The sequence below is a fragment of the Chanodichthys erythropterus genome, chromosome 11 (genome assembly GCF_024489055.1).
Source record: "Chanodichthys erythropterus isolate Z2021 chromosome 11, ASM2448905v1, whole genome shotgun sequence".
In the NCBI taxonomy this organism is placed as follows: domain Eukaryota; kingdom Metazoa; phylum Chordata; class Actinopteri; order Cypriniformes; family Xenocyprididae; genus Chanodichthys; species Chanodichthys erythropterus.
The window spans coordinates 36,166,515-36,238,603 of NC_090231.1; the positions used below are offsets into that span (position 1 = coordinate 36,166,515).

At 36.3% G+C, this 72,089-nt stretch overlaps 3 protein-coding genes across 7 annotated transcripts; 2 read left to right on the forward strand and 1 right to left on the reverse strand.

Moving 5' to 3' along the window:
- The first annotated feature begins 384 nt into the window (after positions 1–384).
- Positions 385–52,206, forward strand: pde3b (phosphodiesterase 3B). Of its 3 annotated transcripts, XM_067399608.1 has the most exons (17): positions 386–3,140; positions 40,315–40,365; positions 41,726–41,974; positions 43,310–43,446; positions 43,939–44,045; positions 44,819–44,842; positions 45,131–45,350; positions 45,452–45,543; positions 45,632–45,795; positions 46,367–46,501; positions 46,863–46,974; positions 47,149–47,262; positions 48,611–48,810; positions 49,092–49,295; positions 49,899–50,060; positions 50,155–50,392; positions 51,399–52,206. In XM_067399608.1, the coding sequence occupies exons 1-17, from the start codon at positions 2,247–2,249 to the stop codon at positions 51,623–51,625; spliced, it is 3,330 nt and encodes a 1,109-aa protein (XP_067255709.1). In that variant the 5' UTR covers positions 386–2,246; the 3' UTR covers positions 51,626–52,206. The 3 variants fall into 3 exon arrangements, with proteins under 3 accessions (XP_067255711.1, XP_067255709.1, XP_067255710.1); XM_067399610.1 differs by lacking the exon at positions 46,367–46,501 and having other exon boundaries at positions 385–3,140; XM_067399609.1 differs by lacking the exon at positions 44,819–44,842 and having other exon boundaries at positions 387–3,140.
- A 4,261-nt stretch (positions 52,207–56,467) lies between these two features.
- cyp2r1 (cytochrome P450, family 2, subfamily R, polypeptide 1) lies at positions 56,468–60,515 on the reverse strand. Its single transcript, XM_067400886.1, has 5 exons — positions 60,276–60,515; positions 59,205–59,346; positions 57,800–58,429; positions 57,385–57,711; positions 56,468–57,293 (listed from the first exon to the last, which is right to left on the reverse strand). Exons 1-5 carry the CDS (start codon positions 60,513–60,515, stop codon positions 57,112–57,114), a joined length of 1,521 nt encoding a protein of 506 aa, XP_067256987.1. The 3' UTR covers positions 56,468–57,111.
- A 5,403-nt stretch (positions 60,516–65,918) lies between these two features.
- On the forward strand, positions 65,919–69,822 carry calca (calcitonin/calcitonin-related polypeptide, alpha). 3 transcript variants are annotated; one of them, XM_067400888.1, is made up of 5 exons: positions 65,919–66,039; positions 66,615–66,706; positions 67,114–67,248; positions 68,601–68,786; positions 69,339–69,822. In XM_067400888.1, exons 2-4 carry the CDS (start codon positions 66,621–66,623, stop codon positions 68,758–68,760), a joined length of 381 nt encoding a protein of 126 aa, XP_067256989.1. In that variant the 5' UTR covers positions 65,919–66,039; positions 66,615–66,620; the 3' UTR covers positions 68,761–68,786; positions 69,339–69,822. The 3 variants fall into 3 exon arrangements, with proteins under 3 accessions (XP_067256989.1, XP_067256990.1, XP_067256988.1); XM_067400889.1 differs by lacking the exons at positions 68,601–68,786; positions 69,339–69,822 and adding an exon at positions 67,851–68,328 and having other exon boundaries at positions 65,989–66,039; XM_067400887.1 differs by lacking the exons at positions 65,919–66,039; positions 68,601–68,786; positions 69,339–69,822 and adding exons at positions 66,229–66,247; positions 67,851–68,329.
- The last annotated feature ends 2,267 nt before the right edge of the window (positions 69,823–72,089 follow it).

Below are 72,089 nucleotides of genomic sequence, written 5' to 3' on the forward strand. Positions count from 1 at the left end.
ACCATTTATTCTAAATGTATGTTTAAATATTCTCTCATTGTTTAAACAATTGGAATAATATTGGAATACTAATTGTTATATTTACAATTACAATGCAACATTATTTTTTTGAGTAAATGAATATAAATATTGAATGATAAAAAATAAATTAAAGAATATTGTTATATAATACAATTTGTATAGCCTACAATTTATTATATTGTTTAATACTATACACTGTAAGAAAGAAAAAAAAAAAACAAAGTGTAATTTAAACTATGTTGAAAACTGAATAATCAATATAAACACAGTATACTTTGAAGCCTATTTTTCCAGACTTTTCTTTAAGTGTGTATACATTTGTGTATGAATATCACGTCATAGCCTCATGTTGAAGAACCACTTTCTACTTGCCCCATAAAAAACTTGGAAGATACATTAGATCCTCGCATGAGAATCACTGGTGGTTTTATTGACTTGTCTACTCAACCACTTCACTTGTGCAGTTGGAATCATGGAAAAACTCTTAAGATAGCTGTGGGGATTGCAGCACAGAAGTGAAGAAAATGAGGTCAATTTCAATGCATTATATGGAACCAGCATTATCGCCATCTTTTGAGAACATAATTGAACCATAATGCGAGAACCACAATTTCAAGCCAATTTTCCAGCCAAATGCATGAATTGTTCTTGCTCATCAATATGAAATAAATATACTAAACTTCTATATCTGGCTCTTTTTACAAACTTGAGTCATTTTAAGACCATTAAACAAACCATTCTTTGTGTTCACGCTTTAAGGGAAAGACTTTTTCACAATGCAGCTTCTTATACCTGAATCATTGGTATCGGAGGGACTTGGGACTTTCCCTTTTTTCTTTTTTTTAGAAAATGGAAAAGGTGTTGACTGAACAAAGACAAAGGATCATGCCCTCCCCACATTTCTGTACTTTAATCTTATAATCTCAGTTCTGTCTTTCTTGCAGGTTAAATAAAAGCTTCTGTATGTTTAATGTTCTAACACATTCATGAAGGTACTCTGTGCACTGATTGGCAAGATGATATAGCAATTTCTCTAAAATATATATTTAAAATGTTATTTGGCCAAAACAATAACAATATAATACATTTGAGCATTTATTTATATAATGTTAGTTAATAAAAATACAGTTCTTCATGTTAATTCACAAGCATTTACTAATGTTAACAAATACATCTTTTGATTTTCAAAATATATGTATGTAAATGTTGAAATTAACATTAGGATTATCAAATGATGTAAAAGTAGGCCTATTATTGTTCATTCCTACATTTAAACTAATATTTAAAGATGAAACCTTATTGTAAAGTGTTACTATTATTTGTTATGTAGTTAATATCTTTGGTTGATATTTGACTGTATCATCTTTGGTTGATTTTGTTGCTTTTATAGAGGACATTGCAAAGAATGAAAAGGTAGTTAAATTGAGACTCAACCATAATTAGCATATAATAATGACGTGTCTTGCAGTGTAAAATTGCATTTTAATATATTAGGGCTTCCTAAGTTGGCTTCGACTCTGGAACCCCATCATTGATAAGAAAAACCGACAACTGTAACATAATGTCCATGTTAGTGACCTCTTGTGGTGCATATGCATCGAAACCATAAGGGCTCATGAACGGGCCTCTTGGCTCATGAACAGCAGAAAACGTGAATGACAGAATACTCAATACTATTTACATTACTAAACACTGGCTTAGCTCAATCATACGCCAGAATTGTGAGTATAAGCAAATATTAAAGACAATGAACGTATAGGGCTGTATACACACGACTCTAAAGTTTCTAATTATAGGACAGACTCACTTCCACACGCATGCACACACATCTACAGCGTTTTAGTTCTTGAGAGACAAAGGCAACTTTCTTCTTATATATATATATATATACTTTAGCCGTCTGGTATTGTTTAAATACTGCAACAACGTTAGGAAATCTGACTAGAAATGAAAAATGCAGACATAGATTGGCTGCGCTGCAGAGAGCGCGCGCGTCTGTGTCTCGCGCTCTAGTCATTGTTACAAATTGTCGCACCTAGACGGCGACATAGAGCTCGAGTCTGCTAAAAAACAACAACATTTCAGCCTCTTTTCCTCCTGGCCAAAAATGCCTGAGCACGTTTGAGTGACCATGGAGCGCGTTTGCCGTCATGTAGTGAAACGTTGACACACGGAGGATTTATTTCGGAGGAATGAAAGTTTAAAGAGCACTGAAGGAGGACAACATGGCTGTGCAGGAGGACGGAGAGGTTTTGCACAGTAAAATCAGACAGCACGATGGTGTTGTTGGCAATGCAAACAGCGCGGAGAGCTTCAGGAACGGCTATGTGAAGAGCTGCGTCACTCCGTTAAAACAAGACCATCCGAGGGGCTTTTTATTCAACGTCTGCAGGTTTTGTAATGAGGATATTCTCAAGTCCAAACTATTCCGCGGCTCGGCTCTCTACGTGGGAGCGCTGGCAGTTCTGGCGCTCTCCTGTTTAATTTCTAGGAGCTTTCAGAGTGAACACGGCGTCTCGGAGCTGCGGACTTTCCTCTTTGATTTCTCACAGTCCATCAGTCCTTTATTCAGCATTGGCTGTGCGTATTTCTTTCTGACCCTCTACCTGAGGCGGACGAAGAGGGAAAGCAGCAGATGTTGGCTTTTGTCCTTACCAGCATCATGCTACTTGGGGGATTTGGTAGTCTTGCGCTTGTTGCAGTGGGGAGAGGAGCACCATCAGATGCAAATGATGGGCAGGTTGCTGTTTGTGCTGGGCTGCGTGGGTCTGCTCACTCTCATCCCCACTCTCAAACTCAAACACAGCGTCCTGATCCTGGTCTTCGCCAGCCTGGTGTGGCTGCTGTCCTTCACCAGCCTCGGCTGCCTGTCTCCGTCCCTCAGGCCGGTGCTGGCGTGTATGGCGGGGGTCTCTGGCTCTCTGCTGGCGCTCTGTTTTGATCACTATTACCCACCGAGAGAGGCGGCCGGCAGGGTTCCTAACGCGGAGGAGAAAGTTCCCGTCATCAGACCCAGGAGAAGGTCCAGCTGTGTTTCTTTGGGAGAGACGTCCAGCAGTTATTATGGCAGTTGTAAGATGCCCCGCAGACCTTCTCTGCCATGTATATCGAGAGAACAGGTAGGGGCTGTTCATCAGCACACACTGATCCCGATGAACCGGTTGATATATATACTAGCCTACCATCACACTCCTGATATACACTACTGTAAAACTCATGATACACATCATCACACTTCTGACATTTCAAATGGCAACATACAATTACGTTACAGTCCTGAACCACAAAAAACACACTCCTAATCTCACACTCCTGAACTCTCCGTCTACACCATCATAGCCCTGATATATAAACCTTCAGCTTGAGCAATAATACACAGTTTATATCATGTATGTGATGGTATTAGTATTTTGAATACCCTGTTGTTGGGCCAGGTCAGTCACCTGTTGCCTGGCTCCCAAATTTATTTAGGTTTGATTGTTTCATTGTGATGGAGTGAGAATTTTCTTAACATTTAAGCTTAACATTGTTTGGTATATTAGAGCTAGCACAGTGTAGGTTTTGGTATGGATTAAAATAGTTTTTAGACCTAGTTAGTTATGTGAAGTCAAAAATCTAGTTGTCAAATACAGAATGTTTTATTAAAAATATTAACCTTGTTAAAATATTTTGATCCTTTTGTTACCAGTTACAAAAACACATTTAATGTAAAAGTCTGTTTGAGTCGTATTTCCTTATGGCCTCTTCTCAGTACTGCAGGAAAGTGTTTACTTTTGATCCAGAAGACCTTATCCACTTTACAGCGGACTTATAATGCTGTTCAGAATGTTGTTCCTACTGAAGTGAAAAAAAAAAAAACACTATTAATCATTGATTCAAACATGTGAAAAGTGGGGCATCGCTTGTCCCAGTGTCTCTGCCGTAAATAGAGTATATAGAGTTTTAAAAGTTTGCCATTGATTTACTCTTCTTTTGCATTCTAGTGTGATGTGAAAAGTCTTTTTTTTTAACAAAAGTATTTGGCTCATGTTATGTGTGTATGTGACATAATGGAAAATCAGAAGACAGTTTATTTAACTTTTTTAGACGCATGCAATTTGTTATCTGTAAGTTCTGTAAATGGAAACTTTGTTAGTTCATTAAGTAGGATATGGTGCTTGCAGCTGTTTGATTTTTAAAACATCAAGCCCATATTGCCCAAAAAGTCAGCCCCAGCCAAGGGTAAAGGGTCATGTTTAAACACTAAATTCAAGGTCATCAAACCTGTGTGGCAATGTAAATATACTGTAACATTGCACTGGGTTTTCATGTAGTCATTCTTACTTGTTTCTGCACATACATGAAGGCAGTATTTCAGTGAATTATAAAATCATAATTCAAGTACATTTGGAATGTTTTCACGCTAATTATAAAGAATTTAGTCCTTTCTCTACTTGCTTGCACATAAAGCCATTCACTTTGTGCTTCAAGAGATTTTGAGTGTGCTTTGAATGAGTGCACTGTTCCAGTCATGCTCATGAATTGAGGTTTCAGTATGACCAGTTTCAGACTTTTTGACCAAGCACCTGTTCTTACTGAGCAGTAGCATCAGTTCTCCCTCACATGGGATCTGTAAGGACACCTGGAAACAAAATAGCAAACTAGAACAAAAATGAACAGATTTGCCTATATTTCCACTCTATTTTGACCTAGTTTGAATTTCGGCAGTATTTTAATTCTAACTTGTGTCTGTTTGTGCTTATTCAATATTCATGCTCAATGTGCCATCATTACTAATGACAAATTTATTGAATTTGTTTTTATTGTTGAAGTGGAGTGATAAGACCTTTTCAGAATGCACAGAACAAAAATTTAATTTTGTGTCATCAGGGCATTATATTTACCATATTAATGCTTTTTTTTTTTTTAGTTAAAAAAAAACAAAACACACATCCAACATTGTTTAATTTTAAGCCCTCATCTAATCAAAAGGGAGCTGGAGAAGTGCACTTCGAAGCTGCACATTGAAAACAGACATCTATGTGTAATTTTGATTTAAGTATAGTAGTTCTACAGTGAATTTTAAATGGGTGTTTTTGTGCAGCTTTTCTGTCTTTTTCTCAGTTTGAGTCATGAGACATTGAGACACCAGTCTCTGTTTGATTCTCTCTGACTGTTTTTGATAGTTCAGCTCTTTCCCTCTGTTCATACTTGCACACAATCCTGTTTAGATGGAGGTCATGAACAACTTATTTATTTCTTTTTTGTTTTTACAAAATACTGCTTCAGCTTAATTTTAAGGAATGCATTTTATTAGTATTGCTATACTAGTTAATTTTATTAATTTTTATTATATAACTTTATTAATATAAATATTAATAATAGTAATGTTTATTTTATGTTTGTTACAACTTTTAGTAATATTATACATAAGGTCTAGTAAATTATATGCATATTTTTATATATACATTTTAAAAAAATATATATTCTTTTTCACATCCTCCTTGTACAGACCTCAAAAGTTTGAGAGTGTAAAGTTATTATCAGTCATTATCTGTTGTGAAAAAACATTATAGGCAATTTGAAGTAAACATAAGTTTATCGTACTTCATGTTGTACTGTTAAATTTATTGCTATGTGAAAAAAAAGTGTAAATGAATGGATCTTTCTTTGTGATTTTTCTTCCATGACAGTGTCGTGATGTGTGTGAATTATTATTTTTTTTCTCGGTTGTTCCGGCCAGTGCTGTGTCTCACGTATGGCCTCATGACTATTTCACTTGCACAGAGTGAGAAACAGCTCCAGTCCTCTCTTCAAGCCACCTGTGACTCATTGCATTTTCAGCCCAATGTTCGTCACAGCCTGAGCTGTGTTTAGAACCCATGGCAGGATTATGGCGCTTTTAAGATGGACCACTATATGCGGTAGCCAGGCTGTTTGAAATGTTTATGTGGCTTGAATCTTTAAATCAGTTGATAATCATAACAAAGCCCAGTCACTTTTAACATAGCACATGGAGAGGTGATTAAATTGTGGTGTTGTTGGGAGCAGAGCAGCAAGCTATGCCTCATTCCTTTTTTGTTACACTTTCTGATAAACCTAACTTTACAATTGAAATGTATCTGAAAGTAATGCAGTTAGGTGAAATTTGATTTATTCTATACATTATCATACATTTTATAGTTGGAATTTAATTAAGCCCCTCAAGTTATGACCACACCAGTTCAACAACGTGCATGAATTTTTAAATTAATTAATTAATTTATTTATTTGTGTGCATTTTGACAAGATGAAATCATCATCTGTGAAAATGTATAGTTTCCAAACTAAACTAGGAAGCATATCAGTGGTTTGCAGATCAGTTGAAGTTGTGGTTGTTTTATAGGAAGGATCTGTTTTTGTCAGTCTTTTTTTTTTTTCTTTTTTTTTTATAAAGACCAAACGAACTCCTGAAGGGCAGTATATTGGAATATACTGAATCCATGTAGTCGCTGTTGGGTGTAAACCTCCTATCTCCAAAAATGCTACTTTTTAGGATAAAAACACTGTTTTTTAAATAATTAAACACATTGTTGTCATAGTTGATATTGTGAGTTTATATATAGTCAGATGCTTGCATGTGTCGTTATATTATTAACATTTTACCAAAATCAAGCTCAAATGGAGTTATGAGGATTTTGACCAGTGGATATTTGAGGATTTCAGACATACCTGAGGCATATCAGAGGCAGTAAATGCATCAAATCATGTTTTCATCAACTTACAGGTTATAAAATTTACTGTAGCTATGTGGGCACTCTGTTTTTTTCTGTCATTTGGCCAAAATCTCATGTCATTAAAGACAAAGTGCTATGGATGGGCATCATCGCCCAACATTGACAATTAATTAAATGGTGATTACTTTTCTAACCTAGGCTTACAAGAAAACAAAAAATAAAATGGTTAGAAATAGATGAAGATTTGCATTATTTTAGATCACAAAAAATAATTTTGTATTATGTATTTTGCAAGGGTTTGTGATGAGAACTGTTTGACCTGTTTCATCCATACTTAATGTGACTTTAGAATGGCAACATTTGACTTTCATATATTTATTTCCGAAGTCCACAAAAGTACTTTTTTTTTTTTTTTATTCTGTTGGTGCATTTTTAGACTTTTAGTCAAGAAACATCTTGTATTCTATCAGTTATCTCCTAAGAATGTGGCTAGAACTTCAAGTCAATACTAAAATATGAATACCAATTAGAAGTTGCAGCAATTGCAAAAGGTGCAATGCGCATGTTTGTATTCATTGTAACAACTCAAAAAGAGTTTTAAATATATTATTCATTGAATGTCATTGTTAAAATTTGTTTATCATTAAAAGAGTAAAGAGTTGATGCGTTGATGTTAAAGATAAAAAAAGAAACTGAGCTTTTTCTAGTTCCTGTCCAGTAGTTTTCTGTATGTTATCATACATCTTAGTTATGCCCGTGCTGATAAAGGGCATCATACTGTAAAGAATGGTGGTCAGTTACGTACAAATTGATTTACACAGTACTGCTAGCAGCCTTGAAACAGAACTTTATTAATATACATGTATACAGATCAACATCAAGCTAAAACCATCATGAGAGGCATCACTGGTGTGATCAGTCATTCTTTTCTTCACACACATAAGTACCTTTGTTTATTAGTCCACTTGCCTAGCCCTCATTTGACTAAGTGGATGTTGTAGTTTATTTTTAGATTAAAATACCCCAAAACCACTAGAACAATGTTTTATATTTTGTTGACCTGTGTTCTTACACTATCCCAAATGTTTCCAATGTTTAAATACAGAGAAATCAGACATATTAACCAGGACACGGACCATGTAATTTCGTCGCCTGTCAATGACGACATATCCGTGTTTCCCCCAATTTCCAGTTGTACTTTCATAGAAACCACGGAAACACCAAAGACGCTTTAATATATTATGTGTTTATTAGACAGGTGAGCAACTGTTTGGATGCATTTATCAATAGAAAAATAATCATTACATAGGTCGACACGGTTAGTCTTATTGGTTGAATCTCTTGTTTTCTTGGTTTACCACAAGTACCGTGTTTTTACCATGCCTCAGAGACATCACTTTTGACTATTTTGTCAAGTGGCTAACATAGCATAATCAGAGATAGCTTTGTCCATAACACAATATATTTGTAAATTAATTACATGTCATTTAGCAACACAAGACCTGCAGTTTTATGACATTCTAATATCGATCTAGATCAAAAAGTGTCTCTGAGCGAACGCACAGAGTAGCGTTATAACATAACTTTCAGCACCCTCAAATGCATTTAGTATGATAGTTTTAAACATGTAAAACAGTGCTGCATTACCCCACATACATAAACACAATCTCTCGACCAGAGCCGACTGTGTTCACGCTGCGGCGGATTTGTCCCTTTCTCCCATAGTGCACTATATGCCATTCACCATATAGAAAATAGTAAATGCGTGAACAAGTGACGATTTCAGCCACAGCTTCAGTGTCTATTTAAAGTGTAGGGGGCGTGATGCTTATGATTCTAGAGAGCATTTGATTGGACAGAAAATCTGATGAGACGCTGTAAGTGCAGAAAGATGTCATCAGAATCATTGATCCATATTGGCAGAGGTGAAAGATTGCAAGTTCTGAATGCTCATATCTACTAAATGTTAATTTTGCCATTGTTTTGGAGTACACTAGCTTATAGATAACCTTAAGGCTAACATATTCTTGCTAAAATCAAACAAACTTCAATTTTGATTTAATGGAGATTTTAAGGCCTGTTCTCACCAAGAACAATAACTATACCGATAAAGATATATTTCTAAAAATTGTTTTAAACACCACAACTATAACAATAACGGCACTGAGAAACGATATCATTGGAATCATTTTCAGAATGATTTTGTTCTAGCTGATGAATGATAACACAATGACAGCCAATCAGAATCCATCCTGCTTGAAAGAGTTTGAGCGTTTAAAGCGGCAGACGATGAAACTGGCAAGGGTGCTTTTAGTTGAAGTTGTTTGAACAAATTGTGCAAGTGCAATTTTTATTTATTTATTTGCATTGTATTTTGCCTTTTTGTAGTTGACAGTACCCATCTAAATTTCTAGACCTGGCTCAGACTGTGTACAATTATTCAGATATGAAATGTAATATTATATGAACGCCTTTGCAAAATTGTATGTAAATTGATGAACAGTGCTGTCCTTTTGAATGTCGCTGAAAATGGATACTGCAGATAGAGTATTAAATCGGACTGAATAAATCAGATCACCATATATGCGTATGCATATGCAAAGTCATAATTGATGGCAGTTGTTGACATATTATTGTCTGTAACATTATAAATCATTGGTAATATGTTAATTTTATATTACATATCTAAACAACCAAAGATGATGATGATGATGTTTAAAAAGTTTTGCGGTCATATTTCTGTAATTTTGTTTTTGTTGCTCTCAGAATGATTCAGATAGCTTGAGACTGGAATGCAGTTTGGTCATTTGCTATTAGTGGCTCGTGTTGATATGGAAGCTGTGAAGTTGGCAGTTGTTATTTGTCCCTGGGGTGTTTTGCCATATGGGTTTATAGAGATTTTGGGGTATTTTGTGATGCTCGTGACCTCATGAAAGTGAAGAGAATGAGCACAAGCACTACTCGGCTCATAGCTACTTTTCAGTTTTGCCAGCTTCTGTGAGGTTTAATATATTGTGTTTAGGCAAGGTTTCGGCTAATCTATTTCAACACATCAACAACAAATGAGGCCACAGAAGGTTTAGACACACATAAGTAATGCTGAAGTCACAAAAGGTTAAAATGCTGTCATAAGGGCCCGCATCTTTCATACTCCACAAAAAACTGACCAATGTTTATTTGAAGAAATACAGTTTGTTTAACAGCTTACTGCTGATTGTGACAGTGTTTCCATTATGGTGCACTCTGGTGTGAAACCGATGTTCTTGTTCATGCTGTTGTTTCTATTGGATTGGAAATTAAAGGGAATTTCACTGTGAATATTTTATGTTCAAATTGTATCAAAAAGTATGAATACTGACCAAACATTGCATTGTTTTCTTATATCTTACTTTATTGTGAAATAAAAAAATGCTGCTCAAGTAAGATTTCCTATTATCAGTGTTGAAAACCATTGTGCTGCTTCTTTTTTTTTTTTTTTTTTTGTGGAAACCATGATACACTACCATTTTAAAAGTTTGGGGTAAGTTAAATCTTACCCCAAAAATAGAAAAATAGAAATTAATACTAAATTAATTAATAATTAATTTTTTTCAACAAGGATGCATTTAATTGGATAAAGTGACAGTAAAGAAATTTATAATGTTACAAAAGATTTCTATTTCCGATAAATGCTGTTAAAGCCGAGGACACAATTTGATGCTTACGACTGATCATGCTCCGACGCGCTGAGTCAGAGCCAGTTGCGTTCAGTCTGTGTTTATATTCAGCATGTAAAATCATGCAGTGTGTTGAGTTCAGTCTTAGAATGTTTCAGCTAGTCATCAAGTGTGTCTCGAGCTTAACTCTCTATTCATCAAAGAATCCTGTATCACAGTTTCCAAAAAAAAAAAATTAAATTAAATTAAGCTGCAAAATGTTGCTGAGAGCAATGTTTTCAGCACTGTTAATAATAATAAGAGCCATTATTAATAATTGAGCACAAATAATAATAGATAAAAATTGAAAGTTAGCATATTAGCACCAAATTAGCATGTTGATGATTTCTGAAGAATCATGTGACACTGAACTGGAGTAATGGCTGCTGAAAATTCAGCTTTGCCATTACTGGAATAAACTGCATTTTAAAATATACTGAAATAGAAAACAGTTAATTTAAAAGGTAATAATATTTCATAGTATTGTTATGGTATTTCTGATCAAATAAAATTTGCCTTAGTGAGTAGAAAAGATAAGATATATATATATGTATGTATGTATGTATATATGTATGTATATATGTATGTATGTATATGTATATATATATATATATATATATATATATATATATATATATATATATATATATATATATATATATATATAATAAATAATAATAATAATAATAATAAATAATAATAATAATAATAATAATAATAATAATAATAATAAAAAAAATATATATATATATATTAGTGAAAAGTGGTTTGTCACAATGATTTTTATAAATTGAGCACTATGATTTGCTGTGATTTACATGTGAATTGCCTGTGATTGTGTGTGTGAATGTAAATGCCAGAGAGAGGCCATGTGTGCTCACAATAATTTCCCTCAGTTGAAAATGAATAGATCAATTTTGCGAGTGAGATGCCTGAATGGGGGTGATGTCCTGGGCCGGGAATCCCCTGCAATGCATGTGGCACATTTGGAAAGCGCTCCATATTATGTATTTATGAAAGAAGAGCTAGACTGACGATTCATAATTCATTGAATTTGATGAGAGGGATTTGCATTTTTCTGCCGCTAAGGTGTTAGTGAGGTGAAAGTGCATGCTGAGATTCACAGTAAATCACCATCACCTGAACATTGGTTTATGTAAGCTACTTAAAAAAAAAAAAAAAAAAAAAAAAAAAGATCAATCGCATAAGTGCATATTTTCATTAGGTATAAAGGCCTTGTTACACGCTTCAACCTTTTTTTTTTTTTTTTTCACCAAAGTTGATGCTTCCCCCCATTAGTTGTTAAGTTTAATATATTGAAATGTTCTCTTCTGCTGAACGTGGTGCTAGTGTGTTTATCTGTGAATATCTCTGATTCAGTCTCTAAATTTTATTTTGGATTAAGCAGAAACATTTGCAGTCATTCATCAACATGAAGTGTGTGTGTATATATATATATATATATATATATATATATATATATATATATATATATATATATATATATATATATATATATATATATATATATATATATATATATATATATATATATATATATATATATATATATATATAGGAATAAACCCTGTGTGGTATTACATGGCCTTCTGCCATGGTGTGTGCAACAATGATGTTGTGCCACAGTCTTTGTCTCATTGAGATTTTTGAAACATCAGCTGTTGTTGTGATTTACTGTTATACTATTTTTAGTCCTCTGTATTATAACCCAATGGATGTCACACAGTAAGTGTGGAGTTATCATAAGTACAGTCAGCAGTATTGTTTTTTTCTGAATTGTAAAATTATTATTATTATTATTATTTTTTTTTTATTCTAATTTATTTGATTTTTATAGACTTTTTTTCTTTTAATGTTGTATCTTTTTTTTGTAAATACACTCCAACATCTGAGTGCAATTTACAAATAAATGAATTTGTAATTAAATCCCGTATTGCTTAAAATGCATTTCCAGCCATATACACAGTTGTATTTGTAGTCATATATAGTAGCAAGTAATGCCTTTAAGCAACCCTTAAATATAAGGCAAAGGGAGCGAGAGGGAGAGAGAAAAGGTGCATGTGTGTGTGAGACGGTGGAACAGTGGAGTGGAGCTCCTCTCAGCTGTCACGTTCTCCTGCACTAATGCCATGTGGAATGATATAACATTGACGTCACTAAGTGGTGACGTATGAGAGTATGTCTACAGGAAAAAAAGGCCAAGTTTTACTTATTGCCATGTACAATTTACTGACTGCCTCCTCAACGGCATGATCAGAGTAGAGAACACTACGTCCATACCGAGATCTCGGAGACGTGATAAACAGGTCTCTCTGTATGTATATGTGTATTTTCTCGTAGAGGTGTGATAGTTTCAATATCAATATATTTTTTTCTTAAGATGAAAATTACAGCTTGAAAACAATGATAGCAGTACATTTCAAAAATTGTAGTTCATATTCATAAATAAAAAAAAGATGATGTGAAACGGCATAGGGTGTGAATCTCTGAGAATGCCTTTTAAAACAAGTGAAAAGAAAATGGGGAAGCTTGGCCCTATTATGTGTGAGATTAAGCGCTGTGATCTATTTCCATTATTGGAGTGCGAGCGAGTTTTTAAGTCTCATTCTCTGAATGAGGTGGTATGAGCGTGTGTGTCTGTGGATGTTGGAAAGAGTGGAAATGTGGAAATTTTAAACCTATTGACACATTTTGGGATTAAGTTATTTGTTCAGGCTACTGTTTTTCAGAGTAACTGGCATCATTTTGCAGTGCATAAATTGGTGGTTATGTGTGGTTTATCTGTTAACGAAATCCTCTCCACACCCCAAGTCGCAAATTTAAAATGAGAAGCAGACAGTGCCGATATAGTGAAGACAGATCTTTATACTGCACTATTTACTGAACGTCTCTCTTATTTAACAATAAAATGAAGAAAACGCTTTTATTTACAAACATGCTTGCATGGAATATTTCAAAATGTATCACCCGAATGTATTTTAGATTTTTTTTTTATCTAATGTTAAGTTGAAATGTTTTATATAGTAATGTACATTTTATGGATGATATTGACCTTCGTGTTTGCCATGTAAATAGCCATGATGCTAACATGGCGTAAAAACGTAATAAACAAACAACAATAATAAATGTATTATTATTATTATTATTTTATGAAATTAACTATAATTACAGATTAGTTTACCACCCAGAAGGAACCACCCATGATGTTTTTTGTTGTTGTTGTTGTTAAAATAGTAATAAATGAATAATGTTAAACTATTGCAAAAATTACAGTTTATTTAGTCTCAGCTAGATTTACAGTGCATTCACGATGTAATCATGTTTGATTATCTAATAATGTGTTCAGCTGGTTTTAATGTGAAATGTGCTCTTTATTGAGGGAAGCAGTAGATAAATGTGTTCTGTTGTGCCAGGAACCGTGCCAAGCTGGAATATTTCAACGCTTGACGCTTTCAGTTGCATTCTTTGCATCTCTCTCAGTTCATAAGTTGTCTGTTGCATTTTATGGTAGACACAAAGAAGCGTAACATAAAACCAGCTGTTCCTCTCTGTTACTGCCTGAAAACCCCTCTTATTTTCCTCAGATTTCTACCTCACAAGATCTTAACAGCACCTGTAGCGTGAGTAATAATTGCTGTAGCGTGCAGGAGTTCTCCAGGTTAAGGAGGAAGGGGTTAACAGAGATCAGCACCGTTTCTGTCTGCAGACTGAAACAGGATGCAGCGAGTGCATTGTCAGCCTGCTGGTGTGAGTGCAAACAGATGAGGAAATGCTGGAGCGGCTACTCCAAAACTCGGTTACCTTGGAAACCGTTTGCGTCATGATCGCCAGCAATTAGCTTGCAGCTCTTTAGTTTTTCATGCTGGCTGAGCCGAGCTGAGCAGCGGTTGCGCTGGAGTGTTGCTGTTGGTTAGGTTACTAACACAGTTACTTTTTTTTATTTATTTTTTTTTACATTTTTAATTAATAAATTTTTTTTATTTTTGCAGTAGTTTTTTTTTTTTTCTTCTTACCTCCTTGTCCACATGTGTGCATCATTTCTTTAACTTTGTCTTGATGTCTCATTCAGCTTCAGTTGCTGTATTTTCTCTCACAAGTGCAGCAGTGGTTCCTTTAATACGTTACATGTGATTGACATGATTATCATTGATAAATATTATTAATTTAGCACAGGAGGGATCTTTGAGGACAAGCTGTCCAAGCCAAACTCTTGTCAAATTGTACACTGGCTGTTCCTCATTTCCTCGGCTTCTTATCTGGCCTCTCTCTCGCTCCACAAACCATGTGTGTGTGCTCTCTCTCGCCATATCCATGCAGTGCTTTTTGTCTACATGTTTTTGGGACATTAATGGAAACAGTTAAGAGATAAGTGGCTTTTTCTGGATGTGTTGAAGTGACAGGTTCACACCTTCCCTTAGTGGACGGGGTCAAAAGTGGACTAAGAGACCCATGGGTCAAAACAGGGGACGTCTGGCACACCTCCTCTCTTTATATTAGCCACACAATCGGCACATCTCATTGGTTTTAAGTAGGCCCAGGGATTTTCTGCATGGCTTATCTGGAAAGGTTTATTGCACCATAAGGTTCCCAGACACTCAAACATTTAAGGTGGCCTTAGTAGCTCTTAAGTCCACAAGGAGGTTGTTGATCCTTGTATGCGTCCTGCATTTGAAAAAGCTTTGTTCAGTTTGTTCATTTGGTGGCTGCAGGGGTCAAACACGTGGTCAGGTCTGACGGGGAGGAGGGAATTGTGGGTCGTATGTAGAGTTCATGGGTGAGTTACTGAGCTCGGGAAGCCTGTGTCAAATTTACTTAAAATTGTAATTGCTTTTGGTGTTTGATTTCCATGACAAAAGAATGAAAGACATGCAAGATTTTTATTATTAGTACTTGAGTTTGAATTTAAATTTCATAATTTATTTTAAAAAAATACTGTAATGAATACACACAAAAAAAAAAAAAAAGCGTTGTCAAAAAGACCAGATTTTTTTTTAAAGCTTAAAACATACTATAATTTCCATGATGAATAATTTTTAATATATTTTTGTATTTTTAGAAGTATTTTTAATTTACTATTTTTGTATTTTACTTTGTATTTTTTTTTTTTTTTTTTTTAAATATGCGTGTCTGTGGGAGGCATAATTTTATTTTAATTTCCCTAGTGTGTCCGTTAATCTTTGAAGGCACGGAAAAAGTATTAGCTAAATCAAATTGGCCTGATTTGAGAATTTTTGGAAAGCTTTATTTTATTATTAAAAAAAGTTCCATATATGTGTGCGTTCAGGGAAGCATTAAATTACTGTGGTAATACACTATGCAATTGAAACACAAGTATCTTAAAAGCGTTGCTGCTCTTCTTTTTTCCTTCTTTTTTTTCTTTCTTTCTTTGACCATCTGTCTCTCTCTCTCTCTCTCTCTTTCTCTCTCTGTTTCTGTCTTATTTGAAAACAGTGTCAGCACTGCTGCTTTTACATCAAAAGACTGTTGCTAGGTGACTGCTGACGTCAGTGGTGGCTACAGAGGAAGGTCTGTGTGTTTAGCTGCTGAGAGCGAACCCCACTGAAAGAGGGCAAAACTATGAAACGCTGTTACTCACTGCACTGCAGAAAGCTGAACTCCTGGAAGAACTGACCTAAATATTCCAAACATTTCCTTTTCTATTAAAAGTTTTCACTGTGAAAAATGTAATGCTAATAAAATGTAGCCCTTCCAAGAGCCCCCCTCCCCCCATCCCCTGTTTTGAGCTTTAGCTATGATGACGTCAGTTGCATTTCACAGGAGGGGAAAAGTCAATCATTAGTGTCAAAAGAAAGGGCCCTGACTTCAGCGGCGGCGTCTCACCCCCTCTCGCGTGAGCCTCGTCCTGAATTCTCTTGACTTTGTTTATGCTGGTCAGGAAGTCCTACTTTTAAACAGATGAAATGGTTAAAGGCAGATGTTTCCAGTTTTTTACCAGGTTTAAAAAGACATTTTACTACCTTTTTTATATATATATATATATATATATATATATATATATATATATATATATATATATATATATATATATATATATATATATATATATATATATATATATATATATATATATAATTATTTTTGAATTTGTTTTTTGATCCTCTCAGATTTTTTTGTCTTTGATTTCAGAGTAAAAAAAGTTTTTTATGTTTTTATTATTGATATAAGTTGAGATTAATTTTGCACTGCAGGTTTTGTTAGCACATAAAATATATTTAAATGTTTCTATCAGGTCTGTCTACATAGTTACACATTGACATTCTTATTGGTACATGGCAAAAATGTCCTCTAAGTTATAGACGGCTGTAGAAAAACATCATCACAAATGTAAGTAATGAGGCATAAAAGTACTGTCCGTTAAACCCAGAGGTGTGTGTGTGTGTGTTTGTGTGTGTGTCTCTTTTGGGCTTTGTGTACTTGCTCGTGTGTGTTATGAATGACGTGAGCTGTCATGAGAGATAAGAAGGCCACTCAAGCATGTGGCTTAATGAAGAGTGTGATAGGCGTCTGTGGGAATCACGTGGCCATTAGCACAGAAGACTCGTTACTTTAGTGAGCTCTCACACAGACACACACTCCGGTAGTGGTGGTGGCACTGCGCTAGATTAAATCAGAATCGTGGCCCACCCAAACTGCCACGTATGACGCACACACAGTTCCCCACCAGGTTAATGAATAGAGGCCTCTAAGAAACAGACAAGTGAGCTTGGATTGTTGATTGTACTTTTTCCTCAAAAGACAGAGAGAAATATAACAGTGCTTGAAGAGGAAGCAATAAATGCATATTCAAATTGCATACCAGTGTATATATACCACATATTTAAATGTAGTGCATTTACATTATAATAAATGCTCTACTGTTCAAAAGTTTGGGGTCAATGAGAGATTTATTTTTTCCCGGCAAGGATGCATTACAAAAGTGACCATAAAGGCATTTATAATGTAATAGATGATTTCTACTGCAAATACATGGTGATGATGTTTCTTAAACACCAATGATTTCTTATTTAAATTAGCTTTGCCAACACAGGAATAAAGTACGTTTTAAAATGTATTCAAATTGAAAATTTTTCAAATGTAATAATATTTCACAATATTACTGTTTTTACTGTATTAATGATCAGATAAATGCTGCCTTGGTGAGCATAAGAGAATTCTTTCCAAAATATATGTATAAATTGTATGTAATTTGTATTATTGTATTTAAAATACACACAGAAAAGAATCCTAGTACATTCACTAGGATGATATAGTTTTTTGCAGGCTGTTTTCTTGAGGCTTTTTAAACTTTTTATCTCATTCTTTGAAGTGCTTTTAAAAGGGAACGGCCTCTTGAGAAATGGAGCGTGATGCTCATCTTCGCTCGTGTCCGGAGAATGACTGCAGCAGCTGCAGGGCTCCCACAGTGCCATGCAACAGGGATGATACAGGAGCAACGGCAAAGCCTTTTTCAGCCACACACCAACAGATGCTCGCTTCATCAGCCACGGAGGCAAAGCTAAAGCTTTCTGGCACGGCCTGGTGCCTGACGGACATATCTGATCCCCCCCCCCAACACCCCAGAAACCCGATGACGGCATACACGGCCCTGCGTACACATAGGAAGGGATGTATGACCAGAAGCCCTATCACGATCCCTGTTGTGGCCGGTATCATGTTCGCTCTCGGCATCATGGTACACAGGACAAAAGGAGCTCAGTGCTCAGATGGGCACCTGTATCCTCGATGACAGGCCGCTGAGGTAAAACCTGCTCAGGGGCGCCACGGATGTGAGCTTGACGTTACTCAGTTACAACCTCGCTTCACGTAGGCAGAGGAACCTTTATGAATCATTAAGACAGTGTAATTAAGATATTTTTATGTGATCGTATACACATTTTATTTGATGATTGAATTACATATAGGTATTTTAAAAACGGACTTCAAGGAAATGAAAATTGGTCTTAGAAGAAAATGTTCTGTATAGAACCTTACAGGGTTCTGTCATGCGCTTCATATATAAAACCTTTTAAGGGTTCCCGTCATGGGATCATCTTATGGAATTAGTTTTAAGGTTCTATATTGAACCCCATTGAACCTTATTTCGAAGAGTGTTTGGCAGAACAAGATCTCACATGTTTATGTTTAAAGTGATGATTGTGATGAGATTACATGCTAATCTGATCTAGAATAGGATAGAAGGATCAAAAGAGCTTTCAGTGGTTGTTTCGGTATGTTATAGACCTGAATGTGGCAGATTTTTGATTGATTGCTCGCTCAGACTTTAGAACGAGGACTGAGGAACATGATTTAGTCACCGTTTCGGCAGGAGCCGCTCCAGTCCCATTTATTATTTCTGGGGATGTTCTCGCTGCCAATAACTCATTAGTTGGCCATGCGCTGTTTGCACAGTTTTTCTTTTCCAAAAAAGTGATTGGAGTGTCTGTACCATGATAACAGTTTTAAAATCCTTTGGGATCAAGTGGAAAGTATTCTTTTTGCATTCCTCACATGCCTTGCTCTTTTCGAGATGCTGTTTGGTTAGTGCAAATTGACACCACATGTCGAAGTAGCTACATTGAGGCATGATAATGGTTAATTTGTTTTTCTATGGGCAAATAAAAAAGATTATTTACTGTCCTTTAATAATGAGATCAACAAATGTTTGCTTAGGGAATACTCAGTTTCAATGGGGTTTAGGCACATAAAAAGATTCCATGTTTTATGTGAGCAAAAACAGCCCATGCAATATTTATGGTATATAGCAGTAATGAAATATTTCTTTTAAATCTTAATAATTAGAAATGCGCTGTAAAATGTCAAATTTAATAGTCAGTTTTACTGCATTTACTGATGCAGGGATAGCTTCTTGTCTTATTATCACATATACAGTATGTGCTATAGCCTGCTAAGTAGCTAGCTAACTAGCAGGTATCTATATGAGAGGAGAGTTCATGTTTTTAAAAGGAATGATTTTAATAAATACAGTTAAGTTTTAGCAACATAAAATAATTGAGTGGAGCTTAATTGTATTTTATGAAGTGTTCTTTTAGCGAACTCTACTGAATAAGTTCACAGGAGTCAAAGTACTAAAATTAACTGAGGCAATCGGTTTCCTCAAATGAAAGTGACGTGACATAGAGCCCATTCTCAGAATTTGCATTTCACCCATCCAAGTGCACACACACAGCAGTGAGTATTGAACACACACACCGTGAACTTTATTTTGCTGCAGCAAGTGATAGGGGAGTGATTGGGGTTTAGGTGCCTTGCTCAAGGACACCTCAGTTGTGGGTAATAATAGTGGAAGAGAGCTCTGTTCATTCACTCCCCCTACTTACATTTCCTGTCGGTACTGAGATTTGAACCTGTGACACTCAGGTTACAAGTCCAACTCTCTAACCATTAGGCCACAACTGCCCCAAATGAAATGAGTTATCATACCAGGTTGGGTTTTACAGTGTAGTTATAACAGTTAATACTTTAAAGTCATAAATTGTATCCTGTTTTTTTTTTTTGTCAAGTAGTCACTAATTACTTTCAATCAGAATCCATTTTTTCTCTCTCAGTTAGTTATTTGCTTTTGATCACTTTCTGGAAACACATTTAGAAGCTGAAACACTGCTAATCTTGCCTGGAAAGTCAGCCTAGTCAATTAGTAATCTTGAGGAGATCTTTCTTAAGAAATGTCCTCTTGCAATCACATTCCAAAGATGTGACTTTAGCCAACCTAAGTATTTTTCCCTTTTATCAACTCATCCACCTTGTTTAAAGGGTTAGTTCACCCAAAAATAAATTTCTGTCATTAATTACTCGCCCTCATGTCGTTCCAAACCAGTAAGACTTTCGTTCATCTTTGCCACTTATGTCATTACCACTTTCAAAGCCCAGAAAGGTAGTAAAGACATCGTTGAAATAGTGTGACTATGTGTCTACAGTGGTTCAACTTAAATGTTATGATGTTTTGTGCGCAAAAAACAAACAAAAATGACTTTATTCAACAATTTTTTCTCTTCCATGTCGGTCTCCTAACACTTTAATGGCCATTACAGCATTGGAAAAAGAATTCATGAAGATACCTGATGCATTTTTTTTTCTTTTAAAATGTTCACATTTTGAAGGCTTTCCTCCACCTGTTGTTCATAGCTTTATATATACATAGTTCAGTCATGAAACTCCTAGATGGCGCTGGCTGATGGGCCCTTAATGCAAGCTGACAATTACAACATTAACTACTTGGTACAAGCTGATTGGTCCATGTCACTTATGCAGCCAATGAGTTTGTTGCGCACACATTTAAATGGCTGGTTGGTTACATTCACTATAGCAGTTTGCAGCGCGCGCCGAGTTCCTCTAAAACCCTCCACCTTCCCCAGCTCCACCTGTATAGATCTGCTAGGGGTTATTGATTATATGCTATTTGTGCAGCAGCACTATGTCTTACTTACAGTAGCGTATTGGCGTATGTATTGGCAGTAGCAAGTTTCTGTACTTGCTCTGCAGCAGCAGCAATAATCTACAGCAGCAGCAATTCAGCCACAGTGTAGAAGATCTGTTCCACCAAGACCAAATACATGAACATTTTCATATCCATTACCATGCTAACAATCTTCCAAGAGTTGTCATGATTGAAATATATAATATAATATAATATAATATAATATAATATAATATAATATAATATAATATAATATAATATAATATAATATAATATAATGTAATATAATGTAATATATACAAACTAACAAACTTGTGTTAGTCCTGTAGGCTTTGTGCTTTTCTGAATGAGACAGTGCGTTCTACCAAGCTCTGATGATTGTGGTTTGCACGTGAGAGCTTTTTCTGTGTGGGTTCATAGGGTTTATATCTGATATTTGTACACTGAGTCACCACAGTGACATGAAAAATAATGCACACACTAGATGACATGAGACAGACACACACCTCTAGACTCTGGAGTGTTTGGAAATTTGGTGATCTTTGAGTTTACTTTGCTGTTTGGTAATGATAACTGCTTTTAATTTAATGATTTAGAAAAAAATGAATAAGCTTAAAATGAAAAAGCTTAATTTTTCAGGCTAAAAATGTGCATAAATCTGTTTTGAACTGCACTGATATTTATATATATATATTTTATTTTTAATTTTTTTTCAATACATGAGCCAATTAAGATCCAGGATGCACCTGGCAGTGCTTTATTTTAAAGTGTTAAGTTGATCAAATTTCTGAATCATTGAGGAGTGAAGGAGCAACTCAAGCTGAAGGCAGTAGAGCTACACGATTAACCGTTAAAAGGTCACAGCCTCGATTCAAACACCCATACGACACCCATATTCCTAAGCGGCTATGTCTATTAAACATTTGACCTTTTAACCTTCAACCACAGTATCACTATTTCTGTGATACAATCATTTAAATTATCACAGAAGTACTGGTATAACACTTTATGGTTCATATATAAACACTGATGTCTACAGTAGTGATATATAAATAGGGCAAATTACCTTTTGAAATAACTTCAAATAAAGATTGTGTCAATAAAGTGACTGTTATCATTCATTCGAAAGATTCTTTCAAAATGCTGATTCATCTAGTAGTGAAAATAGTCTTTTGAGTCATTGAATCATTCACTCAAAATGATTTAAAAGAATTAAATTACAATTATTATTTTTTTTTTATGTTGGCAGAACAGAACCTACAATTGAATTGTGGGGGAATCGTGATCTCTATTTTGAACCAAAAAATTGTGTTTCTCAAATTAATCGTGCAGCTCAAACATATTGTCTAGTACACACTACTGTTATTTCGCTTATTTTAATGTTTTAGAAAGTATATTATGCTCACAAAGGCTGCATTTATTTGATAAAAAAAATACAGTAAAAACATATTTTGAAATATTATTACAAAAACCTTTTTTTCTATTTTAATACATTATATTTTAAAATGTAATATATTCATGTGATGGTAATGCTGAATTTTCAGCATCATTACACCGATCTTCAGTGTCACATGATCCTTCAGAAATCATTTGATTATGCTGACTCTGTGCTCAAGTTACATTTCTTATTATTGTCAGTCTTGTAAACACTTGTGCTGCTTATTTTATTTATTTATTTATTTATTTATTTTTTCAGGATTTTTTGATGAATAGAAAGTGAAATAGAACAGCATTATTTTGAAGTATCTTTATTAACATAAATGTATTTGTTTGTTACATGAGTAAAAATGTGTAAAAAGGCTCACTCACCCCAAACTTTTGTGTACTTTTGTCACGATAATAGAAATGGCTTTCTGCATGTTGGTTACACCATTCTGACTTTGATTTACTTTTTATTACTTTTTTTGTAACTAACGATAATATTATAAAACAGACCTTTTCACAACTTTCAATAAGCTCTGTGTCTTTTGACCTTTGGGTAAAGCTGATCAACTGATGTTGGACATCAGAGTGTGAATGAGGTCTTCTTTAATGGCTGGATTTCTGATTTCTCCAGGCCTTGTTTCTCACATACGCACAGACATACGCAGTGTTCCTACACATACGCACACTCTCTGTTTCACACTCTCCTGTCAGGATTTGGACTCTTGATCCAGAACAACACTCCTATCGCAAAGGACCATTTTATGTTTCTCGTAAAACAAATCATTACACTCACATTTGGCGACAGGAGGGCATTTTTCAGGCATTTCGCAAAGCATGCCTTAAAAAAAAATCTGTGTCTGATATTTTATTATTCTAAAGTGTTTTGGCCAGAATACTTTGGATTGTGTTGATTGACAGCAGACAGAGTACACAGCTTGTCAGGTGTGAGATCATGATAAAACGGCTATGCCAGTGAGTTTGAGGAAGGGTAGCGTGTTACTTCAGCTTATAGTCTTGTCTTACTTTGTTAGTCAGACTGGGTGTAAGAGAGAGAACATGTGAGCGTGAAGTCTTGTTTGCACATGTGAGATCCCACAGTGAAACAACGGCAGGCATCACATACTACGGCCGCACACTGACCTTTCCTGCCCTTATCCCCTCTCAGCTCACAGAGCTTTTCCTTGCTGCCCGCTGCTTTTTTTCCTTTATAACAAGCTTAACACCACTGCCACACATCATCAGAAAGCTGTCTAAATCTCTGATCTCAAATAGATATCCACATACTTCCCCAGTTGATTGATTACATTAAGAAATGCAAGCATTTTTTGTATTACAGGTTTTCTGAAATGTTTATGTGCAAATGAGGCATTATCTAATTACATATGCACCAATTTGCATACATTTCCAGAACAGAAATCTGAACATTTGGATAAAGCCTGATTCAAAATTCTTGTTTCATTTTGTTGAAATATTAGAGTTAAAGTTTTTTTCCCGAGGTAATTTTGGACCTCTTTTTATCAATAAATCAGAAAATACTGTTAACAGTCAGGAAAGAGAATACATAATATATTTTTAGGAATAAAATGTATAAAATGATATATAATATTTCATCTGACAGTTAGATATTAAAGCCAGCTAATATGTAATATACTTTGTATTTATTTATCATTTGTTAATTCCAATTATTACTATAATTATATTTATATATTATTTATTTATTTTCTTGTTTGTTTGTATTTTCACATACAATATAAACAATACATGGTTGTCATTTGTTAACAGAATTTGCTGTAACTGTTCAACTGGCTGTTAGTGGAATGCACCAACTGGTTAGTGGTCCACCAGGCCATGACTTTGAGACCCCTGATTTACAGTTCATTCAGTAGATATGATTGATATGTATGAAACAGTTAAGCAGGAAGAACTCATGGTTATACGATCGCTTTGATAAGCCGTTAAGAAGCCTGTGGCCTCGAGCGTCCACTTGTTTGTAAATGATTCACTTGTCAACAGGCGATTTCTCTGGGTTCTCTAATAGATGGAAGCTCGGCGCCGTTCACAGGCTTGTTAGTGACTAGAGATCTGCAGCGCTCCAGAGCGCCTGTGTTTATGTGAGAGGTCTGTCCGCACTGATTCCAAGATAAAGCCAGATGTTCCCTTACAAGGCCTCCAGCCTGGGCCTATCTGGCAGCCATGGCCATATCAGGTAGAGTCTTCCTGTTGTGCTCCGACTCTCTTTCCCCTCCGCATGAGAGGACGCCTCTCTGCCAGCGTTGTTTGTGTGTTTGGCCTTACTTGACACAAATCAGTCTGGCATGAGCCGTGCTCCACGGAGCAAAAAATTCCAGGGCCTGACGTGTTATATCCAGTATGTTGATGTTTTGGAGACATTATGGGGTGTAATGTTAACACTGGAGTTCTGGAGAAACTCTGAGGGATCAATTATGCGCCAGGCTGTCGTAGACACACCGCTGTGTGCACACGTGTATCTTCTGTTCCATCAAGCTATAAGGAACAGTGGCCTGTGTTCGTTCAGCCTTCATTTACAAGGCAATTACTGCATAAATGTCTGTCTGTCAGGAAACACTATTTATTGCCCCCTCCTTTCAAAGTCACTTGCATAAAATATATGACTAGCTCTCGTTGGTGACAACAGGGAAGTCAAAGGCTACTTTAGAGTCAATCTTAGATTATGCTTTGTAACATTTCTGAACACAGTTTTATTGTTCTCAGTACTGCACATTGGCTTCACATGAAAATACCCTGAAACCTTTCAACAGCATCTAGGTGACCTAATAAAGTTTGCTCAAGATGGCAGGAAAAAAAGTGTTAAAGAATGTTTTCAGTATTTTGCACATAACCATATTTACATACATACTTTTTTTATTGATTGCTGTCTGTCAAATTACTAATAGCTAATAATAACTTTTATCATAGTATTGAAGTCAAGACAATTCAGCAGTAGTGTAGATTCACATCCAGGCAATGTCAGACCAACAAAGTTTAGTCAAAACACCAGAAAATATGTTAAAGAATATTTAAATACGTTGTGCATTACCACAAAACAATTTTTTAATACTGTTTTTAATCTGCATTGCTGGGCCTATTTTATATAATATAATATAATATAATATAATATATTATAATATATTATAATATATATATATATATATATATATATATATATATATATATATATATATATATATATATATATATATATATATATATATATATATATATATATATATATATATCAAGATGCCAGGAATAATATATATATTATATTTCAGGGTTTCAGGTATATAATATATAATTATATTATATTATATAAAATAGGCCCAGCAATGCAGATTAAAAACAGTATTAAAAAATTGTTTTGTGGTAATCAAGATGCCAGGAATAATGTGTGAAAGAATATGAGGTTATACATTTATTTTAAGGTGTCCTTGTTACAGTGTAATTATATATTCAAGTACTGAGTAATATTAATGAACAACATATTCTTAATATAGGGTAAGGATTAGGTTTGGTTTAGGGCTAGTTACATGTAAATTATTCATAATTTACTGTTATTTCAATAGTTTGTTTTTTGATACCGTCTGCTGAAAGTAGATAAACGGTAAACTGGTGGACTGACAAATGAAGGCTGAGCTCAAGAGGCTTATCATAGAGAGGGAGTGTTGAGGGTGTTCATGATGGTAGGGCACATAACCAGTGTGTTCAACAGTCATTTAGACCTATTTGTGCTGTGTTGAACAGCTGAGGTCTAGGGCAGATGAGGCTGAACCCACATGAAATGCCACCTGCCAGAAACTATTAATGGGTGTCTGATTTATTGAGTGCTGTGCTTTAACTTTGGATCAAACTACCCTCGCAGAATCTAATCTCAAAAGTACGCTGATGGCTTGCATTAATGTTGCCATACGGATGCAACATGCTAGCCCTAAGCTGCTAAATATATTGGGTGCAATAAACTGAAAATAACAGATTTTATGATAAATCTAAAATGCTAATGTTTTTTCATGTGGCTTGGAAGTATTGTATACCTCTCGATCCTATATTTTATCCTCTGTTTTGAAATGAACGGCTTCAGAAGACAATAATAAATAGAAAGCCAGGGGAGGAGTTTGAATTGGTCGAATGAGGCTGCTTTACCTTTCATGCTCTCGAGTTTTCGCACTGTTCTATCAGCTGGAGTTTGAGAGAGTCAGTCAATATGTCACACGCTCCTGCTAGAACTCTATGTGCTCGCTCTGGAACAAGACTAGATTGGATAAGCTTTCAAAACTGACTTTAACAAACCCTGCTTCAACTTTTCGTGAAGGTTATTTGTTTATTCAGGGATCAATAAGAATGGCCTGATAGCCCGGGGCCAGTGGCCAGTGGCCAAGACCAGTTGATGGAATTGGGTGGTCATGTAGGCCTACATGTTGTTGTTTATTTAACATGAACTAAGAATTAACTATACTTATACAGCATTTATGAATCTTAGTTAATGTTAATTTCAACGTACTAATACATTATTAAAAGCACTGTGAACTAACATGAACAAACAATGAACAGCTGAATTTTTTATTAACTAACATTAACAAAGATTAATAAATACAAGATGTAATATAAGTCTAAGGTGTCCCCTGAATGTGTCTGTGAAGTTTCAGCTCAAAATACCCCATAGATGTTTTTTAATTAATTTTTTTTAACTGCCTATTTTGGGGCTATTTATAAAGAATGAAGTTGCGTTTATGAATTATACAGAAAAATTATAATGAAAAAAAAAAACTGCTCTTTTCTCCGTGAATACAGTATGAAACGATGGTAACTTTAACCACATTTAACAGTACATTAGCAACATGCTAACGAAACATTTAGAAAGACAGTTTACAAATATCACTAAAAATGATGGATCATGTCAGTTATTATCGCTCCATCTGCCATTTTTGCTATTGTTCTTGCTTGCTTACCTAGTCTGATGATTCAGCTGTGCACAGATCCAGACGTTAATCCTGGCTGCCCTTGTCTAATGCTTGAACATGAGCTGGCATATGCAAATATTGGGGTCATACATATTAATGATCCCGACTGTTACATAACAGTCAGTGTTATGTTGAGATTCGCCTGTTCTTCGGAGGTGTTTTAAACAAATTAGATTTATATAAGAAGGAGGAAACAATGGAGTTTGAGACTCACTGTATGTCATTTCCATGTACTGAACTCTTGTTATTTAACTATGCCAATATAAATACAACTTTTAATTCTAGGGCACCTTTAACAAATGAAACCTTATTGTAAAGAGTTACCTTTGTTTCAATAGCGTTTTGAATAAATTCCGCTGATTTAAATTTCACCAAGGTAATGTTATGACTTGTGATCGTCTTTGAGCCTGTTATAACTGGCTGAAAATGATGAACAAATCTCCATATTTTTCTAGCCAATGGGTTTTATATGAATTCTGAATGCATTTGTTTATTTTACTTATGTATCTTTTAAGACATTTTATGCACAAACTGTGTAAATACTGTGTACACTACACTTCAAAAGTTTGGGGTCGGTAAGTTTTTTTTCTTTTTTTTTCTTTTTTTAAGAAATTAATGCTCCAGCAAGGATGCGTTAATTTAATCAAAGTGACAGTAAAGATAAGCTATTTTTTTTTTTTTTTTAAATAAATGCTGTTATTTTGAACTCTCATATATCTTCATCGATTCCACAAAAATATTAAGTATAAAGAAATGTTTCTTGACCACCAAATCAGCATATTAGAATTATTTTCTGAAGACTGAAGTAAAGGCTGCTGAAAATTCAGCTTTGCCATCACATGAATTACATTTTAATATTACTACTGGTTTTACTGTATTTTTGATCAAATAAATGCAGACTTTGTGAGCATAAGAGACTTCTTTCAAAAACTTAAAAAAGTACCGACCACTAACTTTTGAACTGAACAGTGTACATATCATGGTAGTGATTTCACACATACAGAGATAATTCTGCATTTGTGTCAGATAATTGTATACATAGATCATAACCTGTCTGTGCGGTTTGTTTTGAGTCCATGTCCTAATGGCTGCTTTGGTACTTTCTAAACACGTTTTTATGTGGTTCTTTGTTTCTTTTTGACTTGTATAACGTAGACTTCTTTTTTTGATGAGTATAAAGTTGAACAAAGCCAAATAACGATGGGCCATTTAGTCCTGAAGCATACCATTGTGGGAAAAAGTTCATCATTGACGTAATATTGTTGACCTTCCTCAGCTTGTGGCATTTTTGTTGTTCCTGCAAAAACGTGTTTGTTATTATGCAAGCTCCTCTCGGTCTGGCATGCGGCCAAGAGCCAAAACCTGAAGAATGAGTGAAGAGACAGACACTTTAACAGAGATTAGTCTCGCGTGTGTTCGTAGCTTTGCAGCTCTCAAGTTTTTAGCTGCCATATTTTACTTTTTTATTTGTTTTTAGTCTTCATGGTGCATTTTTTCACAGATCTTCATGTTTGAAAGAAAAGTCAGAAAAACTGCTTTCACACTATTAAATGTAATAATGTGTTAGGTCATATACTCAAAACAAATCTTGTGATACATAAAACTGAAATTCTGACTCTTTCAAAAAGAATTTATGCTTTGAGATAAACTATATTTCTCAGTGTACTTTAATTTGTCGGTTTTGTCTGCATAACAAACCTCTTATTCGCGTTCCCTTGCATTGTATGTAACATACCTGGTAAATATATATATTGTCTATTGTCTGTTTTGTATATTGTGTATTTATTAAGTATATTTATTTTTATTCACTCATTTTAATTTTTATCTGTCTTTTCGCTGTCATTCTGTCACTCTGGATGCTTTTGTCACCAAGACAAATTCCATGCTGTTCATTCAGTCCCCTCTACATTTCCTGCCGTTACTAAGAATCGAACCCACAACCTCCGGGTCAGACTTTCTAACCATTAGGCCACAACTGCCCCAAGAAGTCCCAAAACTGTTGACACCTTGAGAGATAGGAAAATGTAAGATTACACTATGCAAGATCACACCATCAGCAGGTTCAGAGCCTGATCTTCCAGATGGCACACAACTTTCTGCACAGATTTACTGTCCAACTGGCTCGGATTTCACTCTCCAGGTGACACACTTACGTGAGCTTGATTACACATGTCAAGGCCAACCTTTGGAAAACACTTGTTTCCTCCTCCAGGGTTGAGTCTCCCTGGAGTCTCCCTTTTTGTTTCATGGTAGTGTTCTTGGGATGGAGGTATTGTGACATGGAGGAGCATGGTAAACTGAACTGGCTGGGGCTTGGCAGCATCTGTTTGTGTTGGAAGCAGGTGACCCCAGAGATGTGAGCTGTAAATCAGAGAAGCACAGCAGCCGGTCCATTTGCATTTGCTTATATGTACTTAATTTATTCGAATATTTGATCACATCAATGCAAACAGTCAGTCAGATGCTCGTAAATCAACTATTGCTTTCTTTCCCTTGTGTGCCTTCACTTGTGTTCCAGAGATCCTTCGCACACACATATACTGTATTCCCTGCTTTTTGAGGCAAGCTTCAGACAGCAGGATTTTCATTTCAGCCCTGACAAAAAGAGCAGTCACTCTGGAGCTCTTTGCTCTTAGCTTTGCCAAGACAGCAGAGGGGCAACATAGTGCGGTGCAGTCAGCCAGCTGTGTGCAGAGGCAGGGCGAAAGAGAGGGCAGCCAAGCCCTAGGGCTGCCCCGATGACCCCCACAAAGCATCCCCACCTGTTCACAGCACTGGCTCTGGTGTGACTGGAACCTGGTTGGTTGGTGAAGGGGGCACGACAGCAACTGGCCTGCTATTAGCTTTTGGCTGTAATGTTACTTTTTCCATTTTGCTTTTCAGGAGCTTTGATTGTATGATCTCGCCCCAGCTCTGCTGATACATATGAAAACGTGTACATTAAATTGATCAAAAGTGACAGTAAAGACTTTTACGTTGTTACCTATTTTATATACATATATTTATACACCATTATAATAAATGCTTGGTAACACTTTATTTTGTCTTGGTAACATTTTATTCTACGTTACTAGTAATAACAGTAAATTATGCATAATTACAAGTAACTAACCTTGAACCTAACCCTAACTGTAACTCAATAGTAAGTACTTGTAGTTAATTAATAGTACTCAGTACTTAAGTAATTACAATGTAACTACGGCACTGTAAAATAAAGTGTAACCAAATGCTGTTATTTTAAACTATATATTAATAAAAAATATCACAGTTTCCGCAAAATATTAAGCAGCATAACTGTTTCCAACATTGATAATAATAAGAAATGTTTCTTAAGCTTTAAATCAGCATATTAGAATGATTTCTGAATGATCATGTGACACTGAAGACTGGAGTAATGATGCTGAAAATTCACCTTTGACATCACAGGAATAAATGACATTTTAAAATATATATATAAAAAGAAAACAGTTATTTTCAATTGTAATAATATTTCACAATATTACTGTTTAAATGTAAAAATTTTTGCTTAGATAAGCATAAGAGAAAAAAAAAATGACCAACCCCTTTTACCTGACCCATTTTTAAGTTTTTTTTATTTTTTGGGGAATATTTTGTTGTTCTGACCATTTGTGACTCGATCTGGCGAAATGAGTCGGAAGTCGCAACGTTCTATTTTAAGATATGGGCCAATAATGTGGAAAAACAATGAAAAAATCGATTTTTTTTTTTAAAGCTAATTTCAAAGAACAGACTTTCAAAAATAATCTCCCAAAGTTTCGTAGTCCAGATAATTGAGTAAAGGTATTTAAATGGCTATTCAATTTGACATGGTTTTACTAAATTCGCTGGAAATGAACTTCTCAACTCCTCTCGTCACTTATGAGCATTTCCCGGTATCCCCTGAAACGTCATTATCTCTGCTCTACAAATATGGTGTTACACGTTGTATAGAACCAATCAAAAAGCTTAGAAATGTAAACACACTGACCTAAACGCTGATTTTTAACAATGGGAAGCCCCGTTTCGACTGACAGGCACGCGATCGGTCCAGCGCTCCTCCTGTCAGACTAGCGCACCTTATAAAATAAAACTCCCATTTGCGTGTCTCTCTTTAAAAGCCAATAAAAATTGAATCCATATAGGTAGCACAAAAATTCTTTTTGCATACAAAACCAAAGACTTTAAACTTTCATATCAAGACTCCAACATGCTTCTGTTGTGTTGTTTTCACCCTCTAATGAGTCTGAGTAATATGCGTTTATAACAAAAATAGCACAGCTAACTGAATACAAGTGTGTATATTTCACGTGCTCATAACTTCATGAAAAATGCACAGATCATAAAAATGACATATCAATATTTAAAGCAGATTTTCAAGATTAAAACCAATCCAAAATCAATATAATATATTGCGTTGATCACAAGATATTACTCACTGAATGATTTAACATACTTGGCTAAAAACATGTCTCTCATCTCTCCGGGATGCAGTGTGTATCCAATGTTCCCGGACCCATCCATGTTCGTTTTCCAACGTGGAATAACACAAAATATATATCATTTTAAAGCTTAGAATCTCATCTTTTTAATGCATCTAACCATCGTGCTGAGAAGCACCTCTAAACCGGAGTTAACCGCCCGTTGGCGCCACCTGGCTGCGGAAAAAATGAACAACAATTTTTCAAACTATTCTTTATGCTATCACCACGAAATTTGAACCAGATGCGGCTCACATATAGGAGAGCATCACCAAACAAGATTTTTTAGCGATCTTATTGTGTTCCTGAGTTATTCCATGTCAAATAAAAAAAAAGAAAAAATATTTAAAAAAAGTATATATTTTTTGTCTTTTATCAGCTGTTTCTCAGCAAGAAAATGTCCAAATGTAATGTAATTTATATTTTCTTAAAATTTAAAATGTTTTCTAACAAATGATACCTACCTTTTGACTCTCCTTGCTAGAGTTTTGGAGTTATGAGTCTTTACTTTTGTGTGTGTCGCTTAGAAAAAGAAAAAAAAAAAAACTCTAAAAAAGCCTTCAGGTCTTAAAGCGTTAATTCAAATAAGTATATACTTTCAAATAATTTGAGCTTCAGTCTGGTTTAGCATTTATATAAAAATGTCTTTGGTCAAATTTAGCTGTAAAATAAATAGTTTATCCCTTTAAATGCAATGGATTTTGAAAGATATCAACAAAAAGCGGGCAAAAAAACTTTAAAAGCGATTTTCTCAGGTTTTCAATTGGAAAAAGAGGGCAGACGACCATAATTAAAATGGGTATATCTTTAAAACTATTCAAGGTATGACTTTGACTAGGGTATAATTTTAAAGCTTATTGTCTCATCTTTCCATTAATACCAAAATCTCAATTTTGAAATTTGGGTCACTGTGACTCATTTTGCTGGATCAGGTCACATTTAGTATTTTGTTTTTAAAGCTGCAGTCCATGATTTTTCCTCTTTGTCGCCATCTCTGTTTGAAACATGCGATTGCAGTCATATGCGGAACAGTTATCTGAACGTGCGTTGTGCCTCGGCATGGATGAATCTAATGTTTGCTGTCAGTCACCGCACCGGTGTGGATACTGTACTTCAGAATCACAGATTCTACATCTTGAAAGTATGACCAATATAAGAATTTTCACTGGAAAATATCATCTGAACAAGTAAGTAACATGTCTGCCACTTTTGTTCTGACCAACTGAGGAAAAAAGCATCAGGCCTACAATAAATAACGCTGCCAATGATGATTAAATCTAACGATCGCTTAGCTCGGATCATGCCAAACCGTGCAAATTATTATTACTGTTATATTGTTCTCAAATTGTTATTGTTAACAACATCAGCATTGCATGACTGTGTGTATTTAGTGTGTATTAACGTTACCTGTAGATTTCAATTTCTGTATCCACTCCACAGCCCAAAGTCCTTTGCTTTTTGGCTATGGGTGAATCTCCAGTTGTCACTGATGATTGTTAATTGGACCTTTCTGGGTTACAATCCGCCATCAAAATTATAAGTTTAATTATTTCAGCTGCTGTGAGAAAAGGCTACAAATGTGCCGCTACCGGCAGCATGATAAAACCGACTAGCCTCTCGACGGGACTCCTTCCTTTCTGTTTACGGATGTGATGTAATGACGCACAGAGGAACTGCTGCACGCTCGAATTTCCCGCGGAAATCCGCCATGTCGCTCTTATCATAAAACATTATTACAAGCTTACTGTTGTGAATCGAGACAAGATAATTAGATAGTTTTGAACACTGGCTGGTTATGTACTTGCTCAAATTGATTTTGAATAATTTTTAACCAAAAAAATGTGCAGACTGCAGCTTTAAGGTGCTGTATAAAAAGGCAAGATGCTCCTTTTTGAAAAATAGCCCTTTCTAGCTTAAAGCTTAGAGTCTTCCTGTTTTAGAAAATATATAGTTTTGCACATCCCTAGACAGGATTCTAGCGAATCAGATACCCTGGCTGACCACTGAATAACCCCACCTCCACAGCCCCCCCACAGTAATTCCAAAACAAATGGTGATGGCTAAACCAGATGCTAGCAAGCTTAGACTGAGACTAAGATAACACTCACAATGAGCTGGAACTTGTCTTAGAGCTTAACTGCACTCCAGACCTTAATTAAAGTAGTTCTTGTGATGTTTAAAATTTTTGCAAAACATGACAATGAACCATTTTGAAGACCCATTGTCTTTACTGTGGAGAGAAAAGCCATCATCCCATGACGACATTGTGGGGAAATGCTTTCAAAACCTCCCTTTGGAACGACTCTCCATTATCACACCATAACCACTTTTAATAATTTATACTGCAGCTGATGCATCAACCCATTTACAGCGTCTCTGTTTTAGAGCGTCTTATAATGACTTGCATCATTTCCTGGAAGACTGTAATCAAGTAATCACCATCATATCTTTTTCAGTCAAGTGGAATGTTGGATGCTTGTAACCGGTGTGATCTGTAACTACTCTCAGTAGTTTGGAGAGAAGTGATGTTCCTATGTGAAAAGCACAGGACTGCGCAGTATCTCTTCATTCCCCTCCGCAAAGGGAATGTTCCACAGGCCTGCCAGCTCCTCCTGACAACTTAACCCTCTTCCCCAGTCTCTCTCCTGTCCGTCAGAGTCCTGACACCAGTGACTGAGAGCCAGACATAATCACTGCTCAGCATGAAGTCACTGACTGCTTTCCAGAAGACGGCATAACTCTGTAATGACCAGGACTGTGAGCCATTAAGGATGGGTTGTACCCAAGTTCAAGGACCAAAGCGTTGATATGGACAAAATTTTTTGCAGTTGATTAACATGGTTTGAAATGCTTTTTCACTTCTGCAATTTTTCTTTTTTTTTTATGGAGAACATTGTTTTCCCGGAGAACATGAATGTGCAATTCAGGTCAATGCTGCCGAAAAGTCATAATGTTCAGTGTGAAATGTGATCGTCTCTAGGGGTCAGATGAGACTTGAGAAAGGGCCATTGACCTTGTCTTTGTGAGACTGGCTGGAGTTGACTGCAGAGTAGCCAAGACTTTCCCACACTCGCAGCTGCTGCAGACGAGCTGAGCCGTGAGGGGCGTTAGCCTGCACTGACGTCAGCTCCCTTACACCCACAGGAACACAGACTGGGACACATTCATCTCTGCTACACACACAATCTTGCTACCATCTATGATTGGGCTATCCTAAATCACCACGTTGTGTGGGTTAAAACCATTTACCTCAGCACTGTATACATAAGGATCTTATCATTTTGTACATGGTGTTTTTGGTGGCATAAGTTGTATATATTAAACCTGGCTTTTTTTATTGTTCTTTTTTTATGCTTTCAATTACATATTAATGCATGGGTTTCCAGATGTTTTTGTGCAATTCTTATTGCATAAATGATTTATTTAGTACCCACTGGGATTTTAAGAAGATCAAAAGAAGTGACCCGTTTCTGCTGTATTTTGATAGGCTACATTTATTTAATCAAAAACACTGTACAAACAGTAATATTGTGAAATATAATTACAATTGAAAATAACAAATTTTTATTGTAATATATTTTAAAATGTAATTTATTCTTGTGATGCTAAATGATCATGTGATGCTGAAGAGTCTTCAGCATCGCATGATCCTTCAGAAATCGTTCTAATATGCTGATTTGGTGCTTAAGAAACATTTCTGATTATGATAGTTTTGCTGCTTAATATTTGTGATGAATAGAATGTTTAAAAGAACTACATTCATTTGATTAGTCTACTGTCACTTTTCATCAGTTTAATGCATATTTGTTGAATAAAAATATTACCATTTATTACCAATTATTAATTTTGGTTGATGTGTAAATATACTATTGTTTGTTGTTTATACTTGTTTGGTCATAATACATCAACTAATACACTTTGATACAACTTGTGTTTGTGTGTAAACATTAACCTTTTAGATGAATACATGCTGTAGAAATATAGTTCATTGTTAGGTCATGTTGCACTATTGCATTACGTAATATTTACATGTAGCATCTTATTGTATTGTGTTATGGAAAAAAGCTTTCAAAAAACCAGCTAAGCATGATATCAATAACTTACAGTAACTCATGCTTGTCATTTAATGTGTTGTATATCAAGCCATAGCTTCATTGTTCTTAATCTCATATCATACAGTATTTGCTTATTACAAACTTCACCAAACTGTTTGCTATATGTTAGTCAATTAAAACAAGTTTCTCATTTTTATGAAATCCCGAAGTGCAGACTGGTGTTTTCCCTCTCTGTCTCTCTCTAACCCCGTCTCTCTGCATGTAAGGTGATACGTGTTCATCAGTGGTTGGTTTGTTGTTCTGGTTCATTGGCTGGTCTGTTGTGTGTTGTTGAAGCTCTTGACTGGCTCTGTGGCTTTTATGATGCTGTTTTTGTTTGGCCAGCCCTGGTTGGCCTCTTGCTTTCGAATGGTGTGCAGTTATTTAGCCACTCAACTGAGATTCTCTCAAACAAACATACAATGCTTCTATACTCTCTTTCTCACACTTCATCACTCTGATGCTCTCATAATGTCAATGTAGTAGTGAATCGTGTTTTATTTGTTTTTTTTTTTCTGTCTTGTTGATGGCTCATTTTTATTTAGTCTCATTGTCAGCACAGATCCCACACCATTTGTGATAACTTTGGGTTGTATGATCACTTTGACCTTATGTAGGCGAATGTCTGCAGACTAGAGTCTACTTTGAGCGAACTGTTTCAGTGTGTTGTAATGCAAATACTATATGACACATATTTCCCACAATACACCTGCAGGTTATCTGTTCTTAAAAAAAAAAAAAAAAAAAAAAAAAAAACAGGACTCTCTCTTTTTGCCTGTGGGTCTGATGCACATGCACATGTACATGTATGGTTGTTTGGCCTGCTGTCAGTGATGTGATGATTTTTTCCCCCCCCTCAAAATCAGTTAATTCATAAATATTAAAAATGCAATTCATGCTGACAGTGACTTTTAGACCTCTGATTGGATGAGTATGTTTTAAGCTTCTGAATTATAAATTAATTTTTGCTTGTAAAAGTTTCATAAACAGACTGAAAAACTGTGCAGGAAACCATTTTAAACACCTTAAAAAAAGATTATACTACTGTTCAAAAGTTTGGGGTCAGTAAGATTTTTTTTTTTTTTTTTTTTTTTTTTTAAAGAAATGAATCAGTTTTATTCTACAAGGCTGCTTTAAATTGTTTATGTGTGGCAGCAAAGACCTTTTACATTTGTTACAAAACAATTCTATTTTAAATATGTTTTTTTTTTTTTACTTTCTATTCTTCAAAGAATCCTGAAGAAAAAAAAAGTGTCACAGATTCCACAAAAATAATAAACAGCACAACTGGTTTCAACATTGATAACAATGAGAAATATTTCTTGAGCACCAAATCAGCATATTAGAATGATTTCTGAAAGATTATGTGACACTGAAAGCTGGAGTAATGATGGTGTCAAATCAGCTTTTCCAACACAGGAATAAATAACATTTTAAAATATAGATTAAAATAAAATATATTTCTCAATATCACTAGTTTGACTGTATTTTCTCTAATAAATGCAAACTTTGTGAGCATAAGCTACTCTTTTGAACAACATTTCATATAATTTGATTTTTGATTTATTTTAAGACTAGGTAAAGTTGTCAAATGGTGTAACCCTAATAAGACTCAACAATATTCATGAGATTCACATATTGTATTTATAACAAAAACTTATTATCTTTCAAAATATTTTGCAAATTTTTTTTTTTTTTTTTTTTTTTTAATAATGGTTGAGATTGTACACTAACATGTAGTAAAGGTAAGACAATATTCTTTTACTTTTTACAGGTGTTTACACCTTGTAGTTACATGCATTTCAAGTGTATCTCCTGTGACCACTTGTGATCAGATTTCAAGGGGATTTCATGACTACATACTGACTACGTCAGAGTGTAGAAGGAAAATCTGCATGGTGTTCCCCTCAAATATACATGCATTTTAATCTAAAAACAAGCATGTTTTAAGTGGAATTGTACTCTTGTAAAGGAATGTTTTAAAGCTGCATGCACCTGGTATAGTTTAAAAAAAAAAAAAAAAAAAAATGTTTTGCTGTCTTTGACACATTGTTGTCTGGGACATAAATTATTCAAAGGTTGGGGGTCTGTAAGATTTAGTTTTTTTTAAGAAGTCTTTTGCAGTTCACCACGGCCGCAATTATTTGATTACAAATACAGTAAAACAACAACAAAAAAAAAAGTTGTAAAATATTATTACAATTTAAAACAACTGTTTTCTTTTTTTAATTTGAATATATTTAAAATGTAATTTATTCCTGTGATAGTAAAGCCGAATGTTCAGCAGTTATCACTCCAGTCTTCAGTGTCACATGACCCTTCAGAAAACATTCTGATATATAATATGTTGATTCGGTGCTCAAGAAACATTTATTATGAATGTTGAAAACGTTTATGCTGCTTAATATTTTGTGGAAACATAACACTGATGTCTTTGAATAGAAAGTAGAAAAACATGTATGAATGTGGTTTGAGTGATTGCCTCACAAAATGTTTTGGACCCCTTTTACATCTGCACTTAGTGCTGTTCACATCTCCCAGACAGATCTTAATACCAGCCAGGAGTACTGGGATCCAAATTTTGTAACATATTCAAGGAAACAGGTTTTATGAAACCAGCCCCACCTTTATTGTTCTGGTAATCTCTGTTCCGTCTGTGAAGTTTACAAGCTCAACAAACCATAAAGAACAAAAGTAGAGAGATTTGTTGTAAGCAACTCTGTGACATTGTGGGGCATTCAGAGGGTTTGAGTCTATACGCCACATGGTTGATTTGATGGAAACATATCTGACCAGTCTGATGTTAAGTGGTCAATTTTGACCTACAAAAGAAAACCCTGTATGTGAGAGAAAAAGTGACACAGTTTCTGACACATCTCTCCTCCATCCATCTCCCGCCATCCTGGTTGCCATGACGTTTGTACTATTGTTTGCTGGCCTCTGTCAGGTTGCCATGGCAGTGCTTATTTGCCATACTAAATATCTGATGATGTTAACAGTGATCATCTCTGTCTGATCAGTAAAACATCTGATTTCAGAGCAAGAGGCCACTGTGTTGACATCATAAGCATTTAATCTCAAATGAGTCTTGATGTGGATTCATTTGTTGTTTTATTTTTATATTTTTCAATTTATTGACTCTTAAGGCTTTGCAGCCTCAAAGATGAGAGTGTTTCTATCAATTCCATCTGTTGCTCTCAGAGCCTCGAGTGTGTCAGATGAGTAAGAGTCTGTGGTCATGTCTTTTGGACAGCTTTGAGTGTTAGACTGGTGCTGGTTTTAAAGATCAGAGCTGCTGGAAGTGACACATAACACGGCCAGCGCAGGTGCAGGGGACTTCTTCTTTGTCTGCCGCTCTGAGCTGTGTAGAGAGACCACGCTCTTCTGTCACATATCACCAGTACTCCCCCATGTGATCAAACGCTGCACTGCAGTTTAGTTATAGTGACTTTATGAGTTTAACATGGCGACCGCTCACATATGAGCCGTTGTTGGCCGAGAACTCTCTCGAACTCTGCTTGACTGATTATTTTAAGACTGTGTGACATGCCGCTGTTTTGATAACACGGCTGAACTCTTGTTCATTTGCGCTTGTTTGGTTGTTAAAATAATTTTTGCCACTGTACCCTGAAAAGTTGACCATATCCCTAAATGAAAGGATTTTATCTTTCTTTCTTGTTGTAAACAGAGATAAACCAGACTCCTTGGTGCAGAAAATGCAAAAATAAATGGGTTATAAAACCCTTAATCTTAAACAACATTTTTCTAATTCTTGTAAAAGTATTATACATAAAGTGGCCAAAAACTTGTTGGTTATAGTACTTAAAATATGTACATTTTGTTTTATATTGTTTTGTTGCTTCTGAAAATTATTTTGACTCTTCTTTAAAGTTTGGGCCTCTTAATTAGACCATTCAAGCATATATATTTTATATTTAGACTTTTTTTTTTTTTTTTTTACAGTGTAACTGTAAAAGTTGCTTTGCTATACTTCATGATATCAGAAAACAGACAGAGTCTGTGACCTATCTCAGTGATAGTGTTGTGGGACTTGGCTTCTGTTGGGTGACTTTCCTCTGAGCCTGTGAGACAGATAACATGGAACTGCAGTCAAATGACGTAGTTTGGCTAGATAAGATCTGTGAGCGCTATTGTTGACGTCTCATTGTGGTTAGAGTGGTTTTCTTTTCTTTTTTTTTTCTTTCTTTGCAAGCACCAGAAAGATTTTAGTTTAGCAGCTTACAGCTTTCAAAAAACATTGCACAGGTGGTGACAAAATTTTAACTCCCACATCAAAACTGTTGTACAAACCAATACTTAGAAAAGTGTTTATTTTTAAATGCTTATAGGCACTTCAGCAACATAAAAATAACTCATTTTGCTGCTTCTTTGTCTTAACTTTCCATAGGTTTTGTGCAGGGTGGCAGTCGTGAATGAAATGTGCTTTAAAGAGCCTTTGTTTTTTGTCCTTTAGATGATCCTGTGGGACTGGGACCTGAAACAATGGTACAAGCCTCAATATCAGGTCAGTACTTCTCGTGTTTAGCTTTTCAACTAATCTGTGTATTTCAGCATGCACGTACGTGCACACACACTTGCAGTATTAGATTGTTTTATTTCTATAATGGATTATTAAATGTATTATTATTATTTGTATGAAAGTTTTATTTTATAATGCCTTATGTACAGTAGGGTAATTATTATAACTGAAACATAAAAAAAAAAAATTTCTCTTAAAAAATAAAATGTAAAAAAGCTTATTTTTTCAGCTAGTTGCCATTTCCCATTTTTATTCAGATTAACTTGATGGAATAAAAACAAATAAAAACTATATAGACATACTTAAAAACGATAACTTATAAAAATGACAAAAACACACAACAAAATTACTAAAACTTTAATTCAAAATACATTGAAAACGCAAAATATAAACACAAAATCTAATTCAAAATATTTCTTAAAACTATAATAGTATCTCATACAATAACACTGATGTATGGTCAGGAATAAGAGTGTAATCTTGTGTAGTCAGTCACATACAGACCAGAATCTCCTCTCACTCTCTTTTTGTCTGAAAAGAATCTTATATCGTCCATCTGAGGACAGTTTGCTGCCTGTTAGCATGCTGAGGCCTGTAGCCCCTCCATCTGCCCGCCGCTCATTACTGCGGCTGACCTGCGAGTGGATAACCCTCATCCTGGCTCACATAAAGCTTGCCAAATGACGTCAAAGCCTGGAGGAAGTGCTCGCTGTGCACTTTTACCACACACGTGTGAGCACGCACACACATGCAAGTCGCAGCAGTGCCGCCACTTTACTTTATTACTTTCATCAGAACCCCTTCAAAAAAATTATGTATGTCTGAATTAAATACAATCAATAAAATGAGCTCAGCATGTACGCACAAGGCTGAAGATGGATTAAAACTAGCTGAGTTTATAGATGCATCCAGAGTTCTTCCTGTAATATCATTATGAAGGGTTCCTTTTTTCCTCTGAGTGGATATCATCAAAAACTGTCTCTGCTACTTGGCTAGATATATCAAATGGATGGCTCCAGGAATGAGTCACTCTTTGCTACAGTTTCTACTCGCGCAAGTCTGGAGCAGTGGGATGGCGTTCCTGTTGTTTAAACAGTAAAGCATGGTGCTAGTAATGCCAGTGTCATGGTTTTAATTCCCAGGGAATGCATCAATTCATAAAAGCAATGCAATGTAAGTCGCTCTATGGAAAAAAACTTTGCCAAATGCAAATGTCAATGTTTGAAATCCCACTGTACCTCTGAATGACCACAAGGAGGCAGTATAAGTCCCATAAACAGATAAGTGTGGGATAAATCAGTTTGCATTCTATGAATGTTGTAATATGTGCTCTGTGTGTGCTTAGGGTGCAGTGAGTGGAAATGGCGTGGATCTGTCTGTGATAAACGAGGCCAGGAACCTGGTCTCAGACCTGCTGATGGACCAGTCTCTCTCACCCCACGTCCTCTCCTCACTGCGCAGCGTCAGCAGCCTAATGGGAGCTTTCTCTGGGTCCTGCCGGCCACGGGTAAACCCCTTCACACCCTTCCCCGGCTTCTACCCCTGTGCTGAGATAGAAGACCCCTCAGAGAGAGGAGAGAGAAAGCCACTGAAGGTAGGTGAGCAGCAGTGTTGGGGAAGAGACTTTGAAACTGTTGTTTGCCAAGCCACTCATAATTTGAAGTAGTTCAGGTAAGTTGTTGGAAAAGTAGACAGTAAGAGAATGTTGCTACTATATTGTAAGTACTCAAGGGCCAATAGTTATATATTTACAGTAGATATAAACATTCACAATGATTATATAAATAAGAACACTAACAATAACAATATAATAATTATACTATATACTATTATACTATAACTATATAATAATTATAATAATTTTATAATTGAATGTATTTTTCTCTGCACTAGTATTATGGCCAATGCTGGTAAGCTGAACTGGTAAATTATATACATGTTATGGCCAATAACTGACAAAAAGTCTATACTGATATTTAAATCCTTTTGTCAATAAAAAATACTGAAAAGTAAAATCAGTTGTTTTAAATGCTTTAAGGCATCACAACATTATAATGTACAATATGAGAAATGGATGTTCATTATGAGATTTGAACTTAATGTGACAATATTAATGCATTTAAAATAGTACTTTTAGTCTAAGATAATCTAAAAATATGGGAAATTAGTATACACAATTAAATATCAAAATGTCGGCAGTTATATATCCAGTATAGACTGAAACCAGTAAATCGAAAATCTCTGAAAATCAGCTGAAAACAGATATGGTACAGATATACAATACCGTTCAGTTTGAGGTTAGTTTGATCTTTTTATTATTATTATTAAAGAAATTAATCTTTTTATCCAGAATGCTCACTGAAATTAGTCAAAAGTGACATTGTTACAAATGATTTTTATTTAATAAATAAATGCTCTTGTTTTGAACTTCTTATTCAAGGAATCCTGAAAAGAAAAAAAAAAGTATCATGGGTTCCACAAAAATATTGAGCAGCACAACTGTTTTCAAATGAGAGATGTTTCTTGAGTACCAAATCAGCATATTAGTATGATTTCTGAAGGATCTTGTGTCACTGAAGATTGGCGTAATGATGATGATGATGATGATGATGAAAATTCAGCTTTCTCATCACAGGAATGAGTTATATTTTAAAATATATTAAAACAGAAAACATATTTTAAATTGTAATAATATTTCACAGTAATGATTTAGGAGAGTGTTTTGAAATACTGCCTCAACTTGGGCTGTGTGTGCAATAACCATGAGATATTAGGATGGTTGCTGCAAGTAGTCATCCATAAGCTATCACCATTGTGTCCTTGGGCACAGTTTTGCCCTAGGTAGCTCCAAAGGGATCGTCCCTGTAACAGGTATACGGTAAGTCACGTCTGCTTATTGAGTACTTACAAAATGACTGTGTACTTTCAGGGTCTGAGCAGCAGGAACAGTCTCCCTACCCCTCAGCTAAGGCGCAGTTCAGCCTCGTCTTCTCTGCCCCCACTGGAGTCTGCCTCCTCACGCTGGGAACGCACCAATGGAAAGAGATCTCACTCTGAGCTCAGCAGGTCAGGCCTCACAACTGCACTCTTACCTTAGTGCGCTCTCTGTACTCCTCAAGGGTGGTCGAGGACAGGAACACAAGTACATTTGTATCTGTGGATTGGTAGTTTTCACCAAATGTGATACAATGTCATGAAATGTTTTTATAAGGCAATAGTCTTAAGATTTTATAAGGACAATGTGCTTTCTGTAATTTTATTGCTTGTCCTCAAGGTGGCAGTGTTAAAAAGAGATTTATCAGCAGCTGGTTTGAGAACCCCTAAACTCCATCTAAAGTAAATTGACATCACTTGTCCCTTGCATATTTATAAAATGATTTGATTTATTAAACCACTTATTTGTGCTTTCAGCTCTCTGTGAAAGTGTAGTAATCTCAGTTTTGTTTTAACACATTTTGCATTGTTAAAATTAATTGCACAGATTTTCTTCCAAAATTAGCACTGTATATATTAGCACTATACATATATTTATTTATATATATATTTTTTACCTTACAGCCAGAGTTGCTTTTCTAATGGGCCCAACAGCAACTTGCTGACTATTCCTAAACAGAGATCGTCCTCTGTCACCCTCTCCTATGGCCACACTGTACCCAGAAGACCAGGTCAGCACCAATCAAGAGTGAAATAACCTTCCCTTCATATATTATTTTGTAAAAAATTACGACATTAGTCAGGCTGATTTAGATGGCTTTACTGCAACAGCTGTCTCCATATTTTGGCGAATGACAAACAAGGATGTTCTAGTTCAGTGGTTTTGAACCTGGGGGCCTCAGCAAACTTCCAAGGGGGCCACAGGATGGCTTAAAATGATTTAATTGTATAAAACACACACAATTAAAATTCTTAAAAGACAACAACAACAAAAACAGGTCTTATTTGAAATTGTTGTTGATATTTCAGAATCACAAAGGCATGGTTAATTACATTGCATTGAACACATCAGGTTTTGGTTAATAAAAAAGGAAGCAAGCAGCATTTTCAAAATTACAGCAGAAATACCAGAACAAATATCTTTGCCATAAAAATATCTTTGAATCATTGTGTTGAACAATGGGTGGCTTCAAGTCAAAAAGGTTGAGAACCACTGTCCTAGTAGATGTTAAATAATTCTAGTATACAACACTTGAGCCAAGTTCTTAGAAATCAAATCTCTTTATTCTTTATTTTTTTTAAGTTTATATTATAGCGTATAGTGTACATTTTATGTATTCTACAGATAATTCAATCTAAAGACTTTGATTTATATGTGGTGTAACCCTTAAGTAAAAAGTACAACAAAAATCAATCCTATTTTTCAAGATTTATAATGACACATAATGACCCAAACTAGCATGAGGGTCTAAAAGGGTCCTTTCTACTTGTTTTCTTGTTGCAGGAAAACAAAATGGCTACCTATACAGTATGTTGATTACACCGCACTTATTTAATTGGACAGACAAGGGATAATAATAGATTAATGGCAACATTTCTTTTTCAAGAATTTCACTATGTTTCAGACCTTTACAGACCTTTGGTAGTCTCTGTACAGCTACACCACCTTAACTTAAAGCCCACAGAAATATTGAAATGGTTTTAATTCTCAAATTAAACATGTTCATCATAGAAGGAATGTATCTCTGAATCTTTTTCAATGAATTACATTTAGTTTTTTGAATAACTTAAGTTTTTGATTTTGATTTGTACATAGGTGCTTCTCCCAGCCTGAGTCCTGTCAGTTCCCCGACCCACAGTCCCCCTGCTGCTCCTGGCTCATCTCTGGTCACACGATCTCCTGTGGAGTTCCCAGACACCGCTGATTTCCTCACCAAGCCCAGTGTCAACCTGCACAAACCGCTGGGCTACACGCTGAGCTCACCTGATTTCCAGCAACAGTATCGAGGTCCTGTCTCGGCCCCCTTGTGCACCAGGTACTGTAACTTCTAGAACCCTTTGCCTCTTCTCTCTGAGGAGTAGACTAATTAAGCTGTACTTTTATAAGATAAATAATTAATTGTAGTTTTTTCTTTAGTTGTGGCCGACAGATGCTGAAAGGTGTGGCCGGTGTGGAGGTGGGTGAGTGTCATCACCCAGCAGCCAATGAGATGCAAAGAACACGCTCAGGTAAGGTTTTTAAGCTGAATCACAAATACCATTTCTCACAAAAGAGTCATTCCTGAGTCCATCCTTTGGTTTAATGCTGCTTTCTTAGCTGAAGGAGTAGAGTATGGTGGGGAAAACCTGATCCGAGAGGAGAGCTTGGAGGCTGAGTCTCAGGAGGAGAGGACTCCAGACACAGTGGGGGAAAAGCTAAATAGCCAGCCCGAGGAAGAGGAACAGACCTCCGGAACAGAGCAGTCCTCACTGGATCATGAGGTAGAGAGCACACATGCTGAACTACACTTTATCCCCACATGGTTTCATTATATTAATGTCTAAAACATTGCCTCAGGAACTGAACTCAAGATCCAGTGTTGCTTGTGGACAAGTAATTTTAATTTATGGAGTGCTGTTTTTGCCTTAGAAAGCCCCGCAAGAGAAAAGCTTTTCTTTTACGTAACCTGAAATGCCCTCGTCTCGATTCCACCGCACTCCCGCTCTTTTTATTGGCCAATCCGGCAGTTGTTAAAGTGGCCAGCTGTTGAACAAGCCGAGTGGAGTTTAGAAGCAGAGTGCTTATTTGCATTCCCATGCTTTTGCATTGTTATGTGGTTGCTGGATTTATGGCTGTGGCTCATGAGTGGATATCTCCTCAAACCCTCGGTTTATTGTTCTGCCTAAAGGGGTCTACAGTAAGAGCGTGTGAGGACAACATCAATTTAGCTGACTTAGTCAAATATTTTCGTTGTTATCTCTGGAAAAGTGGCCAGGCATGACTTTTTCTGTAAGACTAAGCTGAGATTTCTGCGAAACCTTCTGTCTGCTGACTGTGATTGATCTCTGGCAGGGAGACGAGGAGTTCAGGTTGGACTCAATGCTGGTGGAGCATGAAGCACTCATGGAAAAGATCAACACCTGGAACTTCCAGATCTTTGAGCTGATGGACATTACAGGAGGAAAGACTGGCAGGATTCTCAGCTATGTTAGTGCTCTGTAATTCCAAGTATTAAGCCCAGCATTAAAAATCCTATTGACATGATGAAGCTAAGTTCTGGAAATCAACATTAGTGAAACAGAAAATGCCACTGAGAGTTTTTTCCTCACTTTAGGTGGAAAGCATGGTTCTCTTTTAGTTAATTGAAACCAGTCACCAGTTAGTTAAATCCAACCAATACCACACTTTTATCATCTGACCTGATGTGAATGGCATTTCATAGATTTAGCTGAATGTAATACTGGTGGTCTCACTCAGTACTCTGTGCCAATAAACATGAATCTGCAGGGACTCGATGGCTCACTGCTTGTCTTGTCTTAATGAAGTTCTGTTTGTTACATTCTCTCAGGTGGCGTACACTTTGTTCCAGGACACGGGTCTGTTCGAAATCTTCAAAATCCCTGTGCGGGAATTCATGACGTACTTTTGCGCTCTGGAGAACGGCTATCGTGATATCCCCTGTGAGAATAAAAAAAAAAAAATCTTGTTGAAGTTAAACTTGAAAACTGGGTTAGAATTGTTTCAGTATTTCTCAAATTGGACCACAGTGCAGATTTGTGTCATGTGAAACTGAGAACGGTCAGAAATTATTCCACTGAGGTGTTAATGTGTTATTTTATCTGTTCTCCACTCAGATCACAACCGTGTCCATGCTACAGATGTCCTTCATGCAGTGTGGTATCTTACCACCCAACCAATCCCAGGCTTTCAGCAGATCCACAATGAGCATGTCACAGGAAGTGATACAGGTACATCTGTGCTCTCGTATGGCAATATAGTTTTGCCACTAAGAAACTTTGATGTGCTTATGTGGGCATTACTGAGACGGGGTGGTACAGTGGACTGGTTTCTGAAAGGATGAAGGTTTAAATCCCATAATGGCCGATTCATGGTCCACCATCATTGTGCCCTTGGATAAGGTACTGGATAAAACTTTAATATAGAGTACATGATGGACAGATTGAGGTTAGAGCATCTGTATCCTCAGTCATGCCTCTAATTATATTTAGCATAGCTCCTGATCTATCGGAAATAAATTAGAGGCCATCACCGCTGCTCAGTCTTCATTATTCCAGCCAGCGGTGCAAACGCTGTCCGATAAGAGATCCTCTGTTGCGATAGAGATCTGAGGTGGCTGCTGGCTCAGCATGTCCAAGGCTTATTTTAAGTCTGCTGATGGCTCTTGTAATTTCTCAAATGGAGTTTACTCTGACTCACTCTGCTGCTGTTCCATGCAGCAGCCATCTCTGGCAAGCAGAGGTGTTGAATCACACTGAGACCAGTGACTTCACTAGCTGGCTCAAGTACAGAGCTACAAAAAATTTCCAAAATCTTTTGGAAAGAGATGGAGGAGTGTGATTTCAGAGTTTTTAGTTTGCTGTACTTTGGTCAGCTTAATTGCAGATTCTTGGTGGTGTTTGATTTTCTTAATGCAGTAGTGACGTTTTAAAGGGTTAGTTCACACAAAAATGAAAATTCTTGTCATTCCAAACCCGTAAGACTTCTTCAGAACACAAATGAAGATCTTTTTGATTAAATCTGATTTTATTCACATCACTGACCTTCTTTCTTTTTTGGCATCTTTTTTATTTTTAATTTGCTGAGCACATTTCGTATAGTTTTTATTTTTGTATATAGATAATTTCTTATTTCATCTAAACATTTTTCAGAGGAATAATATTATGAATTAAATTGGCCATTTAATAAATAATTTTTATACAAAAATGTTGCAGTTTTTAGGAATGCATATTAGTTATCGGCTGATTTTATAGATTTATTTTATTTATTTATCAGGTATGACTCTATATTGGATATATTTGGACTATATTGGACATGCCCATTTCCCTTGGTCTTTACATAGATTCCTTTTGATTGATTTTAGTTTTCAGTATTATTATCGGCTAATCACATGATAATTTTTCATAATTCAAAATGTGAATTATCGGCTAATTCGCATTTTTAAAATAAAGTAAGCTGCGTGTCAACTAGGTGGTTATGTAAGATACTATATTGATCTTGAAATGTATTGACACCTGGAATGGATGTGTAATAGTGTTTCATCACTGGTATTACATGGTCATTTTTTGTTTTTATTAGATTCGGACAGTGGAATCTCCCCAGGTCGGGTGGCATATGCCACGTCCAAAAGCTCCTCGTTTTCAGATGACAGTTACGGCTGTCTGGCCTGGAATGTCCCTGCGCTGGAACTCATGGCACTATATGTAGCAGCTGCTATGCATGACTATGATCACCCTGGTCGCACAAATGCCTTTCTTGTAGCCACTAACGCTCCTCAGGTTAGTAAAAAATAAGAAGAACTTTTGATTTTGTATAGTTAATGAAGTTCTAAATTGCTCATAAACACAATTTTGGCTATCAATGTAGTTTTCACACTGTTGTCAAGAAGTAAAGCCAGCTCATCTTCAATCAGCAGCATATGATATTGTAATCAGAGCATACAACTTCTCGACTCACTCACACTATGTTTCTCTCTTCTTCTCTCTTTCTTTCCCTGTTTCCATCTCTCCACGCATACACTCACACACACACACACACACACACACACACTTTCACACAGGCGGTGTTGTATAATGACCGTTCGGTTTTGGAGAACCACCATGCAGCTTCTGCCTGGAGCCTTTTTCTTTCCCGGCCTGAGTTCAACTTCCTGTGCAGCTTGGACCACGTCGAGTTTAAGCGCTTTCGGTTCCTAGTGATCGAGGCCATCCTCGCTACAGACCTGAAGAAGCACTTTGACTTCCTGGCAGAGTTTAATTCTAAGGTCAGTAGTAGGGGTATCAACAACCAATATCAGTAATCAGTAATGAGCACAACAGCTTGTTGTGGGCCAATACCAATAAATATAGTTTACATTTTGCACTGCGTTAAGGCCTCAGCTAGTAGAATGAAACAAGCATACTTGTTTCACTTGCAAACTACGGTAAGTATTTTAATGTTAAACTGCACATAAGAACAGGACACATTCTTATGTTCAAAAAATGGATGGACAGAGCAACAGAGTGAAACAATTCCTGTTTTTCCACTTTTGTTTTTTTCAAAATTGATTATAATAAGAAATGTTTGTTGAGCATTAAATCGGCATAAAAGAAAGATTTCAGAAGGATCATGTGACACTGAAGACTGGAGTAATGACTGATGAAAATGTAGTTCTGTCATCACAGCAATAAATTACATTTTAAAATATAAAACAATTAATTTGAATTGTAACAATATTTCATAATATTCTTTTTTACTGTATTTTTGATTAAATAAATGCAGCCTTGGTAAGCTTAAGAGACTTATTTTAAGTCTAAATTACCTGCCTACTGCAGAAAATGGTGCTTTCTTGTGGTTAATGCTCTGATTAATATTTTTCTTTTTTCAGGTTAATGATGTGAATAGCCCAGGTATTGACTGGACTAATGAAAATGACAGGTTGTTAGTGTGCCAAGTGTGCATTAAGCTGGCAGATATCAATGGGCCAGCCAAAGACCGCAGCCTTCACCTCAAATGGACAGAGGGTATCGTCAATGAGTTTTATGAGCAGGTATGTCGTATACACTTTAGATAATGTACACAACTTCAACTGTGGCAATATGAGATCAACATTTGTGCATTTTTTCGTATTTCTGCCTTTGTAGGGTGACGAGGAAGCCACTCTAGGATTACCCATCAGTCCATTCATGGACCGCTCGGCACCACAGTTAGCAAAGCTGCAGGAGTCTTTTATCACACATATCGTCGGGCCTCTTTGTAACTCCTATGATGCTGCAGGGCTGCTGCCAGGATACTGGATTGACGAGGAAGGCTCAGACGATGAAGAGGAAACCGAAGACAATGAAACGGAAGATGAAGAGCTGGACGAGGATCTTGAACCAAGTATGACTATACAATTGTGCTTACAAGCAGTGTTGGAGGGTAATGCCTTACAAGCAGTGGCGGCTCGTCAGGGGAAGAAAATGGGAGAAAGGATGATTTAATGTTAATAAAATTCCCAGTTATTCGTTTAATTTCATGTCTCAGAATGTGTATTTTTGTTAGTAATTTCACTGCTGTAACACCATAATATGTTACTGAAAACGATTACAACCGCAGGGGATAGAGAAGGGGAGGGGGAGGCACATGAGCCGAGCTCGTCTTGTGCCTCAGTTTGTAAAAAAATTAGCCAATCACCATTGAGTGTTTTACATTCAGCGCTTAGGAGAGTTGAGAAAAGATACATCGCTGAGGAGGTTTGCCTCCCTTGGTATATCAACCAATCATCGTAGAGACGTACATTTCGTGAATAACGTGATATTAGTTTTGAACTGCTACCGCTGTGCTGATTTGATCGCCAACAAATTTACCAAGCTATCGTTCAGAAATTCTACATATAAAAAATTAAGACTCCACGCATAAGTTGCAAATATAGGCTACAGCAGCCAGCTTTACTAAATGGCCCAACGCGCTCTTTTAACAGACATATAAGGAGGGATAGATGGATGTTTGCTTCAAGTGATTGGTAAATGAAATTATATTTGTATTATCTTGCTGTATTTTTGTCATTTTCTTAAAATTTTCTGTCTAAATGAGCAAACAGACAATTTAAAGCAGTTATAATAATAGGTTAATAATAATTGTCAGGGGATCCCCAGACCACTAGAATTTAGTGTGCCTCCTCTATTTTAAAACCCATGAGCCGCCACTGGTTACAAGTAACATAAGTTACGTAATCAGATTACTTTTCAAGTAACTAGTAATAGATTTTAATTTAAAACAAAATATCTGACTTACTTTTTCAAATAAGTGTTGATGTGAGAGGGCCTTTACATTCGCCAAAAATGTAACTTTTGCTTAGTACTTCAGCTTAGATGTCGTACGCACTAATTGTGTGTTTTCCTTACAGAGAGGAGGAAGGGTCGACGTCGGTTATTCTGCAACATCATGCAGCACTTAACAGAGAACCACAAGGTGTGGAAGAAAACCATCGAAGAAGAGGAGAAGGCCAAAGAGCTGGAGACTCAGCAGCAACAGCAGCAGCAATCTGAGAGCCCCAGCCTTCCTCCATCCACCTCTTCCTCCGATGACATTCAGGTGATTCAAGAGGAGGCCGAAGATGAGGAACGGCAGTAGCAAGAGGAGCAAATGAAGCTCACTGAGGGGCTTAAACGGAGGTGAACGACCCCTCCCTCTCCTTCACCTACACAAACACACACATTGACACCCAGAGGAAGACCCCAGCGGATCTCCCCATGCTGAAATTCGTCACTGTGCCGACACTCTGAAGCTAATGCAGTTCACATTGTGTTGAAAAAAGGCCTTACTACTGTGAGAGGACCCTTTGGTGGGAACCCCACTCCTATGCACTTTCACCCCATGGAGAATCAGCGGAGAACGATCAGAGCTCTGAAGACGCAGAATCGTGTTGTGAGATTAGAAGAAAACAGAGAGGAAAACAGGCAGGGGAGAATTGTGCCATCCATGGTTACCTGGCTGTGACGCTGCCTTCAACGTAGAGCTCTTATCTCTCCCATAGGTACTTAAGTCAAATAGGACACGAAAAAGACTCTGGAAAAAAAGAGACAATGAAATAATTGACACCCGTTACCAAAGCGAACAGTTCAAAAACAGAAAGACTATAACTGATGCCTTTTCAGGCTCAGTGTCAGGAAGCATAACTCAAAATGTGCCTGTCTGAACTTTTTAAGAAAAAAAAAAAAGTATATATATATATATATATATATATATATATATATATATATATATATATATATATATATATATATATATATATATATATATATATATATATAATATGGTTTGGTTTGGTTTGTTTTTATTTTTCTTGTGGTCCAGAAAATGGGCTATGTATGCTGCACTGTATGTGCAGTCCCCAATTCATGCTGGCGACATAAAACACTGTATTACTGAACAGAGTCACTAGGACAAGTGGAAATGCTGACATTTTTGACTGAAAAATGACCTGACTTCTGCATCGTTTTGGATGCTTTTTATTCATGTTGATCACTTTTCTGCTTTTTTTTTTCTTGTTTGTCTTTGTTGTCTGTAAGGTAGTTTTCATTCTTTCATTTCATTTGTTGTGTGTTTTTTTCCCCCCTTTCCTCTTCAGGAACGTTGAGTTGCCAATCGTTGAATCTTCTCTGTAAAGTCCGTCTGTGTTTAAAAGCATAGCAAATGGGACAGGAATGCTGTTCAAATGAAGGGACGTTTCTCCTTTTTTACGTTTAAATAGATATATTTTTTCACGGTTACTCAGGATTCATGTGAAGGATCGATCCTTGTTTTTTGCGAAAATTTTATTCTGCAATTTCAACTTGCACGTCGAGCATTCTTTTCAGGGGCGGGACAGAAAAAAATTCTATTTTTTGTATGAATAACTTGAAAGTCGTTAACAAAACGAGATGCTCCCTCGAAGTGCTGTGTCCTGGATATTAACCACCATCCTTATCAGCTGCTCCAGACCAATTTATCCATGTTTATTATTTCCAAAGACCCCCTGATAAGAATTTGAACCTAGGAATGTTACTGAAAATAAAATGTTTGAGTTAGCATGCAAGTCATAGACTAAACATTGCTTTGGGGTTACTTCGGGTTTGGCATTATTTGAACATAGGGACACACACATGCTTGTACTTACTCTAATTATTGCCAAATGCATAATCTGGCCAGTTCGTCCATTTTCAAGTAATCCAGGGTTTCACATTGAAAGCTGTACTTTTTTTTTTCTTTTGAATTTTCTTATTCTTCACCATAAGGCAGGTTTAATACTAATAGTTCTCTATATTTTTTGTCTGAAGCAAGAACTCTAGGCATTCCACTAGAATAATGAGGGGAGGACGGGGAGGTGGAGACTAACAGGCTCTGGGTCTCTTTCTCTCTCGGTCTGCCTCACCTCAACAAAACTCATTTTGTCTCTGTAGAGGAAAGTTCTCAAGTAGGCAGTGTAAATCAAGCTAGTATATTTAAGAGTAAAAATAAAAAAAAGATATAAATGTGCACATTTTACTACCAAACAAGTGTTTAACCTCTGCACAGAAAGAATACTTGCATATATATATATATATATATATATATATATATATATATATATATATATATATATATATATATATATATATATATATATATATATATATATATATATATATTATATTATATATTTTTTAATTAATCAACAATGCGTCTGTTTTCTACATACAGCTGACATATATTGTACATTGAGACCATGTAATTATCATCTTGTTTCAGGAGTTTTTAAAAAATCTAATGCTATTTACAGATGTGGATGTGTTTGGGTGTTGTGTTTTTCAGTTTGTTAGTTGTTCATTTTGGGTGCACTGTCTTTTGTTCCTGCCTATAACCACTCTTTGCTGAACGGCCCTTATTTCCAAAGCTCGCTGAGCTTGTAGCGGCGATACCGGATGCCTAACTGTCTCTGTCTCCCTTTGTGGGTTTGTTCATTAGTCACTCGTTTTTGGCCTGTGCTCAGGGTGTGTTCTGTGTTGGGTGCTTGTGCGCACCCAAAGCAGCTTGTGGTGCTTCTTTCTCTCTCTCTCTCTCTCTCTCTCTCTCTCTCTCTCTCTCTCTGTCCAGACTGTGTGTTCATAATTTCTTAGATCTGGGACTGCAGTGTGGCTCAGTTCATACACCCCACCCCCCACGCGCACTCTGAACGAACGTCATTCAGGTTGCCAAGCAGGGTGATGGCAAATCAGAGCGTCACAGCGCCCTCATCCCCTCGTGTTGACCACTTGCTCGACCGTCAAAACGGACTATGGCATCTCGCTGTGGGGCATTTGTCGCACCACAGTAACCTCCGACGTTCCTGTCATCAGTACCTTTTTATGATGGCATTTACTTTTTTATGTAGCATTTAGATAGCAATGTCCGATGTAACCATTCAGCCTTTTCAGGGTTGTGGGGGAGAATTGACTTTTTTGTTATTATTTATAGCTGTCATAAAAGCACCATCCCTGAACAATAGTTCTACTCTCTCAACTGATTTCTGTGTCATTTTTATTTTTATTTTTTTCTGTTATGCATGGGTGTGGATGTGTACTTGTTTTAAATTAGGGGTTTTCAAACAGGGATCCGGGGACCGCTAGAGGGGGAATGCTAAGGACCCTGCAAAAACTTTGAATGAAAAAGAAAAAAAAATTCACAAAATGTATTTTAGGGCTGTCAAAGTCAGTGTGTGCACTTAAGATATTAATGAAATGTATTTACAGCAACAATAAGCCATTTAGACTTTTATGCTCACCAAGGCTGCATTAATTTAATCAAAAATACAGTATGAACGGTAATATTGTGAAACATTATTACAATATAAAATGTTTTTCTGCAACCATTACACCAGTTTCCAGTGTCACATGGTCCTTCAAAAAAAAAAAAAAAAAAAATGTATGCAAGTTTTGGTGCTCAAGAAACATTTCTTACCACTTACCATGATATATATATTTTTCAGGGTTCTTTATTTTTCAGATGTCTTTATAATGTCACTTTTGATTAATTTAATGTATACTTGGTGAATGAGGAAACTTTTGAACGGTATATGTAAATGTAATTTTTATATGAAAAAAAAAAAAATTCACAAAACTAGAAAAAAATTGTGCTGTCAATAAGAAAATTTTATCTGGAAAATATTTACTTTTTAAGTTGACAGCTTATCAAAGACATGTATACATTTATCTTAGGTACTCTGTCAATCTCACCAGGAAAGCATTTACATAAAAATGTTTATCTCTATCTTGTCAATGCTGTCAGATTATCTTTTTATTATTGTATAAATTTTCTTTAGTACAATGATGATACAAAAGTCAGTTATTTAATTTGGAAGCTTAATTTTCTTTTCATAAAGTGATATTTTTCTCAGGCAGGGTTTTTGTATACTTGGAAAATGTAAAACAACCTTAATGTTCTGGGAAGGGGGCTCGAAGAGGATGAAAATATTTGGGGGCCCTTGTCAACAAAAAGTTTGAAAACCCCTGGTCTCATTAATAGTGAAATTACAAAACTAGTGCAAACCACATTATCCAGGTAAATATTTAGGCCTGGTTTCACAGATGGGGCTTAGCCTAAGCCAGGATTAGGCCTAGCTTTTATAAACGTACTGGGACTAGCTTAAGCCTTGTTTGTGAAACCGGGGGATAGTGTTTTAATCACCACCACAGTGAATGAACAAGCATTCAACACGACCTTTCACCTAATAAGAGAAGTCCAAACACAAGCAAAATATCTTCACCCTTCACTATTATCTCTGACGCAACATGTTTTGACATTATCTGGGAATGCTGCTGAGCATCGTCTAGCTACAAGTGCAAGTTGCAGCTTATTTCTTTCGTGCTCAGATGAAAGCCCAAGTGTTCTCATGGGAGGAACTGCCTGCAAGATGACAGTCAGCGGATGATGAGTCCCCAAGTGTAGGTCGTATGAAAGGCCAGCTTTATCTCTTCAGATGACAGAATCACTGTGACAGCTTACCCAAAGCAGCAATGCCCTACCTGTCACTCTGTTTTTAATTGACTTCCCAGTACTGTGCAGTTTGTGTAAGTGGTGTTCAAATAACAGACTGGGAAGATTATTTGGCCTGTACATGTTTTTACTGTGACAACATGGGGATTCTAAAGGCACTATATATAAATATACTATAAAGCAACATGTATTACACACTATAGATTCACAATTAACAAAGAGTCAAAGTAAAGACGGTAAAGAATTGCTATTTAAATTATTAATTGTTGAAGTGTGCTAGATTTACAAATTCACAGAACTACACAGGTCAGTCATTCTGAGGAAATCTTGACGTTTCTACTTCTACACTCCCCTTCCAGCTTTGTTTATAACTTGACCTCGGAAAATTCCAGCACAGCTGAAAGAGAGGTCGCAGACAGGAAAAAAAGCTTAGGATCAGCATTAAAACACAACTTGCATAACAAAGGTTCATTTGGTCTTTATTTATACAAGTTTGTCAGGTTTTGGTTCATTTTATTATAAACACAAAAACTTATAGCAAAACTGCTATTGTACTATAAAACGTATATTGGAGTCAGCTTTTCACAATAGCACCAAATATTGCAGCTCAAGTTTCGTGATAGTCTCTTTCCACTGAGATAAACTACGGAAAGGGCCGTTATTATTGCAGAACTGCTAAATGGCATTAAACCAACGGGAGTCAAGAAGACAGACCTCCAAACCATCATAGAGGTAAACCCTGTCAATCATTGACACAATAGCTCTTTTCATATTGACAAGCACAATGTTCAGTTGGTTACACAGTACACTTTTTCGACTCGAGTTACCAAAGATTCATGCTAAACTATATCCTGATACCCTCATGTACGTTCTTGTTTGGTAACACATGTGCTCATTCTTTGCTCTACACACCATGTGTTCTGTAACAGTACTCTTATCACACTCAGGTTGTGTTCTGTGAAACTCTAGAGGACACGTTCAGAGAATTTAACAAGTCAATATCAGAGGTCAAAATTCCCCATTGAAAACCTGATGGAATTTAAGATGGAGAACTTCTCTGACATTTGTGCTTCTCGGTAGGATCCCCTGACGTGAATGCATGTGTTCCAGAGATCACAGGGGCAGTTTTACTGCTGTCTCCTGATGGCACATATGGCGTATGGCCGAGGCTGAAGGGTCATGCCCAGTTTCGGAGAGAGACTTGGAATAAAGCCTTCTGGGAACTGAAGGTGGAACCTCTGAAGCAATGTAGTGAAGAATAAGAACATCTCCAGTCTGGCCAACTGCTCTCCCAGACAGTGCCGTTTACCTAAAACCATCAAAATACATGGAGATCAGATGCATAAGAATAAAGAATAACGTGTCAAGCTTTTAGATTTACTGATTTCCTAAATATTCACCTATTGAGAAGGGGAGAAATGCTTCACGCCGGACAAATTTTCCATTACAGTCAAGGAAGCGCTCTGGGCAGAAGATGGATGGGTCGCTCCAGTACTTCTCGTCAAAGTGCACCGAGTACAAGTTAGTGATGACCATGGTGCCCCTGGGGATAGTGTAGCCACGCACCAACGCATCTTGAGACGTAGCGCGGAAGATGCCCAGCGGGACGACGTTGCAAAGGCGCAGGACTTCATGCAGCACTGCCTCCACATATGGCATCCTCTGCTTGTCTTCAAGAGCAGGTGGTCTGCCGTTCAGGATGCAATCGATCTCCATTTGGACCTTTTCTGCACAGAAAAAACGTAACGTGATTAGTGCAACGACATTAAAATGTTGTAAACAAGAAAAAATAACCGCTGCTTCGTTAGCACCGACCTTGTATCCTGGGATATAGGGCCATGTATAGCATAGCCCAGCGCAGACAATTTGTGGTGGTCTCTGTGCCCGCAATGATAAGTTCTCCAACAGAGAAAATGAGATTGTCTTGAGAGAAAGATGTAGCTTTATCGGTGGTGCTCTGCTCTATTTCGTCTAAGTAGGCATCAATGTAATGCTGCGGCGACTGGGGAATCCTGTCCTGTGAGAAGCGCTTGATGATTTGCAGAAGGAAGTCGTAGACCTTGTTGGCATTGCGGAACAGCTTTTGATGCTTCCCGAATGGCAGGTACTCCATCCAGGGGAAGGCGTTGTACAAGAAAGCCCAGCCACTGGCTGCCAGCTCCACATTCTCACTGAAGATCTCAATCATGTGCTGAAAATCACCATCGTCGTAGGTGAAACGCTGCCCGAAGATAATGAGGTTGGTGATGTTGGAGACGGCATTGGTAACGAGATGCTTAGGGTTAAAGGGCTTCCCCTGGTGCTGGTCAATGGCATCCAGAAAAAACAGGCACTCCTCAGAAATCCTCTCAAACATTCGCTGACCACTGCCAAAGTAGCGGAAGCAGTTCACAGCCAGTTTGTGGTGTTCAATCCAGCCTCGACCATATTTGCAGTTCAGAAGTCCTAGATGGAGAATGAATAAACGTTGAGAGAGGATGGTTTAAAAATGGAAACAATGTATGTTTAACTAGAGATTATTAGTCAAACAGTCATAGTCTCATGGGTTAAACACAGTTTACAAGAATTGCAATACTGATAATGTGATAACCTCATGTGTGACTGTCCACTCTTCTCTAGTTAGTGCCCCAACTCTGACATACATTACCATGCCAGAGCCTTTTCTCTGAATCACCCAATTTTTTTTTTTTTTAAGTAGTTCACTAAAAATGAAAATGATTTCATGCTGTTGTAAACCTGTATATGCTGTTTTATTTCCTGCATAAAACAAATGGATTTTTTTTCTTTCCCAAGAGATTTCATAGTGACCATGACTGTTAAGAACATAGAAAAGAATTCACTATAATATGCTTTATTCATATTTAATATGCAGTCAGTTGCTGCTAATCTTGAACTGCAGCTTGTTATCATTATCAGTGATTGATGACTTATTTCGGTCTGTTTCTCACAGAAAGCTATCTTGTGGCTTTAGAAGACTTGAAATACAGTGCATGGCTAAAGTCCATGGTTTTACAGTGTTTTTCTGATTTTTTTTTTTTAAATCTTGTATTTGTTCCATGGAAATAAAATTACTGCTTACAAGTTTACAGGACATAAGGGGTTATACATAATGTCAGAATTTTCACTTTGGGAATTTTCATTACTTTTTTATCTAGATTTTTCGACAGTGATCTATTCTAGGAAAACATTCAAATAAATTATGTTATAAGGAACCACTTACCTCCCATTTTTGTCATCTTTTGAAATAAAGGGAGGGATGGACGGTCAGCAAAAACCTCACTTTGGTGATACAGGCACTCTTTAATGGCATCATAACCATTTAGAATAACAGTCGAGATTCCTCCCAAGTCTAGACTGAAAATCTGGATAATAAAAGGGCAATATTCATTAATCCACTCCTATGCCAAACATATTTCTACTAATGAACGGGGTATAATTAGAGGACTACGTTCACCCTCATGGACACGGTGAGGAAATGAATTAGGCATGCTGACTCAGCATGTCTTGGTCATTCTGCAAAACTGAGTGCTGCAGCACTCTGCCAAAAATTCAACACTAAATGCAATACTCTTTTGTTCCTTTCAAACACCCCCGGCTACACTTCTCGCGACTCGGCGCGTCAAGACTAGAACACGGACCAATCAGCTGTGAGCTCAACAAAGAACATCAGCAACAGTGAAATGAGTGTATAACTTTAGTTTAAAAAAAAAATAAATAAATAAAAAAAACTGCATGTAACTGCATTTGCAAATAAACTATGTAATTACAGAAAAAGTATTTTGCAACATGAACACAATAAGTAGCCTACATTGCACAAAACATTTTTTTTTTTTACATAGTAGTAGACACGGAAGTAGTTAAACAACTAATATAAAGTGGGACCATTATCATAATTACTATTCAATTTTATTATTATATATTACTATATAATATATATCAAAAACATTAATGTAACGATCAGGAGATATTTAAATATATTAACGATTACAATTCTAAGCAATAAATAAGTGATAATGAAGTGGCTGGAGCGACGCGTCGCAAAGGACGCTTCCATTGTAGAGACAGCTTCATTGATTACAAGACAGTAAGATGCATTGCAATGTTATGCATAATTATTATTTAGTGGCTTCAAATAACATTTTAAAAGGAAAATCCATACAATTGACAACAAAAAAATATATACGTAAAAATTAAAAGCAGCATACTTGACGAGTGTATAATGCATGTTACGTGATTATGTCCAAGTAACTAAAAGAGAAGTTGAGGACTGAGAGTGAAGTGTCATCCGTACCTGTCCGTGGATATCACTCTGCCTCTTCATGTAGACGTGAGGCTCGGTGGCTAGGGACAGAATATTCCCTATCATGGGTAAAGGTGCCGGTCCAGGGGGAAACCCTCGGGGTCTCCGCTGCTTTAAGAGCTGGCGAGTCACCAGAAAAATTAAGAGTGTAACGAACAAACTGCCCAAACATATGAGAGTTTGCTCCCAAGACACAGAGAACAGAGATGTCAACCGTTTAATCGACACCATTTTAGATACAAACACTTTGGGATAATCTGTGCTTTCTGAAAAGTTTCTAGAGCTCCGTTCTCTGTCAGACAATGTAGGAGATCATCTTGCACATGTTGCTCTACATCCCCCGCCTCTTAAAGGCTAAGATTGGCTGGCGTAAAGAGCGCTTTGGATTAATTTACATTGTGTTTGATTAAACGGTGTTTAGAAATATCGTTAGCGAGAATTCAGACCGATTTCTTTTCATTAGGGCAGACATCCAGAAGTACGTTTCCAAGCGGGATTTTCTTCGTAACTTGCAACATTTATGTGGCCACGCCCACCCATACAAATCAAAAAAAGGACTTTGCAGTGGAAACCTCCTCTTCTTTGAAATAGTGACTGATTCATCGAATCTTTTGATTCTTTTCATTAAAAAGACTCGTTCATCGATTAATTGAGTGTCCCTCTCAGTGGTTACATTACTTAAGAGGATTAGGGCCAAGCAATAATAAAAAAAATAAAAAATAAAACCATCTCGAGATTAAAGTTGTTAAATTTCGAGAAAAAAGTCTAAATAAAATGTTGAGAATAAACTAATTAAATTACGAGAAAACACTCGTTAAATTTCAAGAAAAAAGTCAAGATAAAATGTTGAGAATAAAGTAATTAAATTACGAGAAAAAAGTTGTTATATTATGAGAACAAATTTGTTAAATTATGAGAAAAAAGTAGTTAAATTTTGAGAAAAAAGTTGAAATGTTGAGAATAAACTCATTAAATTACAAGAAAAAACTTGTTAAATTTCGAGAAAAAAGTTGAGATAAAATGTAATTTAACTAATTTGTTCTTGTAATTTAACGACTTTTTTCTCATAATTTAACGAGTTTATTCTCGACATTTTATCTAGACTTTTTTCTCGAAATTTAACAACATTTTTCTCATAATTTAATGAATTTGTTCTTGTAATTTAACAACTTTTTTCTCGTAATTACTTTATCCTCAACATTTTATCTCGACTTTTTTCTCGAAATTTAACGAGTTTTTTTTCTTGTAATTTAACGAGTTTATTCTCAACATTTTATCTCGACTTTTTTCTTGATATTTAATGATTTTTTTTCTCGTAATTTAACAAGTTTATTCTCAACATTTTATCTCAACCTTTTTCTCGAAATTTAATGATTTTTTTCTTGAAATTTAACAACTTTAATCTCGAGATGGTTTTATTTTTTTATTATTGCTTGGCCCTAATCCTCTTCCGTATTACATCGTAGCGCTAGTATAGGTTGAATCAGGTGAGAGTATTGTATGTAATGATTGAATCATCTCCTGAATCGATTAATTAAATAGATTCTTATCTTATCCTTAAGTTTTGCATGCCTACAAATCTACTTAATAATAATAATAATAGGCTAATAATAATAATGTTTAGCATCATAAGCAATGTCCACACAAATTACAACACAACAGGCCTAGGTGTATATTTTCCCTAAATTTGTCACCGGCTGAGCACTATTTTGTTCTATTATTCAAGCTGTAGTAAAAAATACAGCATTTGCCTATGTTAATTAAGTTGTTAACAATGTCATTTTTTACACATTCATAATTCCGCAGATCATAATTCATAAGATCTTCGTTCATGAACAAGATATCAGATATCAGTTCAAAACGTCCCAGAAATTCATTGCGTTCACGAACGAAATGTTCAGACTCGAAACATCGACTCGTTCAATGGAGGGGGCGTGTCCATTTAGTAGTTCCATCCAATGAGATTCTCCTTCACAGTCCGTACTTGAATGCTATTTGCTCGTGCTACAGTCAGTCAGTCAGTCAGTCTTTACTAACGTTAATGCTTTGACAAAGTCGGTCCAGTTGTTTGTTGTTAGAATGCACACTAATGTTTAAACTATCTATATTTATATACTATAAATATATAAATGACCAACTTTGAAGACAGGAAATCAGTCACGTGCTTCAAAAGGCAGAGAAACATACAGAAGGGAACGTGAATGATTTGTTCAAAAACACTAATTCGTTCACGAATGAAATATCACTAACGTTACTCTGAATTAAAACAGTCACTTACCATTGATAATGTGAGTTTGGCCGAAGTTCCGAAGAATTCGACATTTTACAGAGAGTTTAAGTTTAAGATTTACGATAGTTTCAAAATAAATTAATAAGGTCCACCCGGCCCAGAACATCATGATAAGTGAGAGAAAAAAACAGTGTTTTGTAAAAGGTTTTCGGTTTAAACACGTTTGCACTGTAGGATTTGTGCTACAAACTTTGACCTTATGGTGGAACTCCCCGCCTCCAACCATGTCAGCATTTTTTCCCTGCTATTTTAAGTAAGGGCTGCACGTTTATCAAGTCACCGTAGGCGTCTACAAGAGCACCCAGTTTAATTAATCAGCTCATATTATATGAATTGTTTGTGATCATTTTTATTATCCATGTGGTGTTGTGGGTGTATTATTTAAAGAAAAGCATTATGCTTCTGCACTGCTGAACACATTCAAAAAGCATGTAAATGGTTTAAATGATATTATCAGGGGCTATGCACTGCAAAATCTTTTACACAAATCACATTTAAAACTCAAATTGTCATAAATAATGTAATGTATTACTCAATTTAATTAGGAAATTGTTTTCAAATTAATTAAAAAAAGAAAAAACAATTCAGAACTAACAGTTGAATTCAAGACAGTACAAAACACTGTACATTTCCACAGTACATAACAATCACCAAATAAATTAACAAAAAATACAATTAACAAATATATAAATAAATAACTTATGTATAATTATCAATAAACAGCGCCTCAGAAAAAGCTAACCGTGCCTGCAGAATGGCATAACCCTTTTATCTTAATTGCAGCCTATAAAAATTGCATGAGCTTGTATTTATAAACTGTATTAGTGGAAAATGCTGTCTTGAGCAAATGATAGGTTAACAAAGCATATACCTTTCCATAACACACACAAAAAATGATTTCTGCATGAACCTCTGCATGTTCTTTTGTGTGTGTGTGTGTGTGTGTGTGTGTGTGTGTGAGAATGAAGTATCAGAGTGGTAACTATAGCAATCAAATAGGCTACTAATTTGATCATTAATCATCCTGGTTTTCTCAGTATTTGATTTTCCACATTGATGATGCTCCATTACATGGTGTCTTTGGGCCTTATTATCTATGAAGCTTACAACTGAGCTCTTTCATTGGTATTGATGGATAAATCCAGCAGGTCTCAGAGGATTCTGTTCAAAGACTGCAGTGTTTGTGATATATAACGAGGACATCTAGAAAATTCAATATATCCTCCCATAAGAAACACTTCTTATTATGGATTTGGTATGGCAGAAGTAAAAGTCAGTCAACATAAATTAATCAATAAAGGAATTTGAGGCCTCAGAGGAGCAACGGCATATTATGAAAAGAAATCCTTTGCTGTGATTTTAGCAAAAGATGAGGCCAAAAATGTAATTAGTAATGGAGGGCGTTGTGTTTCAGAAATAGCTTTTTCCTGCATATTGCATATTGCATTTTGCGCTGGCGTTGCACATACAGTAAGCAGTTTTGAATGGGCCCAGCTCATATCCATCAGAGGTGTCTCAGTCATTCTTTTTGTTAGTCCTTGGTGACTTGGTAGCGTGCCAATCCCAGTCAGATGATGCCATTGGTTGTTAATGTAGTCTAAATAAAAGGATAGCGTCTGATCAGTAAAGCACACAGACGAGATTATGATGAACTAACTCGCTAAGGAGGGTGGATTGATGAGCAACACTCAGTGATTAAATCTCATTTCCTTAATGTCTAAGGATGAACCGTGCTGGCTCCTTGCTGACCATTTAGTGCTACTCATTGTCTCAGAGAGGGTTATGGATTGTGTTTAGTTTTCCTCTCAGAGTCATTACCAATAACACTTAATCCCTGCCCTGTTCCATCTGCAGGTGTTTAAACAGCCACGCAGACCAAAAAAAGCTGTGTCGGATGTCTCCTGCGCCATGATATAACAGCTACCGTAACTGATACCGATCCTCAAATGAACTCATGACGAATGTCTCAAATAGGAGCATAGGCGGATGTAGCCCATGAGCAAACACAATCCAAAAGGACATCGTCTGCTTCGAAGCGAAATGATTATCTGTCTTCTGAAATAATTTACAGAAGGCCGGCTGGAGTGAGTGATGTTAAAGCATGACCAAATTTGAAAGGTTACAGTATTGACTCTGAAGTTTGAGGCAGGAAAGGAAAACTCTCAACTTTCTTTGCTTACTCAATGAACTATGGACATGGTAAGTCTCAGCAAAGTGTTCCTTTAGCGGAAATGTCCCTTTATTAGGCAGAAGGAGTTCATCACGCATGCAAGTGTATTTTGCGTCCATAGTGGGGGTCCCTGGTCCTGTCACGTTGCCCAGATTTACTGATTCCGTCATTGCCACGGCTTTGGGTTCGATTGCACTAAAAGGCTCATCCAGACTAATGGGGTTCCTATGTGACGCAAACACTGTCTCTTAGTGGAAATGGTTTATTAGACCTTAGCCAATAAAAAAGAGGAGTCAGATGATGCCTCAAGACAAAGAGTTCTGTAATTGGTACTGAGATAGAAGGCTTGTTATGGACATAACCTCTTTGATTCTGACAAAGGGTCACGTCATCACGGAAACCCAAATAAGGACAAGAGCAATGTTGCAATTGATCACACACATTATTACCGGATACACAGTGAAAGGGTATTTGATTTTGTTTTCCGCTATCAACATTTGTACTGCGCGTAATTTAAAATGGATTTACGAAAATGTCACACATAATCCATTTGTTTTTTCCCCCCTCTCTTTTCTTTAAGTATGTAGCCATAACAGTTTGAACAGTCTGAACAATTATCAAAGGTATCATTTTAGAAAATTAAAATTGATGAATTAAGCAGGAACAGAAGTATACAATTTTATATGTGAAATAGAGCCATATCACATATGCGCAAAGTGGTTGATTAGATAGATAGATAGATAGATAGATAGATAGATAGATAGATAGATAGATAGATAGATAGATAGATAGATAGATAGATAGATAGATAGATAGATAGATAGATAGATAGATAGATAGATAGATAGATAGATAGATAGATAGATAGATAGATAGATGGTTGGCACTAAGAATCATCACAACGGAAAAACAGATCATAGACTTTCTTTAAATAGTTCCCTTACATTTTTTTTTTAAACAATAATGAATTTTGCTGATCATTGGTGAATTTTTGTGAATGGAGCAGTTTGTGATTGAAGAATGACGTCATTCGTGTGACACACTCTTTATCATTTTCCAGAAGCCCAAGGGCAATCTGATTGGTTGGATGAGGGAGCAGTGAGCTCTGGTTGGCTGTCAGAGAATCATTAAACACCCACACTGTCAATAGTGAGACCCACATGGTGGGTATATAGGCAGGTGTATTGTAGCCTAATGCAACAGACTCAAAATTTCATTCGAGTTGAAATATCCCCTCTATTTTGGGACGACTCTTTTCTATACTCCATCTATTGCACGAAGCTCAACATCTCAAGGTAAGTAACAACTATTTATGGCTTGACACATAATAGATGTGCCAGGCTTTAAATAAATATACTAAAGATGTGTGTAAATAAAATAAATAAAATGTTAGGGAGAGCTTAATGGAATATACATTACTCTTTGGCTCTGTAGTTTAACAGAAAGGCATGCTCGATGGATTTTTTTTTTCAAGGAGAACTGGACGGCTCCTTAGACCTGGCGGTGGGTGCAGAGACAGCAGTTCATTACACTAATGCACAGGGTCCTGCTGGAAGGGAAATCACAAGACTAATATCTTTAATGCTGCAGTTATAGCATAGCACCTGACAGTAGGAGACCTCTGCACCAACCACACAAGCTCTGATTCTTCTGCAGCAAAAAGGAGAACGAGAATGTGTGGAGAACTTTCCAAATATTATTATTCTAGTTTTTAAGCTCAGTCAAATGTTCCAGTGATAGTGTAAAGACAAGTTTAGGGGTGGGAGGGTGCTAAAAATGTCTTTTCATCAGTGACGGCTTGGCCATGACAATTTTTTCGTCACTTTGGGTCTGTTCTTAAACTATCTAATGATGAAATGTTTCACTGCAGGGGACCATGGTTATGTTGAAGATCTCCGCTTTCCTTGTTGCCTATGCTCTGATTATTTGCCAGATGTACAGCTCCAATGCAGCTCCGGCCAGGTAAGCTTCTAAAAGAAACATTTTGTCATGCTGATAAATGCTTAAAGAGCAGTGTTTTTCCTTTGATAATTCCTCAAATGAGCTGTTTGTAAGTGAAATCGGTGCTTTGGTAAATTCATTCGGACGAAGCAAGAGAGCATATGTTTTCATTAGAGGTTGCGGCATCATGGACTATCAGTCTTCTGATTACATCAGATGAATCCCGGCCAAACCCACTTTGCTTACGACAGTATTGATCGGGCGATAAATCTTAACTTGGCAACTGGACAGCTTTTAAGTGCCATACTCTTAGCAGATTGTTTTGCTTATGTTTAGGATTTGATGTAGCAAGCAAAAAGTACTTTTATCATACAAACCATTTGTATAGTCCTCTAAGACATGATAATCACGAAGACATTGCGTTGCAGGCCTGCACTGGAATCATCACCAGATCGAACTACGCTTACCGACTACGAAGCGAGAAGATTGCTTCACGCAATTGTCAAAGAATTCATGCAGATGACCGCAGAGGACATGGAACAAGAAGCTACCGAGGAAAACAGGTACAAATCCCATTGCGTGTATTTCTCGAATCGTTCCAACGCAATCTGTTGAATAATTTAGCGAGTGTGAACTGATTTGTTTCTCTCGTATTCAAGAAAGTAAGCCCGCAATGCCTCCAACATGAGAGCAATACCTCCTTAATGTCAAGTGTACTTTTACTTGTTGTAAATGACAGGTATGTGAAGAATTTCTGTACAGAAATGGGGAATTATTTTTCTATTAAGGCTGTAGAGTTCTCTGCCAGTTTATCCTCTGCATGAAACTTCATTTACCCGTCAGATATATGAGAGACTGACCATTTGTAAATGCCTGTTTGCTCTTAATGCATGAAAACGAGTATATCAAACGGCATGGACGGAAGCATGATCTGAAAACATGTGAGGAAATGCCTGCATGATATGCTCAAGTGAAGACATGAAAAGTGCAGTAGAAATGAATTATTGAAGCATGATATGTTTTACGAGACCATAATGACAGCCGTGCGAGGAAGCATGTCAACATGCATCCTGTCATCATGTCTATCCTGTATGTGAACAGAACGAATGCCCTTGCATGTCTACGTGTCTATGAGTTTCTCTGCATGTGGTCTGTTTCCTCACAGCCTGGGTAGACCTGTGTCCAAGCGCTGCTCCAGCCTCAGCACTTGCGTGCTGGGGAAACTGTCCCAGGAGCTGCACAAACTGCAGACGTATCCACGCACCAATGTAGGAGCGGGTACACCGGGCAAGAAGCGCAGCCTGGAAGAGAGTGATGTGTTGGCTGGCTACGGAGAGGCGCTCAATCGTGTCTAATCGGCAGCGGCTGTAAACCCGTGCTTGGCCCTGATATGCGAGTGCATGTGGAAGTTTGCTTGCCTGATTGACTTGAAAGAACATTTTTTTCTACTTTTTTTGGCAGAGTAGCAAATCTCAGACAGACACTGTTCCACTAATTTCATATAGTCACTGGATCTATTTGGGTTATATAACTGATTCATAAAATCGGGGAGCTCTCATTGGTAGATAGGGTGTAACAACAAGCTTTTTTTAACCCACAGCAAAATTCCTGTCTTGTATGATTCGACTTTGTTCTTGATCTAATAAAGATATTTTTAGAAGGAGATATTTTTTGCCTGTTGTTTGTTTAAAGCTCAGACATGAACAAGCATTTTTATTATTTGATAAATTGCATTTAATCAGGCTTAAGTATCCATTTTAGGTAAGATATATTATTGCTGACATTTTCTTTTTTGTTAAATATATTTGATGCATAAATTATGTACATTTCCAATCAATTTCTAAAGTATTTTAATATGTTGATTTGTTTCTTCTAAATGAATATTTCACTTCCCATTCATTTTTTACCCCTCCAGTGTTACGACACAGAAGAGAGCCTGTAACACGGCCACATGTGTGACCCATCGCCTGGCAGATTTCCTGAGCCGCTCGGGGGGAATCGGAAGCAGCAAATTTGTCCCCACTAATGTGGGCTCCCAGGCGTTCGGCAGACGAAGGAGGCTCAGCCAGGAGTAGTCAAATGAATGGGTCTTCGTGAAATGGTATGTGAATAGTGTTCTGAACCCGCTCATCAGAGTCATCGCATTCATTTTATGTGAACTGCAATCAAGATAATTCCGTCATGACGTCCTGTTTTATGTTAGATTGAAGAATATGATTATATTTATGTTCATGTGAGAATATTTTAAGATTATGTGATCATATTAAACCAGTACCTCCAATAACAAATACAGTCCACCTTAAAAATCTGGGATTCAAAATCTAATTTAAACCTGTATATAAACAAAAGGTTGTAGGTGTATTTTTTTTTTTTAAAGAATTCCTTTTAAATTTTTCAGTTGAACTTCTCTCACATTATTATGCTCATATTTGTGTGTGATTGTGTGATATAAAAATAAGCATTTTCAGAAGTGTACAATCAACAATCATTTTTTTTCTATTATTGCACCTTATTCTATTTAAAATAGATTAAAAAAAAAAAAGATTTCCTAATTTTTCAGTTTCAACTTCTCTCATAGTATAGTTATATTATGAATTTATGTTGATGGTGTCATATACAATGATGATAACATCCTAAATAAATCTTTCGACAGGTCACCAATCTACATGTCCAGTCTTCTTTGATCGCTTTCAATAAAAGAGAAACCATCATGTCCTCATTATGAACCCTGGGAATGGAAACTCCTCACTTTCATCTGAATGGACTCCAGTTGATAGCACTGATCGTTTCCATCCAGCCAGACATTATAACTGCTTATCTTTTTGGTTCTTCAACAAAGCAACATAAGTTTAAAAAAAGAAAAAGAAATGAGAAAGGGGTGATGATCAGTAACCATCATTTTTCTACTCATTTGGATCTGAGGAAAAGCATTGCTTCATTCTTTCCTCTCAGCAGAGAGCACATTCAGTATGTACAGTCTGGTTTGGCCCATGTTCATTTAATGTGTCTCAGCACATTACGGTATTTTGGGGATCATATTAAAGCAGTGCCTCATAAAAAGGCTTCCCTGAACATGGATGTGTCTTGTGCCTTGATGTAAAACACTTTACATGCCGCTGTTGTACAGTATGTTTGAAATAAAGGAGGGAGGTACTACCACTGAATTACAAATTGTAACAATTGTGAATTTGAGCAAGATTAAAATGTATTTTAGATACATAAGGTTTGGGGTACTTGATTTATTGACTGACTGGTTGTTTTAGTAATTCGTCTGCATAGTCTTACACATGCCCCCCCTCATGTCATGCTTGATCTTGCATGTCTGATATAATAATCAGAATTAAATGATGACCACAAGGTTCAGCATTACCCTATGATTGTCCAGTTGTTCTGAATGCCAGTTTAAACGGTCGTTATCCAATGGAGCACTGAAACAGGTCCAACTGAAAGAGTATAATTAACCAATTCAGTCTGTAAACCAATGCTAATCTGGCACAATTCATTAAAACCTGATATCTAACAGAAATCAACTAGAAAAAAAATCCTGTCAAAAAATAGAAATCTTACTTCTATATCTGAATAATAGAAGTACTGCCTGTTTGAGTAAAAACAAAGACTTCGCATCATTGCATTGTGTTTGGTAACCCCAGAGACATGCTTTATTTGTTCTTATTGGGTCCTCTGTGCATATTACTGTGACAGCAGCCATTCTCTATAAACCCTTCTGGGAACCGTTCACCATGATTCTGTTTTCTAGTAGCTAATTGTCATGCTGGTCTCCCAACAGTGACCACCCATGGGAACTTGTTTACAGTCAAATCAGTTTCCTAAAATAGAAGAAAAATGGCCTTTTTGGTGTCATTTAGAGGGAGCGCAGAGACCCGTTATGAATTGATCTTTATATTTACTGACGCCACTGAGATCTTATGAAACACGTCTCTCTGATGTTGTAAGCAGGAGTGACGTTTAAATAATGTATCTTACGCACAATATACAGAATCTTTTCCTGCATCTATTTGAGCGAACGAAACCTTTAATATATTTCTTAATTTAAGAAATAACATTTTATGTGTTTCTAAATGTGAATAAAGCAGCACAATGTGAATGATTAATTTTCATTCATATAATCTCATAAATGGGGCTCATTCTAATCACCAAAACCACTCATCCAAGTTTCCCATCACAGCCTTCTCAACTATTCTGACGGCAAGTGCTTTCTTGTGTCCTCACACAGTTCAAATGGATCCCATCCAGTTAGATGCTTTGTTAATTAACCTCTATGCCCTTATAGTAGTAGTGAGTCATTTCATATTGCAGTGCCTCTGCTGCCCAGCCCATTCCTCTCTGCTAATAAGGAGGGATTGTAAGTTCTCGTGCCTCTGAGAGGCAGGGTCTCTTTGAGAGCCAGCCAGTCAATTAATCTTTATCTGCAAACTTTTACATTACATTACTCCTATCACTGTACACATTTCATTGTAATTACATCTGACATATTTCACAATGCAAACAGAAGAGAAAATGCAACAATTGCTATAAAAGCTTCTAGATTTGAATTAGATGTATTCTTTTAATAGCTTTAAGTAATGTTTTTTTTTTTGTTTTTTTTTAATCAGCAGTAAAAACAGATGGATGGTTATTTTTGGTATGTTTAAGTAAACAATAACAAATAAAAAAAGCTCTGCAGTTATTTGCTAATTGAGCTGCATAATTGAGTTCGGAAGTACGATGATTTCTCCACACTAAGATCATTAAGTAAATGGATTACAAGTCTCCGGCGCTGTACATCCAACTTAAAAGAAATGGACTGATTTAAATGAAATACATCAACACATGGAGCTAAATAAAGCAGCTAGTGCTTTAGCGTCTATGTGGCAGTCAGCCAGTCACTTCGCCTATGACAAATAATGTTTAAACATGCTGGCTAAAATTCTAAGCAGTCTAAAATTGAACGACTACATTTCTAGAACAAATCAGAAAAGAATCCTGCACCATCAACTAGTCAGTTAATTACTATTTAATAGTATCTGTCAAAACAATTGAACATATATTACGTAACCTCCTTAAATGACAGGATAAACATCAACATGTTATATGATAGCATGAAGTTTCTATCTTTTCATTATAATTAATGGGGATTTTTTAATTAGGTTTGACATTCATTGATTTATATTTCTGTATATGTGATCTCAATTAAATCATTTTCATTAGGGAGAACTGTGCGGGGCGGTTCTGTTTGTTGTCACATACTAGATGCGCTTTACTGTAAAAAGCAATTGCTTTGATTGAAGGCAAAGTGACGCACATCCGCTAATGAGATCAATGGCAGAATATAGAAAACATGATATTTACCAAGCCTCTCACCCTGAGTGGAACAAGAAAAGCCCAAAGGGAAAAAAAAAAAAAA

Bases quoted from the DNA above. Each gene is read 5' to 3' on its own strand.
- pde3b (XM_067399608.1), top strand. From the start codon at position 2,247: ATGGCTGTGCAGGAGGACGGAGAGGTTTTGCACAGTAAAATCAGACAG. The intron at 40,366-41,725 runs GTCAGTACTTCT...GTGTGTGCTTAG, and splicing joins GGTACAAGCCTCAATATCAG to GGTGCAGTGAGTGGAAATGG. The intron at 44,046-44,818 runs GTCAGCACCAAT...TTCTTGTTGCAG, and splicing joins CACTGTACCCAGAAGACCAG to GAAAACAAAATGGCTACCTA.
- calca (XM_067400889.1), top strand. From the start codon at position 66,621: ATGGTTATGTTGAAGATCTCCGCTTTCCTTGTTGCCTATGCTCTGATT. The intron at 66,707-67,113 runs GTAAGCTTCTAA...ATTGCGTTGCAG, and splicing joins TCCAATGCAGCTCCGGCCAG to GCCTGCACTGGAATCATCAC. The intron at 67,249-67,850 runs GTACAAATCCCA...GTTTCCTCACAG, and splicing joins GAAGCTACCGAGGAAAACAG to CCTGGGTAGACCTGTGTCCA.
- cyp2r1 (XM_067400886.1), bottom strand. From the start codon at position 60,515: ATGGTGTCGATTAAACGGTTGACATCTCTGTTCTCTGTGTCTTGGGAG. The intron at 58,430-59,204 runs GTAAGTGGTTCC...TTCTCCATCTAG, and splicing joins AAAGATGACAAAAATGGGAG to GACTTCTGAACTGCAAATAT. The intron at 57,712-57,799 runs GTCGGTGCTAAC...TTTTCTGTGCAG, and splicing joins CCTATATCCCAGGATACAAG to AAAAGGTCCAAATGGAGATC.